Source organism: Xenopus laevis, chromosome 8S, assembly GCF_017654675.1.
Source record: "Xenopus laevis strain J_2021 chromosome 8S, Xenopus_laevis_v10.1, whole genome shotgun sequence".
Lineage (NCBI taxonomy): Eukaryota > Metazoa > Chordata > Amphibia > Anura > Pipidae > Xenopus > Xenopus laevis.
This window is the reverse complement of record NC_054386.1, coordinates 81,419,535-81,491,623: the sequence shown is the minus strand read 5'-3', so window position 1 is coordinate 81,491,623 and position 72,089 is coordinate 81,419,535. Positions and strand designations below refer to the sequence as shown.

The window sequence follows — 72,089 nt, the reverse complement described above, 5'->3', positions numbered from 1 at the left end:
TGCAGTTCCAGACAGGCAGAGTATGTTTCCAAAGGGCCTTTGTCTTCAGCTGCTCTTCCCTGGTCTGTGCCCTTCCACATGCCAGTCTCACAGAACCAACAATATCACCATCTTACTGATTGTTCCTCCACTTTCATTCATTCAGTCCTGTAAATGCCCCTTCCCCTCAGTCCCCTCCTGTCCGTTGTTCATCTCTCTTTGCAATTTCTCTACATGGAAAAAGTACTTTGGAGCAGCACTAGGTGTGGTCTGCCTGATTTTCTGATCTAGCCCTCCCTCCTCCTCCTCCTCCTCTTCCTGGGTCCTCTTGGCTTCATCCCCGGAATTCCAAAGGGTGCAGCTGCTACGGTAAGCCTTATGGGACAACTATGTTGTCAAAACACTGGTTATGTTTGTCCCCATCCCTCCTGGTTAATCAAGTTTTTCAAGCAGCCGGCAACTCATAATAATCTGGGGATGGGAAAACTGCTCTCAGATTCTTTTATGAGATCATGAAAGCATTACAGTGCCTGTAAATAGACTTTTTTATTTTTGTTGTTGTTTTATTCAGTCTTAGGAGCAGCTTTGCTAAAGGGCGAAATGACAAACGCTGGGACAATTCGCTAGCGTTACTGCCCGCAGAGAAAGAGGTGGAAGCTACCGGTCATTCGCACTCTATCGCCTGGCGACAATTCACTCTGTCTAATGGACGTTACTCCGCAAATTCACTAAAATGCGGATTTTTACTGAACGCTACCTCTTTGCTCAGACCAGACGAAGTACAATGGAGTACACAGATCTTCTTCAATCTTCTGTTACTTACATCATATTCTTTAGTGGAAAGCATCGAAGTTCAAAAAACACTGGCCAGCGTCGACAGCGTTCAGTGCCCACAGTGAAACCACGCACTTTTGGGAAATATCATTGTCCGAGTGAATTTACGCCTGGTGAAGTGTTGCGTTGGGTGCGAATTGGTCATTGGCGACTTTTCACAGGTTAGTGAATCTGCCCCTTAGAGTTGAATTTCTATCTTATTTATGTGCAAATCATATCAGAGAAAGGGACAAGAGAAAAGAAAAGAAAATAATGGAAATAATATATAGTGACATTTGTCCAGGGCCACTATTAGAAGTCACAGGGCCTCGTACAACAACATTTTCGGGGCCCCCTGTTTGAGTCTTAAGTCAAAATCTTAAAACTTAAAAACCTAATGCCATAGAAGTCAGAAGGAAGTTTATTACCAACATTCAAGTCCATTTTGTCAAGTTGAGATTAATGCATTGGAGATGTTTATAAATATGAAAGACACAATCTCAGCAAATGTTATTTTTATGGGTGTTTGCTATCTTTGCACAGTGAATAGGGAGGTGTGGTTAAAGGAACAGTAACGTCAAAAAATAAAAGTTATAAATGGGCTTTTTCTTTCTTTTATTACATGTGCATCCACTGGCTTAGTTAATTTTAGTTAGTTTTTGTTGTTTTTCATGGATGATATAGTTTTGATAATAGCATGCCATTGTCTCATATGCAACATATTTTCTTCATCTGCATAACATTTGCTGTCATTCTGATTTCATTTGTTTAATATGAAAATCAAATAAAATATTTTAAACATAAAAAAATAAAAGTGTTTTAAAGTAATGAAAATATAATGCAGTGTTGCCCTGCACTAGTTAAACTGTTGTGTTTGCTTCAGAAACACTACTATTGTTTATATAAATAAGCTGCTGTGTAGCCATGGGGGCAGCCATTCAAAGGAGAAAGGCTCATGTTACACAGCAGATAGCAAATAAGCTCTGTCTGTCTAATGGTGTTATCTGTTATCCATTAGTTAACCTGTGCCATATAGCTGTTTTTCAATTTCCGCCATTGCTCCACAGCAGCTTGTTTATATGAACTATAGTAGTGTTTCTGAAGCAAACACATCAGTTTTACCAGTGCAGGGCAACAGTACATGATATTTTCATTACTTTAAAATACTTAAATTTTTTGGTGTTACTGTTCCTTTAATGGCAGTCTTTTGTTACGGTTACTTTCTTATGTTATGGATCTTTTTTATCAAATACATTACAGGATAATACATATGCAACAACTTGTTAAAATTATTTAAAGGCATGCTGACTTTACCTATTCCCCAACTGTGTTATTTAAGAGGGAGAGGATTGTCTCCCTCTAAAGGAAGCACTTTGGCAGGGTTAGATTGGGGTGTCCAGTAGTGATGTGCGGGCCAGCCCAATACCCGCAGAAACCACGGGACGGTCGGGTTCGGGCCAACCCTGCACCCTTCTTTGCGGATGGTGGGCGGTCTGGGTTGAGTTCTTCCTCCTGCACTCCCTGCCTGCCACCTTCAACTGCCGGCTTCCGGCTTTATAGCTGCGCACCAGCTCGCCCTGCCCCTTTTGAGACATCATCGGCGGCGCTGGTCAATAAAGGGAAGCCGGAAGTTGGTCTTGGCCGGCCACGGGTGTAAGGAGATCTTACCCTGGTGGTATAGTGGGGGGATGGCAGGGACGCCTGCCGCCCCCTCGGCGGGGATGCCCGCCGCGTCCCTCAGTTCCATGTGGTTGCGCCGTCCGAGGGAGCGCGCGCTCCTCTTCCTGGAATTTGTGCGCATTCGCGCTGACATCAGCGCGCAGTGGCGCGAAATTCAAATACTATTTAAAGGGGCCTTGGTGTGTAATTCAGTGCCCGTGATAGGATTGTTATCCTGGTGCTTCGCAGCCTTGTGCTTTTTGTTCCTGAACCTTGATCTTGTTTGCTATTCCGTGTTTGACCCTGCCTGTATACTGACTACTCTGAATTCTGAATATTGACCCAGCCTGAACTTTGACCACTCTTTGCCTGATCCCTTCTGCCTGATTGATTCCCGTATTTGACCCTTGCCTGCCTGACGATTCTGTTATCTGCCTGCCTTGACCCAGCCTGTCTGACGATCCGCTTGCCTTGACCTTTGTACCGTGACCTTCGGCCTAAAGACTCTGCTAAACAGCCGTGCCCCTTCGCCAGCCAGAACATCTCACCTTGCACCCCTCGTTAAGTCCAGGTGGCACTCAAGTAAGCTGAGGGCCCCTCCCGAAGCCCAACGGTGGTCACACTACTGGTGAAGTCGAGCCGAGACCAGGGTGCTTGGCATTTGTTCTGGTATCGGGTGCCGGCCATGACAATGGTTGGATGGAGGGAAGAGGATTGCGGATAGGGTGCGGGACAGGAAAAACCTGACCCGCACATCACTAGTGTCCAGGGCACATCAGGGCATTTATTTTAAGGGTCCTCCTGGTGAAATCAATAGCCCTTGTCCCAGCACAAACACAATAGCATACAGATATAGTACAATACAATTTTCTTTCAGTAAGGAGAAAAAAAATTTAATTTATATTTTGATGGAGTTTTACCAGTGCTTTGTAAAAGGAAAACCTTGCTTTCTCTTCCAGTGACAGTTTGCAGAGTGCTAAACGTTATAGCATGTAATGAAACAAACAGGTGTACAGTATAGGCATTACTTTTGTCTCATAACATTATTTGGCTCAACTGCTATATAAACCCTCCCAAAAAGTATGCTTTTCAGGGTCACAGAGCCCCCATCTCCAATACGTCCAATGCAAATGACAGCTAGAATCTAATCCATAAAGTAGGACAGGACTGTAGCTAATAATGGTTATCAGACAGGTCTGTATAACTGTGACCAAATTCTCTGAATCGAATCCATTACACTAATGTCATCTAGGGTGTTGTCTCTACTGAATTAAGAAAATGCTAATACTGCCCTGAAACCCTCTGTCTGTTGCCCACCCCAACGTTATGCACACACAGGTTCGATTTATTACACACTAAAATCAGCCTGTAGCACGGTGACAGGTAGATTCCATTGAAGTCACTAACAACAGCATATTCCACTACCTGCCTCTAAGTGCCCAGGCACACGGCACATACTTGCTGCTGCTGCTGCAGGTGGGAAGGAAACTTTTAATGTTTTGCTACCCGTGCTAGAGTTTATAAAGTGTGGGGAAAAATACATCTTATGCAAAGGGCCCTAAAAGTTTTATTTTACCAGAGGGGACTGGGGTGGGCTCTTGACTAAAGTCCTTTAACAATTGGGGCAAATGTATATAAATGTGGGCCTGCAGGCTGAATATTTGCTCAGCCCACTCCTGGACAGACTTAATTTGGACTGGGAGCCAGAGATAAATGTGTGGTGTGTGCCCACCCTGCCCCTCCATCTGTACATCCCCAGTCATCTGGAAACCACATAATTTCTGGGACCCCTGCAGTCTCAGAGTCTACTTCTTCTGTTGTTACTCCCCTGCTTTCAGACACTGGCTGACCATAGTACCACATTGCATTTTAAAAGGATAACATGCACATTAAACAGAGCCAAGTAAAAATGATTTGCTCTAAAATATTTTAATTAACCCAATGGACTCTGTTTAAAAAACTGGTTGGACAGTGCTAGGTGCAACAGCTTTCAATGGGTGGGGATACTGAACAGAGTACTGCCTAAGGGTAGGACTACGCGGATGTTTTCGGCACACTCCGAAGCGATGCGGAAATAAGGTAAGAGATAGAAATGTCGTTTGATGTCTCATCGTTGACCCGACGCAACACCACTGTCATGTTGCATCGGATCAACGCTGCGACTTCATACGACAATGCATTCACTTACCTTATTTCCGTTGCATGTGATTTGCCTGTGTTTTGTCGCAGCGCGTCGTATCACGCCGAAAACGTCCGTGTAGTCCTACCCTTAACCGGAGAATCTGTTGCTATGACATATCCAGGCAATCACCTAATCTCTGTGTGCCACAACTACAGCAAATTTTGCTGGGATGGGGTTTTGCCTAATACCCTAGTAGCATGCAACACAATAGAGATTTTGCACCTGTGATTTTAAGTAGTTAAAGAGGCACCACCAAATCACGCTGCACTGCCTGCTACAGGAATAGCCAAAAACCATTTTGAGGAGATACATGGGGTTAACTTTCACTTCTAGTTCAGGTAGTCCTGGTTTGTTATCTAGAGCCTTTGGGCGGGAAGTACTTTCCATTGGCCCAATAATGTGATGACAAGTTCCTGTCCACAGCCATTAAATTAGAGGGAGCTAATGATGCTTTCTCTTTGCATTACTCATGTTACCATGGGTAGACACAGGCTGGGAACTGTAAATGAAACCAACCCTGGACTGCTAATAGGTATATTTTATTGTTGACCTTAAAAATTCTGCTTTATGTTACCACTACCAGTGCCACTGTATTTCTAAATCTATTACAAATGTAAGTTCCTCTTTGCTGCCAGCCCTGTCAAACTATGTCAGGCACTGTATGCTCACAGTACTTGGTGTAGGACTACCAGATCAATTAATTGAATTCTATTAAATTTCAACTAGAAGGGATGTCCGCAAACTGCCAGGGCAATAGCACATGAGGAAATAACAGTTGCCGCTGCTAAATCTCCCTACCGGGGTTAACAGAAATAGTCTGTTTGTTTTTCCGAAGTTTCCTGAAATCGCCTCAATTTCCCCAAAGGAAACTTTTGGAAAAATGGAGCGCTACATATGTTTTCCCACTGGCTATTTAGGTTATTGCCAGTTGGGAAGCTTTTGGAGGATATTGACCCATAGAAGAGATTTATTTGGGTGATTAATCTCATGTGCCATTGCCCTTAAAGTTTTACTGTGTCCCCATTATCCACAACTAGATCTCCTTTCCAGCACTTAATTTAGCACATCTTCTGCTGTGTATAACAGTCTATTACAGGGGTTGTTTACCTTTCAAACACTTCTCTAGTCAGTTGGTTTCAGAGTGTACCCAAGAGACTAATTTCATTGGATGATTGCTAAAATTGAAGATTGAACCTTAATGTTCCAGCTGTGATTAAATAATAACTTGGGTTGAAGGAAGTTGCAGTGGATAGTAAAAGGTTTAGCATTAGAGCTATTTCTTTAATGAAGGGAAGGCACGGTGGAAGATCACAATGGCTGCACAACATGTAATAGTCATATCCTGAGTTAGACCAAACCTTACCATGTACCCATATAATACCTCCCCTACCCAACATATTAAGGTTCCCTACATGCTTAAAGGAGAAACTATACACCCAAAATGAATACTTGAACAACATAGTTTAATTAAGTGGCATATTAAAGAATCTTACCAAACTGGTATATATATATATATATATATATAATTTAAGTAAATATTGCCCTTTTACATCTCTTGCCTTGAAACACCATTTCCTTATGGTTTGTGTGCTGCTTCAAATCATCTAACCAGAAATACTGCAGCTCTAACTGTAACAGGAAGACGTGTGGAAGCAATAGACAGAACTCTGTCTTTTAATTGGCTCATGTGACCTAACATGTAGGGTTTGTTTGTGTGCACTGTGAATCATACGATCCCAGGGAGCAGCCTGAAGGGTTACTTTTCTTGTCTCTTGTTCAATCCTGTGTTATGGCCTGCAACTGTTCTTAGCTTTTGCTGACCCAGACATCTTGTCTTTCTGTTACACTATATTCTTGCACAATATGAGTACGTGCAGTACTTGGCATAAACATGTTTTTCGCAGCTGCATATCCAAGGTTATATTACACGCATGTAACACATCAATATTTTGGAATATTCTTTGTCCTTGAGTTTCATATAAGTTGTTGTAATACTAACGATAAACTGAACTTGTTATGAGTCTCACTGCCTACTAGTGTCTCTCTGTACAAGCTCTCGGATCAGAGGACGTACGGATGCGATGTGAAGGTGACCCTGGGCATCAGTAGCTGGTTACCCCAACACACCCCTTGCCACACCGGCATGTGCACAGTGTCTGTGCGCATGCTAGCGGCGCGTGGTAATGCGTTTGCAAATTTTTTTTATGCTGCGATCTCCGACAAAGACGCTCGCAGCATTAAAAAGCAGATGTGGGTAAGGACCTGACCCAGTCTGACCCTGCAATGGCATATACTACTAAAAAACTATATTAATGGTTTATTTACATGAAGCAGGGTTTTACATATGAGCTGTTTTATGCATTATCTTTTTATTGAGACCTACATTGTTTGGGGGTATAGTTTTCCTTTAAGCAATGCTAAAATGTATTTGGTGCTGCCAATAAAGCTTGTTTAATTGACTGGAGGTGGAACTTGGGCTACTATGCATTGTTCTGCTTGTCAGTCAGTTATGACCACTTCCTGTGGTAAAGGACATGCCTAGTCCTCACTTCAGCCTGGGCATGAGGCAGAGACGATGGCCTCTCACTGTAGCTCTGATATGGATGACATTTTTAAAAGGTAAAACACAATTTAAATCTTTTTTTTTCCTGTGGCACTGTAAATTTAAAGGAAAGGGAGAGAATGTGAGGCTGACATGGTCTTTAAAGCCTATTTTGCTACTGATTTTAAAGTTGTTTTTTTTTTTAAACTTGCATTTCTATTCTTCTCTTTAGTTTGTGCATTCATTTCTTGTACTTTTACTGTTCGTTTGTGCTGGGAAAGGTGTAAAAGTAATTTGAAACAAACTAGTGGTAAAAATTACATTTTTTTAAATTTTTTTTTTACATGAATATAAAACGAGTACTGCATGAATACAGGGTTAAATATTCAGACAAAAGGGAGAGGGATCCCTGTAACCTGATCCTTTACTGAGATCCTGTTTCCAGACAGAGCAAAGAGCAGCAGCTTTTGTGTAATAGCTAGTTTTACTCCCACCTCTCATTCAGAGTTTTGTGCATGTCTTCATGCCTCCCAATATGCTGCTTAAAATTGTGCTCTACACAGATTTCCAGTAATTCCTTTCTCTTATAAATGTATTTAGCATGGCACCGCTGCTTTCAAACTTCCTACTCCATGTTCACTGCTCAGTCAGAAAAGCATGCTTTCACACCCCCTATGCTCCCACATAAGCTCCCTGCAGCAGCATTCCTACCCTAGTCTCTTCACCATACATTCTACCAACCAACTACTTTCTTCCATTCTCTGTTGCCCATCTGTACAATTCTCCCCAAGCCTTCTCCCTGTATGAGGAAGATATATAAATAATGGGGGGGAGGGCTCAGGGAGAATGGAAGAATGTGGTTCGGTGAAGAGTAGAAATGACATGGAAAGAGGTCTGACACTGGGGATGGAGTGCAAGAAAGATGGGGAACTTCACAGAGCTGGAGAGTTTTGCAGTGGGCAGGTGCATTAAGATTTGTGTGCAGTGTTGGTGTAGTACAGCCTTATCAGTTCATTACCTTAAGGTGGCCATAGATGCACAGATAATATTGTATGAAACGAATTTTCGTAAGATAGATATCCTGTGAGTGTATGGTGAGAAAAGAGCCGATATTGGTCGGCTCGTCGGGCTGGACGGAAAATTTTAATCGGGTGCCTTTAACATCATCCATTGTTAGTGCGGAATCGTCAGATACAGGTAGAATTCTATTGTTTCTACCTGTATATCGGACTATTCAGCTCTACATGTGTGTATTGAAACAAACAATCTTTCTTGAAAAGATCTTTTCCAAGAAAGTAATTGTTACGTCTATGGCCACCTCAAGGCTTTGCTATTGCCAATTGAAGCTACGGCTTCTGTCCCCCTTCAGTTTCTCAACATTCCCGCTCAAAGCTGTTCGGGGCTACCTTTTATTTCCCATGGAGCTTTGCACTCCAGATTTGCAAGTTGAGGCATGAGGTGGCTTGTGGAGAGACTGTTGTACCAGTTACCTGGTTATAAATAGGCATAAACCATTGTTTTTGTTTTAAAGGAATTGTTCAGTGTAAAAATAAAAACAAACTACTGTGCAAAATAAAAAATGTTTCTAATAGTTAGTTAGCCAAAAAAGTAATATATAAAGGCTGGAGTGACTGGATGTCTAACATAATAGTCAGAACACTACTTCCTGCTTTTCAGCTCTCTTGGTTTCCACTGATTGTTAACCAGACAGTAACCAATCAGACTTGAGGGTGGGGGCACATGAGTCATATCTGTTGCTTTTGAATCTGAGCTGAATGCTGAGGATCAATTGCAAACTCACTGATCAGATATGTACCATGTGGCCCCCCTTCAATTCACTGACTAACTCAGAGTTGTAAAGCTTTAAAGCAGGAAAGTAGTGTTCTGGCTATTATGTTAGACATCCAGTCACTCCAGCCTTTATACATTACATTTTGGCTAACTATATTACAAAAAATTATTTTGCACAGCCTATCTATTTACCCAGTTTTTATTTTCAAACTGAACTGTTCCTTTAAAAGTTTAAATATATTCCTAGTATTAGCGGAAATGCAACAGGTACACTTTAAGCATTCTGCGAATTCCCTTTTCTCTTTTAGGATCTACGCCAGGATGGAACATCAAAGCTGGGTAAGGGTCATTCTGTCATTTAAACCTATTATTTGGTGGCCTGGACATGATGAGAGAGACTTGCTGATACCTTGTGATTACAAATACCGCAGCGTTCTGACTGGCCCGACTCTCCCATGAGTCTTCTCTGGTGACTGTATTGAAGGCTAAACACTGCTTTTTTTTTTCTTCTCTTCCTGTCCTTAGACAGTCATGAGGGCGAGGCGCATACTCTGCTTAAAAAAGGTAAATAATGGAGCCCACGGTTGTCTTATATACATCAAATAAGATTGCTGTACTAAAATAGGCCTACTTCATTTTCTGCTTGATAATTTGCAATGACCCCTAAGCTCAGTTTTTCAACAGCTGCTCAGAGCCCACTGAGCATGTGAGTGTCACAGACACTTTCCAAGATGGTGACCCCCTGTGACAAGTTTCAAGTCCTGGATCATTGCTGCTATTGACAAGCTGAAACTTTAGGCTGATCACTATATAAAATATGGCATTTTTAGCTATTTTAGGGTTTTGTTCTCCTTTATACCTATTAATTGGTGGCCTAGACATGATGAGAAAGACTTGCTGATATCATGTGATTAAAAATACCGCAGTGTTCTGACTGGCCCAACTCTCCCATGAGTCTTCTCTGGTGACTGTACTGAAGGATAAACACTTTTTTTTTTTTCTCTCTTTTCCTGTCCTTAGTAGGGATGTCGCGGACTGTTCGCCGGCGAACTTGTTTGCGCGAACATAGACCGTTCGCGTCCGCCGAATGTTCGCGAACGTAACGCAACGTTCGCCAATTTGGGTTCGCCTTAGCTGGCGCTTTTTTGCCATTTCTCCCCCAGACCAGCAGATACATGGCAGCCAATCAGGAAGCTCTCCCTCCTGGACCACTCCCCTTCCATATATAAACTGAAGCCCTGCAGCGTTTTTTCATTCTGCCTGTGTGTGCTTGGAAGAGCTAGTGTAGGGAGAGAGCTGTTAGTGATTTGAGGGACAGTTGATAGTAACTTTGCTGGCTAGTAATCTACTTGATACTGCTCTGTATTGTAGGGACAGAACTCTGCAGGGATTTGAGGGACATTTTAGGTTAGGTAGCTTTGCTGGCTAGTAATCTACCTTCTACTGCAGTGCTCTGTATGTAGCTGCTGTGGGCAGCTGTCTGTCCTGCTGCTGATCTCTCATCTGCATCTGTTCTTCAAACCACTGCCACCTAGCTGTGTGAGCTTTTTCACATTCTGTCTAAATATCAATAATACCGTCTCCAGAAACACCACCTGAGTGACGTTTTCCAAGCAGCAATAATATATTCCGTATCCACTGCTGTAGTGTATACGTTGACCTTGCAGGCATTATTTGCCCAGTGTGTTCTTCAAACCACTGCCACCTAGCTGTGTGAGCTTTTTCACATTCTGTCTAAATATCAATAATAATACCGTCTCCAGAAACACCACCTGAGTGACGTAGTGTGATTTCTGCCCTTTACAGCACAAAACGCAGCGCTGTGTCAACAATGGATTTTTTAGAAACATATTTGCCCTTGATCCCCCTCTGGCATGCCACTGTCCAGGTCGTTGCACCCTTTAAACAACTTTAAAATCATTTTTCTGGCCAGAAATGTCTTTTCTAGCTTTTAAAATTCGCCTTCCCATTGAAGTCTATGGGGTTCGCAACGTTCGCGAACCGTTCGCATTTTTGTCCGGACGTTCGCGAACATTTTTTCCGACGTTCGCTACATCCCTAGTCCTTAATCATGAGGCGCATACTCTGCATAAAAAAGGTATATGTATATATCTTGTATATGTCAAATAAGATTGCTATATTAAAATAGTGATCAGAAGTACCAATGGTTCTTTGGTGCAGCAGAAACTTTTTTCCATTCATGTAGGATAAGTCTCATTACCATTATGTAAGAACTTGTTTGATCTTACCCACCATGCAACCGGAAGGTAATATACAGGATTTAGTTTCTTAGGATAGAGCAACAAGCAACACTGCCTGGGGTAGGCTGTAGGTGCAGACAAGTCTGAGGAAAAGCCAAAAGAGAACAAAACCTTCCACTATATGACTGACTTTTAGCACTGCAACGCAGGTCTTCAATATGCAAGGACACTCCATACTTGTCTTTCTATGCAGACATAAACAGTGGAAGTTGGCAGCTGCCATATTAGAATTCCTTGCAAATTCTGACCAGGATCATGGTCACTGGAATCCAAGTACAAATCATCTTCCAGTGGCCAGAAATCACCAGGGAACAAAAAATGTCAAGGGTGGCAGCTACCAAACCACCTGTGTAAAGTAACATGCTTGGGGGATTTTAATAGGCATCTATTGCATCATGGCAGTGCTGGGTTTTATGGATGTGAGACACAGCATGAATTTGAAGGCTGCCACCCCTGTGATGTCTAGCTCTGCACAGGCATCATTTTTGAATGACCCTTGAGTAGACAATACTCCCCAGCTTAAACTGGAAGATGTGTCAATGTAAAACAAATTTTATTATCTACATCCCCACTCTGATGCACCAATATGTTCTATAGTAAACCCTCTTCTGCCTATTTCACTTTACCAAATAACTGTACTGTGTTGGAGGAGTTGGTGCAAGCAGTAACTAAAGATGGATAAACTTTTTTTTTTTTGCTGTTGTACAGGCTTCTTGGAGAAAAGCGAACAATGACCACTGCTGTTGGGTAGCGTAAAATATGGCAGCTGTGCAACTCTGCATATAGAGACGGTACAGGAGAGCCCTGTTTTTTTGTTTTGTTTTGGTTTTTAAAGTGCCACCAGTGTGATTTGAGAGGGAGCTGGGGTCCTATTCAGCTGTCCTGTTTCTCTTACACCAACCAACCCTATGGTAATGCCCAACACACTGCAGCTTTGGGAAGAGGAAAGGACTTGTTTGCAAAAAAAAATGTAGTTACTCATGTGGCTTGCCAAAAAACACTTGTTTAGGACTACTTTTTAAAAAAAAAAAAAATACTTAATTTGACAATGTAGACCTGTCTTTCCTGTGTGAATGATGACATCTTGACTAGTCTCTGAAATATTATGAAGCCTAAAGTAAACGCTCTGACACACTTCAGCCATTAATACTGTATGGAATTACTGATGTGCCAAAAGAATGTAACAAATATATCTTTGTCTGCAGGTAGTAACGCTGGGAGCCTCAAACTATCACCTCTGGTATATGGTAAGCTTAATTATTAAACCTCTGCAGATGCAGCATGAGTGATGAAAGTGTTGGACTAGAGTCTCTGACATAATGTTGATGCTTTAGTAAACGCTCTGACCTGCTGCAAATATCTAGTTGGAATTAAATAACATTCGTTACCAGGTTAATGTAGCGTTACTAATGTAACATAATCATGTTTGTACATCATAAAAAAATATATATAATTTAAGGATATGGTCAAAGTCTAAATTATTGGTGGGGTGTGGAATTTTAGGCAACCCCCAGTGATTGCAATTGCTTACGGATACCTTGGTCTGGTGTACCTTCCAGAAAGCGCCACAGAGCAATCCTCTTAAAAAGTTGTATTTGTACCTTAAGGTAGCAGGAGGAAGAATTTACTTAAACTATATAAATCATAAGTCCATTAGCTATCCTTCTGGGTAATCCTATAAACAGATTTGGGTCAGATCGTTGAGCACATTTTAACCGCAACAGTTAAGGCTGTGCTCAACATCTGGAATAACCCATCTTGTTAAAATTTATGGTGTTAAAAGGAACTACAAATGGCTGCACACTTTATTTTATACAGGCTTTTACAAGGCCCTTACTTTTTTGAGGATAGAGGACCTTTACCGTGGTTGTCTCTGCCAGAGATCCAAAGATGGCTGCTGACAGTACTGTGCAACCATGCAAGTAGAGGCAAGGTATGGAGGAGCCCTGGGTATTTTTTTTTTTTTTTTTTTATGGAGTTGGAGATGGGGCCCTATGTGGATTGTGACACATGCTCATTTAGGTATACTTATATTAAGTGTCTAAGGGCTATTCCACACGGGGAGATAGCGACGCGTTTGCGGTCGCGGCGACAAAGCGCCGCGACAGTCGCCGCGACCGGCGCAGGCGACAGTTTTGTATGGGCGCCTATGTAAAAACGCCTGTGCTAACCACACGAGGCGATGCGCTTTTCAACAGTCGCCTGAAAATGCCTCGCCAGGCTTTTTCAGGCGACTGTTGAAAAGCGCATCGCCTCGTGTGGTTAGCACAGGCGTTTTTACATAGGCGCCCATACAAAACTGTCGCCTGCGCCGGTCGCGGCGACTGTCGCGGCGCTTTGTCGCCGCGACCGCAAACGCGTCGCTATCTCCCCGTGTGGACTAGCCCTAAATGTTATGACTTGCCATAATTTATATACACATTTGGCTGTACTTTGGGACATAGGGAACTTTCAGGTTAAGCCTCCTCTCTTCAGGAGGCTGGACACTGACAGAAACCATATAAATCCTGCACCTCCTCTATATCCCTCCTGATTTATCTCCCACAAGGCAGGTTTTTTCAGTGTTCTCCAGAGCCTTGTACTCTTGAAGCTGTAGACAAGAATTTAATGTCGGCACTGAAACATGAGTAAGACTGGAGCCAAGTCCATTCCAGGATTTGTCTGTGTGGGGGTTCACTTGCTTAGTAGGGAGAGCCTAAAATATGTTCTGATTAATAGAGAACTGAGGAGCTTTCTCCTTTGGTGTCACTTCTGCTGGCAAGCACGGTCTCCTCTGCACCAGAATAAATGCTAAACAGTTGCACACCCAACTAAACTGCCATAGCTGTATGCCAATCCCTTCAGATGTTTTACTTGACTTCTTAACATAAAACTCAGTTGTCCAAGCTTTGCTTAATTAAGTTTGAAATAAAAACAAAACCTTAATTAAGTTTGAAATAAAAACAGAAGCCCATTATATATGCTCAAATATATATTTTTTTCACGTCTAGTTTTATGGACTGTGCTGACTAAAGAGTTTTCTGATTTGAACCCGTTTCTGGCCTGTTAATAACTTTATCTTACAAGTGTGAATGATGACATCTTGACTAGAGTCTCTGAAATATTATGAAGCCTAAAGTAAACGCTCTGACACACTTCAGCCATTAATACTGTATGGAATTACTGATGTGCCAAAAGAATGTAACAAATATATCTTTGTCTGCAGGTAGTAACGCTGGGAGCCTCAAACTATCACCTCTGGTATATGGTAAGCTTAATTCCACATCTGCAGCATGAGTGATGAAAGTGTTGACTAGAGTCTCTGACATAATGTTGATGCTTTAGTAAACGCTCTGATCTGCTGCAAATATCTAGTTGGAATTAAATAATGTAACATTATCAGGTTGCCAAAATAATGTGACAAATCTATCTTTGTCTGCAGGTAGTAAGTAACACCGGAATCCTCAAACCTATCACCTCTGGCATCTGGTAAGCTTACTTCATATAAGGAGCTGCAGCATGGGTGATGAAAGTGTTGGACTAGAGTCTCTGACATAATTTTGATGCTTTAGTAAACGCTCTGACATGCTGCAAAAATCTCTTCAGGCTAAAACTACAAATGTATGTATAATACTACAAATGTATTATGTATTTTTAGACCAAAAGGTAACGGCACACAGGCAGATTCCCCTACCTTCCCTCCAGCTATAATGAAAAATCGCCAGCGAGATGGCACTTGCGTCTTAGTTTTTTGAAGTCACCTGAAGTTTCCTGGTGATGCGACTTTAGAAAACGAAGCGATGTGAGCCAACCTGCTGGCGATTTTTCATTATAGCTGGCGGGAAGGCCGTTCTGTGAGACTGTCACCCTGAAGAAGAGGTGATTTGTCACCGGGGCAACTAATCTCCCTGAATCTGCCCATGTGCCCTTACCCTAAATAACTGAGAAACCACAAAAAAGGCAAACTATCTTGGCATATCAATGTCTATCATACTGTTATTTTTTAGGTGAACAACCCCTTTTAACAGATTTGTCAGATAAACAGATTGCGTTGAGGTGGATTACATGGTAAAATGTGTTTTATTTTGCTTTACAGGCCTTCACAAAATCAACATTGTTTGGAGGGAAGATGCTTCAAGAGGAACAGTGTTTGTTAAACAAAATATTCCATTATGCAACGCTTGTCTTAATAAACCCTTTGTGTTTGTAGTCTGTTTTGGTACGTGTGATATGTCACATGGTAACATTTTAAATGCAACACTAAAAATTCAGTTATAATTTTGTAGTCTTCACCATTCCCAAACCCCATTGTTCCAATTGTCACATAATGATGTTGGGCACTTTGCGAGTTTAAAGGGGTATTAAACTCCTAAACTATTAATTAATAAAAGGAGTGCAGAGAATGTAGACCAGATACTGCTTTCTGTCTCCTGAAACAATGTTGCCAGCAGATAGGTTTATTAAGACATAGTGAAGACCTGATTACCCACTCAGTTTTTTTGGTTTGACTTAAAACAATGCAACAGTAAACACTTTTTGGACTGTAAGTAGCAATTACATTACAAATAACTTTAAAGGGATGCTGTCATGGGAAAACATTGTGCGGTTAGTGGGATTCGAACGATCGTACATCTTACAATTTTTCAGCCGACATCTGTCAGGAAATTGATCGGCCAGGTTAAAAAATCTTTATCGGTCCCAGTGCAATCTATCTATGTTTGCAGGGCCAAGCAGGCAGCTCCCCTTTGTTTTCCTGGCAAATTGGTCTTTTTTTTTGATGGTCAATTCGTACGATCATTCCGAGAAAATCGTGGTCTCACGATGAGGATCGGATCTTTTAAAAAATCTCAACATCTATGGCCAGCTTTAGGGTAAGGCCACACGCTAAAGTTTGAGGAGATTTAGTTGCCTGATGACAATGTGCCAGGATCAGGCAACTAATCCTCATGAAGCAACTTCGGGTGAACTTCACAAAGAAACTTCAGCTGTAATCGGCTTTGTAGCATCAGCTTATATTACATACAAACCTCATTTTCTGCTTGATACTTTGTGACGAGCCCTATGTTTAGCTTCTCAACAGCTGCTCAGAGCCCAGTGAGCATGTGAGTGTTGCCGACACTTTCCAAGATGGTGACCCCCTGTGACAAGATTGAAGTCCTGGATCATTGCTGCTATTGAGAAGCTGAAACTTTAGGCTGGTGAATAAGTTCAGTATATAAAATATGGCATTTTTAGGGGTTATTTCTCCTTTAAAGAGGGGGTAAAGAGCAAGAGTTGATGGACTATGTAAAGGTGGCATTGCAAATGGTGCCCTCTCATAAGTGAATTGTACTGCACAGCCTCTCCTCTTATTTGGCTCTTAGCAAGAATTTACCAGGGGGCTGCAGGAAGGGTTCAAATAATAAACATGTACTGCTATGGTAAAATTGGCCTTATCAGCTGAATATTAAGGTGGGCCTCCAGCCTGACTCAGACTGGCAATCTGTGGCTCCTGGAAAAGAGGGGCTGCTGTAACGTGTCATAGAAAAGTCACTATTTAATGGGCTGGTGGGGGTAGTTTGGACTTCTTTGTATTTGGAATGCCAGGGCCTATTCTGACCCCCAGTCCAGACCTGCCCCCCCGCTCCACTGTAAATTGCCCCCTAATTGTAGGACTGTTGTACTTTTGTCAGATGCATTTGTGTTTTGCCACACTTCCCAGTATAGATTTTGTCCAGCTAGCAGTGTTATTTGATAAAATGCCATTAACTTCAAATCAAATGCAATTTCTATTCAAATCCTGCTAATCTGAGTGAAAATGCAGGTTTACTATTGCTTGTATTGTTACAAAAATAATTAGAATAAATACCTTTTTTAAAAAAAGAGAATGCAGGTTTACATGATTTTACTTGCAGCAGTTCATATCAAAAGTAGCTTCTATATGATAAAACTCTTTATGTAAAAGCATTCACAAAGAGAGAGAGTGCTCTGAAGTAAAGTATACATTAGGTGCTGGTAATATAAGGAGAATGGAGGAGAGGCTGGAAAGTGGTACTGATGCTGGTATAACACTGGGAGGAGGGAAGGGGCTGGTACCTGGAGATGATGCTGAAATGGAAAATGATGGGGGTGGTAGCAATGAGGCTGACGATGAAGACAGATGAGATATTTGGGGGATGGGTCATTGCAAAGAGAACAGAGGAGACGGAGGAAGCTGAAAGGATACAGGACAAATAAAGGACTTTATAGTAGCAGCACTAGCACATAACTGCTACATTCTATAGCACTGGGATTTGATTCAAAAAGAAAATCATGACAAGTCAGTCACAAGGAATCCAGCAGCTGCTGCAGGCAGAGAAGAGAGCGGCTGAGAGAGTGTCTGAGGCCAGAAAACGTAAGATGTGAATGTAAATGCATAAATGTTATACATACAAAGGACACCACCATTTATACTGCATGGCTGTATATATATATATATATATATATATATATATATATATATATATATATATATATATATATATATAAATTCCAAAAGTACCTGCACTAGTGATGGGCGAATTTATTCGCCAGGCGCGAATTCGCGACGAATTTGTGCGTTTGGCTGCCAGCGAATAAATTCGCGAAACGCCCGCGAAAATTCGCCGGCGTAAAAAAAAAAAAATTCCGAAAAAATGGACGCCGGCGTCAAAAACGGGGCAGTTTCGCGAATTTTGCGGCGAAGCGAAACGGCACAAATTCGCCCATCACTAACCTGCACTCATACACTGGTCAATGGTGGGTGCACGGTCAAAGTATAATATCCACAGTTCAAAATGGACCAGCACTCCAGCAGTTTAGTCAAACAGATTTATTGACACATCACTCGTGTATTCCAACGTTTTGGCCCTCGTTGGGGCCTTTATCAACCATATATATATATACACACACACGTATGGGATCTGTTATCCATAAACCTGTTATCCGAATCACAGAAAGACCATCTCTCATAGACTGTAATAATAAAACAGTAACTTGTGCGTGATCCCAACTATGATATAGTGAATCCTTATTGGAAGGAGCACCAGCCTATTGGGTTTAATTATTATTATTTTTAACATGTATTTATATAGCGCCAACATAATGGCTACATGATTTTCTACTAGACCTAAAGTATGAAGATCAAAATTACAGAAGGTATGCCAGTTGTACATGAACACAACATGATCGTGAATACTTGGCCCCTCTCCCTTGCAGGAAAAGCTCGCAGACTGAAGCAAGCCAAGGAAGAAGCACAAGGGGAGATTGAGCAATATCGCCTGGAGAGAGAGAGGGAGTTTCAGATCCAGCAGCGCACTGTATGTTGCCTAATTTTAATATTTGGGTACATTAGCTACTGTATTTTTGAGCCGATACTTATATGAACAGTAGGAGCACTGTTAGCAATGGAAAAACACCAGAAGGCAAAAAAAAAATGTTTAACCCTCCACTTCTAAGCTAGTTGCTCCCCATTCCCCCCCCTTGCCTTGCAGCTTCCATGTGAAACCCATAACTCCATCTTCCAGTTGCCACTGGTAAAGGTTTGCTTCATCCTTTGATTAACGGACACCTCTAGGAAGGATCTTTGCATTTACAATAGGATTTCATGTTCTTAAGGTTTGCCAGTTAATTTGTGGATTGCTGCTAGCTCTGCTGATGTTGGTCATGCTGTCATTGGTGCAACTAGTTAGTACTGGGCCCCACAGCAAATTATTTTTCAGGCCCGCAAAAGGTTTAGAATTGACTTGTTTTACCAATACCAATTGAAACTGTATATAAATTAGGGCCTTATGGGGCCCCTATAGCTCCTGGGTCCTACTGCAGCCGCAGGGTCTGCTTCCTCTATAGTTACACCCCTATGTGCTGTTATCATTCTGAAAATGTATCTCTCAGCATTTATTTTTTCTCTCAAGTACATAGGCAGGGTCTTATAAAAACCGTACACATTTTTAAATTAAAGTATATTGGAGATAGATTTATTTTTCATTAAAGAAAATAAAAATGGGATTCTATTTTTTTGCCTTTACTTGCTCTTTAAAGACACAAAAGTGTCTGTAGACTGTTCTTACTTTCACCAGAATATGAAAAGTGACGGTTGAGTCAGTATTTTGTCAGATTTCTGTTTGTGAATATGGAGATTGTTTTTACACCAGTCACTTTTGGATGTCAGATGAATGATCCAATATATCTTATAGGGGGGCTCCGATTGCCTAGAAGATGTATTAGAGCTCACTCTATTAATATCAGAAATTCTGTCTCTCTACATGCAGAATTTGTGCAAAGGGCAGTTATTTTGTTAGATTTTCTTTGTACTGAAATCATTTATTTAGAGTGATCTCTAATACATCTGATAGGAAAGGAAGCCCCCTATAAGATAGATTGGATCATTGATCTGACACCCAACTGCTGCATGAAGACAGAATTAAGAGAAATCGATGCTGAGAGAGAGGAATAGTGAAGATAAATTTGATTATTTCAGAAGCAATGCAGAATTTTTAATTGACTGTATTAAGAAGGTTTCTTACTTCAGTATAAGGAAGCTAATTTTAAATTTCGCAATTTTCAAGATAGTTCCCCTTTAACAATGGGAAAGCTTTAGTTTGTTATTAGGGGATTGTTAATGAATGATTAAACAATTTTGTTTCTGTTTATCAACAAAGTGTACCTTTGTACCCTGTCTGCACAGGCCCTGGGAACACAAGGAGATCTTTCTTCTGAGGTGGAAGCTCGGACTCGACAAACACTGCAAATGGTCCAAAGCAGCCATGGAAAGAACAAAGAAGCAGTCCTGCGACGGTTATTGGGCCTGGTGTGCAACGTAAAGGCGGAGCTTCATCCCAACTACCGTTTCGCTGGCAACTGAGCTTCAATTTTTACCTGCTTTTATCTCCCTCATTTGTTAATTTGAAGCATCAGTGTCTGTATTGTATATTATCTATGGAATGGACCCTCATTTGGTGGAATTGTACTGTGATTCATGGGAAGCAACAGAGTGATCATTATTGCTCAAATTGCACCCGCAATCCCTTGTGCTGCTATAAATGTCTCTATAAATGCAAATAAAAGGAGACATATAGGGGCAGATTCACTAAGGGTCGAATTTTGAAGTTAAAAATACTTCGAAATTCGACCCTCGAATTGAAATCCTTCGACTTCGAATATCGAAGTCGAAGGATTTAGCGATAATCCTGCGATCGAACGATTCGAACGATTTTAATCCAACGATCGAAGGAAAATCCTTCGATCAAAAAAAGGTTAGCAAACCTATGGGGACCTTCCCCATAGGCTAACATTGACTTCGGTAGGTTTTATCTGCCGAAGTAGGGGGTCGAAGTTTTTTTTAAAGGGAAAGTACTTCGACTATCGAATGGTCGAATAGTCGAACGATTTTTACTTTGATTCGTTCGATTTAGTTCGAATTCGAACGAATTTAACCAATTCGATGGTCGAAGTACCCAAAAAATACTTCGAAATTCAAATTTTTTCATTTGAATCCTTCACTCGAAGTTAGTGAATCTGCCCCATAGTGTACAAATAAGCATGTACCAGTGCATTATACTCATTTAGATGTAGAAGAATTGTGCTTTGAAAAGAAGTGTTTCAGGTTGATTTATTAAATATTTCTGCAAAAACCCTAATAATCCTTCCCTTCCTTTCCACTTCCTGCTCCCTGAATTCCCAGGCTGTGCAGTGGAGCTGGCGGCTCTCACCTCATTTTACTGTAGGACAGGAACCAATCAGCAGCTAGCAGGACCAGGAACTGAAACCTGTCTGTGTTTATGTGACTGTAGGGCTGTGATTGGCTGTCCCCTATCCTACTGTGCTTCTGGCAGGGACTGTTAGGACACACCTACCCCTCATTTCAAACACAGACAGGGACCAGTAAAAAAGCAAATTTTTAGCACAATGTAAAAGCAACACCATATATTAAATATATATACACCTTATAATTGTCTACAAAATTAGTTTTTTTTTTTCATGTCTCCTTTAATAAGGAACAAAGATAGGCTAACTAATAATTGAAAAAAAACATAATAAATAGTGCAGACCAATTCATATATATATATATATATATATATATATATATATATATATATATATATATATTTATAAATGTTCATTCATATATATTTATCTAAATGAAAATGTAAAATGAACTTGGTTGTTTAGCTTGCAGCAGAGGAATGTTTGCAGAGAGGTAGGAGGGACTGTATTTCACCTACCTGCAGTGGAATTTTGAAGTTTGGAGGAAAACATAAGTAGAGACCGACCTTGCAAAACTCTAGGGGGGTTATTTATCAAGGTCCGATTTTATCTCAATATTTTCTGCTACAAACTCCGATCAAATCCTCTTTGGTTTTTTACGTTTTTTTATAGTGATGGGCGAATGTCTCCTGTTTCGCTTCGCACTCAAAAATCGCCGAATTTATTCGCCCTTCACTACTTATTTATTATTACATTTTCCTGAAATTTGCTTTGCGGGATAAATTCAGATTTTATTGTTCTTTTGGATTTTTCATTCGAAAACTCAGATTTCTTATGCTTTTTGCCCCGAAAACTTTGGGGTATTGCACGAAACCCAGCATAAATCAAAAAATCATTGCGACTTCTCCCATTGACTTATATGCAACTCGACAGGCCATCCTCGGCGTTTAATAAATTCGTGAAAATTCGTGAAAGTCTGATTTTTTTTAAAAAAAAAAAATCACAAATTTTTCAGGTTTTTTGCATTTGGAGTTTAGTAAATATCCCCCTAGGGCCTCATTTAAAACCATGGTCTAGCGCAGTGATCTCCAACCAGTAGCTCATGAGCAACATGTTGCTTTCCAAACCCTTGGAATGCTGCTCTCAGTGGCCTCAAAGCAGGAGCTTATTTTTGAATTCCAGGCTTGGAGGCCAGTTTTGATTTTATAAAAACCAGATGTACAGCCAAAGAGAGTCTCAATGTAGGTTGATAATTCACATAGGGGCTACCAAATAGCCAATCACAGCACGTATTTGGCACCTATTTGGCATGCTAGTGTTACTCCCCAACTCCTTTTCTTCTGAATGTTGCTCACAGCTCCAAAAGGTTGGGGATCCCTGGTCTAGCGGCTACAGAAGGTGTAGCAACCATTGAAACTTGCAAGGTTTTGTATATTTACCAAAGTAAAATGACTGTGTAGTCAACATTGTGCTCAATAAACTGTTAAAATCATTTGCAATAGCCTATACTTCTGCTAGGACAGCATTGGGACAGACATGACATGGGGTGCTTCGCCAATGAGGCGAGTTGAGGCTGTCGCCTCAGGCGGCAGTGCCCCACTAGGTACCAGGGGCAGCAAAAATGCTGCTCCTGGTACTTTAAGAGCGAATTTCCGGGGGAGGGGTGGCAGCAGCAACTGCTGATGCCTCAGGCGGGGGAGGGAACAGGATCGCCCCTGGACATGACATGCATGCAAATAATACTAGGCTGAAATAAAACCGTTTATTTTCAAAGGATAGTTTCTGAATTATGTGGAGGATACATCAGAGAGCATGATGGGTACAAGCACTGCTATTCAGAGCAGCATGAAAAGCTGGGCACAGTGGAGAAACATTGAGTATACAGTATCTGTAAAATGGGATATTGACATTAAACCCGCCCACCATAAAATAAACACTCATTTTGCCCAAGTGCAGTAACCCATAGCAACCAATAACAGGAGACAAGTAAACGCTATCTGCTGATGGGATGCTATAGGTGAGTAGACCTGTATCAAACTTTACACCTTTTATTATGTGCGGCTGAAGGCCTTTGTGTGGATCATTTCATTTACCTATCGGTTTACTTTGGACACTGGTTTTCTGGTTGCTGGTAACTGCTGAAATTATCAATCATTTTACAAACAGAATATAAATGCATATAATGAAATTGCGTGCATGTGAATCGCTGCTGTATTAGTAATTGTATTCTCTTGTGCTGTCTGTCTACAATCTTTCCTATCACCTATCTTTGCCCTCTGACTTCAGCCTTGGAATTAAGGGGGAACTAAAGTCTAAAATAGAATAAGGCTAGAAATGCTGTATTTTGTATACTAAAAATAAACATGAGCTTACTGTACCAGAAGCCTTATTAAACAAATGATTTTGTAACTTTGTTAAAGACCAAGACCATGCACATGCTCAGTGTGGTCTGGGCTGCTTAGGGATCGTAATAAATTATGAAAACAGCACAAGTCCAATAATATCTGCCAGAAACCAATACAGCAAGACTGATTTAGAATTAGAATATACAGACTGCACTGGGTCTACGGTTACAAATCTCTACACGGTCATTGGCTGCTTTACAGGGAAACAAACAAAGCTGTTCCGGGTCAGGGAAGTCAGGGCTCCCCCCTGCCGTTTGAACGTATGATCAGTTTCCCTGCAGAGCAGTTAGGGACCATCTGAAGTTTTTAATTTTTTAATTAAAGTATATTGGAGACAGATTTCTTTTTCATTAAAGAAAGTAAAAATTAAATTTTAATTGTTAGCCTTTACATCCCCTTTAACAGTAACAACACAACTTAAGTTTTCCCATAGTCTATATAGAGACCATAAACTGACAGTGTACACATTTCTCTGAAAACCAAATAACAAGGAATGGAAGTGATTCACATTTATTGTTTGTCTGACAGTGCTGCCTACTGTACCCAAAAGGCTGCCATTTGTTTCATTTAGTTGGGAAGGAAAGTGAGAGATTCATTGCTGTCCTCCAATGTTTTCTTTATCCAAGGCATGACTTTGAAAATGTCCTGGTAAAAGTCCCGGGCGTTGCTTTTAGTTTGTTTTACTCTTTTACCTTTTTCACAGTGATCCACAGTTCCCCAGCTTATAATGCCAACCTTGGGAAAGAGAAAGGATAGTGAGCTTTGTGTACATTTGCAAAGTGCTTCAACCTATATCAGGTCCAGGAGTTTAGCTACTACAAATTTTTGGCAAATAATCTACTTGATCAGCAGTAACCAACCTAGATCTTATCTATTCTCTTTGGCCATATGAACACCACTAAAACACTGATTCAGCAACAGCATTTCCCCTTGCCCAAACTACTCCTGCGTCTGACTAACCTGAATTCCTGCATTAGCATCCACCAGTATTAGCTCCTCAGTGCCCCAAGTACTCTCTAGCATTATTAACCTTGCCATGCAATACCATCTGCAGTCAGCTTGTATAGTGCCATTAGCATGCCCCTTTTAAAACTCATTCCTTAAACATATCTTCCAAAAACAGACACTGCTTTCAGAAGCAGGCTTGTGACTAATATGGCACACAGCTTACTGGGTCCCTTTATTATTTTTTCCTGAGTTCATCTAAATATATTAATTCTGCTTCTCCAAAAACTGTCTGCCTAAACAATTTGCTGATATATTTATGGGCAAGTATATATATATATATATATATATATATATATATATATATATATATATATATATATATATATATATATATATATATATATATATATATATATATATATATAAACAAGAACTTTGGGAGAGCTGGCACTCTCGTCACTAGGTTCAACTTGCCTGGGTGCAGTGTCCAAAATTCTGAAATAATAATAATATAATAATTTTGTCGCCTGGCTACTAATCGCCTCGTCTTTTGAGCAACTATCTCCCTGAACTGCCTCAGCGTTTTTCCCCATAGGCTACAATGAAAAGTCGCCTGCGCTAATGCACACACGGTGATGCGTTTTCGATAGTTGCCTGAATTTGCCTCACTGAGGCAACTTTGGGCAACTATTGAAAACGCATCGCTGCGTGTGCATTAGCGCAGGCGACTTTTCATTGTAGCCTATGGGGAAAAACGCTGAGGCAGTTCAGGGAGATAGTTGCTCAAACGACGAGGCGATTAGTAGCCAGGCGACAAAATCTCCCCGAATCTCCTTGTGTGGACTAGCCCTTAGAGTGCGGACCTTCTTTACTGAACATATATATACTTATACTTTTTTTGCACTGGCTATAACACATACAGTAATATATATATATATATATATATATATATATATATATATATATATATATATATATATATATATATATATATATATATATATATATATATATACACATTCCAAGGCCACTGCACACGCTTGCCAACAAGTTATATACCTGCTCCCAGAATTTCAAATATATAGGTATGTAGATGCCGGTGCACACAGGGAATTTTTTTCAAATCAATAATCCTTTATTGTAACGACGTTTCGGTCCTCTATCGGGAGAAAGGTCCCGATAGAGGACCGAAACGTTGATACAATAAAGGATTATTGATTTGAAAAAATTCCCTGTGTGCACCGGCATCTACTTACCTATATATATATATATATATATATATATATATATATATATATATTACTGTATGTGCTATAGCCAGTGCAAAAAAAGTTGTGGATACCAAGGGGCAGATTTACTTATGGTCGAATATCGAGGGTTAATTAACCCTCGATATTTGACTCCCGAATTGAAATCCTTCAACTTCGAATATCGAAGTCGAATGACTTACCGCAATTCGTTTGATCGAAGGATTTTAATCCATCGATCGAACGATTTTTCTTCGACCTAAAAAAGATAGCAAAGCCTATGGGGACCTTCCCCATAGGCTAACATTGACTTCGGTAGGTTTTAGTTGGCGAACTAGGGGGTCATAGTTTTTTTTTAAAGAGACAGTACTTAGACTATCGAATGGTCGAATAGTCAAACGATTTTTAGTTCGAATCATTCGATTCGAAGTTGAAGGTCGAAGTAGCCCATTCGATGGTTGAATTCGAAATTCAAAGTTTTTTTTCCTCTATTCCTTCACTCGAGCTAAGTAAATGGGCCCCAAGTCTCTAACATTAACAGGGTTATTTACTAAAATCTGTAAATGTCTCACTATTTTCTTAAAACTACTTTGACCAAACTCAAACTGCACATTTTTACCGTATCTATCAATAAATTTACTCAAAAAAATCCAAATTGTATGTTTTTTTCAGATTTGACACCTGAAAACCTTGACTGAATCGGATTATTGGACAAACCCAGAGCAGATCAGGATATCTTCCAATTGTAAATGGGACCTCTGCCATTGACTTCTACATGAACTCAGCAGGTTTCAGATGGAGTATTTTTTTATTTGGACTTCTAAGATCATTGTGCTTTAATAAATCACAAAAATTCTATTTTTTTCCCTTTAAAACTCTGATCAGAAAAAAAATTGGAGTTTAGTAAATAACCCCCTATGTGTATGCATTAATTATTGTCTATATATACAGTTATTGCAATAATGTGTATGTAACTTCTACATGTATTTGCAAGAGACCACTATAATTTCTGAAAAAGTTTCAGGATATCCATTGTCCTTTTAAGTGAAAAGCATGCCAGTGCCTGCACTTACCTGAACATATCTCCTTTTAACTTGAACGAGTAGTGGACCTCCTGAATCCCCTGTAGGTTATAGAAACAAAGCCAAATGTTACAGAAATCCCGCATTTGGTCCTCATTAAAACCTTTTTCAAGGATACTTTATAAGTGTGCAAACAAGCTTTAAATATTTAAGTGTACAAAAAGGCGCCAAAAAGACATCAAAGTGCTAGTGCATTTCATCCAGTAAAATCACATCTCATTAGAATAGAATACATTTCAATTTGAATAGTGCACGCTGTTTAAAAAATCTGTATAAAAAGCATATAAAGTGCAATACATTGTGTCACCTGTGTCTCCATTGTGCTAAATTATTATTATATATGGACTAGTGGCTAGTTTTTCTGGACAGCAATTTTCGTGGTTCTTGCACATCAAATTACAAAAATTTGGGTACTTTGCACGACAATTTGAAAAATTCACGTTTTTCCCGTTCTTTTGTTTTCGTGGATTCTAGTTTGGTCAGACATTTTTTTTAAAAAATCAGAAAAATTTGGATTTTGATAAATAACCCCCTTAGAGACCCCAAAATGAAGTTAGCACATACAACTTGTCACAGAAGTCACGTCAGCTACTAAATAATCATTATTATAATTAACATGTACTTATATAGCGACAACATATTTTGCAGCGCTGATATATAACATTTACTACTTTTTTGCAGGGTAAAAACACAAAAAATACGTTGACCCCCCCAAAATTTTTGAATGTACAAATTCAAACAAATCCAAAATGGGCAACCACGTCTTTCTACTCCAAACTACTGTGTCGCAATGCATTCCCAAAATTGTTTGGATGAAATAGCTGAAAATCACCTCAAAACTTACATTTTCTAGCATCTTATCTCTCACATAAAATTAGGTACCAAGAGAAAACATCCTAAATATGAAAGCCAGGGGTCCAATGAACAGTTAGATGCCCATTGTGCATAGGATTACCAAAGAATCTGGCATTTAGAGACCCCAAAATGAAGTTAGAGCATACAACTTGTCACTTCAGCTACTGAATGATAATCACATTTACTGCATTTTTTGCCGGGTAAAAACACAAAAAAATATGTTGACCCCCCAAAACCTTATATTTTTGGAAAGTACGGATCCATGTTATTCTACCCCAAACTACGTCGTAATGATATACTAAAATTGTTGGTTTTGATGAAATAGCTGAAAATCGCCTCAAAGCTTCCACTTTCTAGCATCTTATCTCCCACATAGCCATAGGTACCAAGAGAAAACATCCTAAATATGAATGCCAAAGGTTTACTGAACAGTTTGATGCCAAATATGCATAGAATTACGAAATTTTGTGGCATACAGAGACCCCCTAATGCAAGCAGTACATATAAATTTTCACGGTGACACTCTGGCTGCTGCAATATAAGCACCCAGTGTGTGTATTATGTGCCATAGGACCTCCTAAAAGGACGGAGACCCTCGAAAACCATATATTTTCCAAAAGTACATGCACCTGTTACATTCCACAATTTTTCTGCATTTCTTGTTTTTGCCTCAGAAACAGCATTTTTGATGTCATCCCACAAGTATTTTTCTATTGGATTAAGGCATACCTCCCAACATTTGAGAATAAGATAGAGGGACAAAAAGTTGTGCTGCGCTCAGTGCGGTGAAAATTTTGGTCATGCCCACTTGGTAGCCACACCCCCAGACGCCACGCCCATTTAGCAAAAATATACCCCTTTTCCTTGGAATCATAGCATCAGACATCAGAGTTACACCTCTACTACATGAGAAATGTATTAAAATAATATATATATGTTAAAAAAATATATATAAAAAAAATATATATATATATAATCTCTTGTTGTAATTGCTCTTCCCACCCACCCCCACTCCAACCCCAACCCCATAACTTTTAGTAAAAACATAAGATATGCAAAGTCAGCTTGCCCCTATTACAGCAAAAAGCATTCATATTATATGTGTGTGAGAATTATTGCCTTGTGTAAATTATTATTAATGTTTGAAGGAGGGAGGCAGAACTGTTGCTGCTGCTGAGATAAGATATGAGATTTCCCCAGCAGTGCACTGATTCATATACTGGACATTCACCCAGTCGCAGGGTTAGCAGAACTGCAGACTAGCTATAGCAGCAGATGAGATCCAGCTGAGCAGCAGAACCCTGAAGCAGCACTGCTCACACCGTGCGGCAAGTTAGGAGAGAACTGATTCTCAGCAGCAAGGGTGCTTCGCCAATGAGGCTAGTTGAGGCTGTCGCCTCAGGCGGCAGCACCCCACTAGGTACTAGGGGCAGCAAAAATGCTGCTCCTGGTACTTTAAGAGCGAATTTCCGGGGGAGGGGGGGCAGCAGCAACTGCTGCTGCCTCAGGCGGCGGCGGGGCCAGGATCGCCCCTGCTCAGCAGAACCACAGAAGGCAAACTTGTGATTATGACATCATAGTGTCATCTCGCGAGACTATGCAAACTTTCGTAAAGCGCATCTGAAAAAAACTGGAAGAGCCGAACATGCAATTGCGCTCTCTGCACCTCTGCACTAGAAGAGCTGAATTTCCGGGTTGAAAACCGGAAATTCGTCTCTTAGTTACCAGGAGCGGCATTTTTGCCGCCCTTGGCAACCATGGGGTGCTGCCGTCTGTGGCGAGTAGCTCAACTCGCCTCATTGGTGGAGCGCCCTTGAATAGGCCCAACACCATAGTATCATGATGCTTGTGCCACCATGTTTCAATGTCTTCATACTGTACTGTGGCTTGAATTCAGTGTTTGGGGGTCATCTGACAAACTGTCTGTGGCCCCTAGACCCAAAAAGAACAATCTTGCTTTCATCAGTCCACAAAATGTAGACCAGTCAATGAGTTCTTTGGCAAATTGTAACCTCTTCTGCGTGTCTTTTTTCAACAATCAAATTTTTTTGGGGGGCTTTTTGCCAATAGCTTGACTTCGCGTAGTCGTCTTCTAATTGTAACAGTATCACAGGTAACTTTACACCTTCTTTGATCTTCCTGGAGCTGATCATTGACGGAGTCTTTGCCATTTTGGTTATTCTTCTCTCCATTTGAATGGTAGTTTTCTGTTTTCTTCCATGTCTTTCAGGTTTTGGTTGCCATTTTAATGAGATCATTTTATCATTTTCTGCACTTCTTTATATGTTTTCCCCTCTTTAAATAACTTTTTAATCAAAACATACTGTTCTTCTGAACAATGTTTGAAACAAACCATTTTACTCCAATTTTCAGAGAGAAATGCATTTTCCTTAAATAAGGGCCATAATTGACACCTGTTTTTAAACAGAATGAATTACCTCACTGGTTCAACGTCACACTGCTTTTATTTGGAACAAGCTATTGCCGTATTATTCTGAACACTATTATGCTATTATTTGGCACAAGTCTTAATTAAGGATTCAATGACACAGAATCTGCAGCATGCATGTCATGAGTGTTTGGTCTGTTGGTTTTCTATTACTCTGCTACACCTACTACTAAATTTGCCATGTAGAAATATAATTTTGACCAAAAACAGTGATTATCAGGTTAGTGATGTCGGACTGCTATTATTCTGAACACAACTGTATATACAAGACTGATAGGGTTTGTTGGGTAACTTCTAATTGGACGGACAAGTTAGAAGTGGCTGATTTGGAAGAAATGCTGGCAGAGATGGCTGAATGTGATTTGAACATAGTTAAACTATGGGAATAGGGACAGATTTCTAAACTGAGAGAAATGACTTAACTAAGGGGCAGATTCACTAAGGGTCGAATTTCGAAGTTAAAAATACTTCGAAATTCGACCCTCGAATTGAAATCCTTTGACTTCGAATATCGAAGTCGAAGGATTTAGCGCTAAACGTTCGTTCGTTCGATCGAAGGATTTTTCGTTCGATCGAACGATTAAATCCTTCGAATCGAACGATTCGAAGGATTTTAATCCAACGATCGAAGGAAAATCCTTCGATCAAAAAAAGTTTAGCAAGCCTATGGGGACCTTCCCCATAGGCTAACATTGACTTCGGTAGGTTTTATCTGCCGAAGTAGGGGGTCGAAGTTTTTTTTAAAGGGAAAGTACTTCGACTATCGAATGGTCGAATAGTCGAACGATTTTTCGTTCGATTCGTTCGATTTCGTTCGAATTCGAACGAATTTAACCAATTCGATGGTCGAAGTACCCAAAAAATACTTCGAATTTTTTTCATTCGAATTCTTCACTCGAGCTTAGTGAATCGGCCCCTAAGTGTTGGAGATGGTATGGGAGAGATACCTGGATCAGGGTCATGGAGGCAGAGATGGCAATTGGGCAACTGTTTTTTTAAGGCTTTAGCTCTTTAAATCATTTGGTGGTTGGACACTTATATGATTTGGAAAATTATTGTAAACGTGGTTCAGTTGCTTTGCCACAGAATTGTTCAAGATTTGACTGCCAATGGAGTTCCTGCAAGGGCTTCAAAAATTGGAACAATCAACAAGTCAGTGTTTCTTACACTCGCTCCACTTCTTCCTTTATATCACCAATTCCACAGAAAGATGTGGCTGAAGGAACTAAGGCTAAGTTACCTTTACACACTGGTGGGTCCACCACTGGTATCAATCCCCCAGTACAGAGAAACTGGTCTGAAACCGCATCCTCAATATTTGTCACATCCTTCAGTTCTGGTGTCTTTTTAGCAGCGTCTAGGCAAGCATGTCTCTATAAAATCACAGGATATGGAAGGGTTAAACAAGGTCAGACTAATTGTTTAGCAGCAAAAGAAATGGTCATTCGCTGTCATATGTGGAACTTGCCAATACACAAGGATCTGTGAAACTTAAAGGGATACTGTCATGGGAAAAAAAAAAATTTTCAAAATGAATCAGTTGATAGTGCTGCTCCAGCAGAATTTTGCACTGAAATCCATTTCTCAAAAGAGCAAACAGATTTTTTTATATTCAATTTTGAAATCTGACATGGGGCTAGACATTTTGTCAATTTCCCAGCTGCCCCTGGTCATGTGACTTGTGCCTGCACTTTAGGAGAGAAATGCTTTTTGGCAGGCTGCTGTTTTTCCTTCTCAATGTTACTGAATGTGTCTCAGTGAGACATGGGTTTTTAATATTGAGTGCTGTTCTTAGATCTACCAGGCAGCTGTTATCTTGTGTTAGGGAGCTGTTATCTGGTTACCTTCCCATTGTTCTTTTGTTTGGCTGCTGGGGGGGAAAAGGGAGGGGGTGATATCACTCCAACTTGCAGTACAGCAGTAAAGAGTGATTGTTGTGTGATTGTTGAGTGATTGAAGTTTATCAGAGCACAAGTCACATGACTTGGGGCAGCTGGGAAATTGACAATATGTCTAGCCCCATGTCAGATTTCAAAACTGAATATAAAAAAATCTGTTTGCTCTTTTGAGAAATGGATTTCAGTGCAGAATTATGCTGGAGCAGCACTATTAACTGATTCATTTTGAAAAAATTTTTTTTTTCCCATGACAGTATCCCTTTAAAGATCTGCCAAGTTCTGCCTTTTGAGTACAGATGAGAAGAGAGAGAGAAACAATATCAATGTCAATATCAGTTAGGAGGAAAGCAGCTGGTGTGGTGTGGGGAGAACTTGGTTGGAAATTTTGCATCTCGGGGGTTTCACAACATGAAAAATAAACACTTGTCTTAATGAGATGCATGGTATCATTGTGACTGGATCATCAGTTAACATCTACCTCAATAAATACAATGGTTGTGATTGAATTTAATTACTGTATTGCCTGTGAATTTTGAAATGCTGGTGTATTCCCTACCATTCAGATGAGTGGTGATAGGTAGTGATGGGCGAATAAATTTGGCAGACACGAATTTGCGGCGAATTTCCGTATTTCGGCGCAAAAGAATACATTTGTGAAACTGCAGCGACAATTTGCAGGTGGAAAATCAGGCGCATCAAAAAAATTGCAGTGCGTCAAAATTGTCACGAGCATAAAAATTGTCGTGTATTAAATTTATTCAGACGCCCAGTGACTTTAATGCATTTGGACCAAATATCTGCGCATATAAAAATTGACGCTTGCGTCAAAATTTACGTGCATCGAAAATATTTTGACACCCACTGACATCAATGCATTTCGCAAATTTTCCACCGTTTCGTGAATTTCGCACATTTTTCTGCACAGATTCACTCATTACTAGGTTTTTATTATGTTAGCCTCTGATAACACAGGTATGGGACCTGTTATCCAGAATGCTCGGGACCTGGGGTTTTCCTGATAATGGATCTTTGTGTAAATTGGATCTTCATACCTTAAATCTACTAGAAAATCATGTAAACATTAAATAAACCCAATAAGCTGGTATTGCTTCCAATACGGATACAGTTTTATTATTACAGAGAAAAAGGAAATGATCATTATAATGGAGTCTATGGGAGATAGCCTTTCCGTAATTTGGAACTTTCTGGATAACAGGTGATCCAATACCTGTAGCTCACTGAATATAATATGGCAAAACAGAAAACCCTCAAAACATCAACAAAGCAAACCCTGGAATGACTGACACAATAAAAATAATGCACACACCTTACTTCCTCTCTTTATTAGCACATTCATCTCTTCCATTAGATCACTTTTTTCCTCTGCTATGAAGACAGCTTTGACCTCCTCTTCAGACAATAAAGCTTTCTCTACGAGTGAAACATATTGACAATAGTAGTTTGCTGTGGTTCAAGCCTATCTAATGGTTCTCTGACTTTCCTTTAATTATTTGTGGTGCAACTAAATAAAATGTAAAATTGTTAAATACACCATATTGAACACTTGCACAGACATCTCAACGGGTACTATGAAAAAACATGGCATACGATGGCAATTAGAGGATTTTAATCATTTTCCTAATTATTAAAAAGTCCCATTTTTTAAATATAGAAAAGGGTTTAGTCATATCACAACACCTTAACTAAAATTCATGCTACCCCCTTGCTCATCCTTGCTGCTGGGGCTGTGTTGAGTTTTGTTTCTAAGCCTAAAGTACTGCCATTTGTTGTGCGTTTTGGAGACTAGTGTACTGGCATGTCCGACTACAGCTCAGTGCTCCAGCTAAAAGCAGATTTTGGCCATCATATTACAATGGCTAGAGCCTTTGTCTCCCAAAGCCCCTGCACAGGGTTAAAAGAAGAATTAGAAGAAGAGAATTAGTGTACAAGATGAACAAGTATATTAATTTACCAAGTGTTTTTATTTGTAACTTATATTGGTCGGGTCGGGTTCGGGACATCACTATTACTCACCATGACTACTGCAGGGTGCCCCTGGTTGCTTCAATACCTGAGCTGTGCCCATGGTACATGGAAGACAGATAGGTCTAAGGGAAGAAAGGAACATGTAAAGCCATTCATGTTTTCCTCACATGCTCTTCTCTCATTTATCCCAGTTGCACTTATATTTGAACCCAACTCATCTTCACTAATTTGTGCACTTTGCCACAATACGAATCAATGAATAAACCATTGCCTGCCCTGTAAACATCGAATAAAAACAACAGTATTTTCCCTGTCCCATAACCCTTTTCTTTGAATTGTCAATCATACTTTAGAAATCTATCTTTTAGGCTAGTAATGCTACACCTTACACTTTGGGGCAGGTTTATCAAGGTTCAAAGGGAAATTTTGAATTCAAATTTCGAATTTAGTTTGTCTCCAATGTTAATAAATACACCGCAAAGTGTAAGTTCCATTAAAGGAAAACTAAACCCCCCATTGTCCCCCCTCCACTGGTACCCCCTCCCTGCCTCCCCCCCATACCCCTGAATTCTTTCCCCTATAGAAATAGCGACCACACATGCAGAGTGAGCGCAGCGGAGCTCACAGATGCCATCCTCATCTCTCTGTGAAGTGAGCAGCATAATGGCCCATGCGCAGTTGGAGCAATCTTGTGGTTTGCGACAACTGCACATGCGCCGAAAGAGATGGAAATTGCTGAAGGGAAGAAGACACAAGATTACTGAAGAAAAGAAGATGGCGTCTGTGAGCTCTGCTGCGCTCACTCTGTATGTGCGGTCACTATTTCTAGAGGGGAAACAATTAAGGGGTAAGACTGTGCAGGGGGAGGCAAGGAGGGGGCCAGTGGGTTTAGTTCTCCTTTAAGGCCACTTTCTATTTTACTATGGGGTTACCATGACTTTCTTTCTACTTTTCATATTATCATATCTGCTCTACTGTTAGCCTGTCCTTTTATTTCCTATCATATTTAGCAATGTGCTACTGTCACCTGGCAGTGGCGGAGAATTCAATCTTCTTAGTCAGTTCAAGCAGGGCGATATCATAATCAAACGCTCTTTTGATGCCTTTGTCTACCTTGGATATTGGGTCATATTTAGGGTGTCTGTAGAAATTTTTTACAGGGTAATCCTTTCCATCTGTATTAAAGGGCAGAGAGGTTTGAGAAAAATGAGAACATTAGCAACAGAGTATTTTAAAAGAGGCAAACAACTATTTTTAACACGAGTCTGGTTGAAAGGGATTGTGTTTTACTTACTTTTTAAGAACAGATGTTACCATATTTTACATTGTATTAAATGGTTTAGATAAAGAATCTACAGTAACTGTGGGATGAGAAGAAGCTGCTACTTCCTTTCCAGTTATCCCCCGCCCAAAATGAAATTAGGGGCCTATTTATCATAAAAAAACAGTGCAAAAAGTTGTGAAAAATGAACATGGGCATGTAAAGGCAAAAAAATAAAATCCCATTTTTACTTTCTTTAATGAAAAAGAAATCTATCTCCAATTTACTTCAATTAAAAAATGTGTACCGTTTTTATAAGAAACCTGACTGTATGTAGTGAAATTCTCCCTTAATTTACTGCTGTGGATAGGAATTGTCAGACAGTCCCTAACTGCTCTGCAGGGAAACAATCATACTTATGAACAGCAGGGGGAGCCCCCGCCTTCCTTCCCAGCCATGCAGCACTCAAGCAGCTTTGTTTGCTTCTCTGGTATGACAATCCCTAAGCAGCCCAGACCACACTGAGCATTTGCGTAGTCTTGCAAAGATGTTTAACAAAGTTACAAGATGGTGACCCCCTGTGGCCAACTTTGAAAGCATAAATCATTTGTTTGATTAGGCTTGTGGTGCAGTAAGTTCATGTTTATGTTTTGTATACAAAATACAACATTTCTAGCCTTATTCTATTTTAGACTTTACTTTCCCTTTAAGAACTTGTGTAATCTTTTAAAGTTAATGGGGAAAAATAAAGTGCCAAGTAAGTTACTGGTGGAAGTCACGATGAAAAAAGCGTTAAAAAAATAAAGATGGATGGACACCATATTTCCCCATAGAATTTTCACGTGGCTGGTTACTTTAATGGTACATTTATACACAGAGGTCCCTTAAGTCAGTACACATCTTGATGAATAGTTTTTATGCAGAGATGCCTGGTGACATGTGCTGTATATGGTCGCATTGTGATAAATAGGCCCCCAATTTTTACAAAGAAAAGAAGAGCTCTTTAACTGTTTAAGTGGGAAACTGTTTAGTTTAAACACTATTGCTGAATTTGTGATGGCTGTTATCAGCTGTCCTTGCCATATGCATTAAAAATATATAAAAAAAAAAATTAAAATGCATTTTTTACCCTCAGATGTATAGCCATTGACTATGTACCACCATATAAAGATGGGGTGACGCCATTATTATAAAAGGAATCACACCGATTTTTAACACAACATTATGCCTTTCTTGTTTCCGTTTACAGTTTTAAGACTGAAATGTTAAAACAGTGGACTGGCAGTCAGTGATTTGATGGTTTTCAAATAGGATTCGGAAACAGGATTCGTTTCGGGATTTGGCCAGGATTCGGACTTTTTCAGCAGGATTCAGATTCAGCGAATCCTTCTGCCCGGCCGAACCGGATTCGAATCCTAATTTGCATATGCAAATTAGGGGCGGGTGGGAAATCGCGTGACTTTTTGTCACAAAACCGGGAAGTAAAAAGTGTTTTCTACTTCCCAGCCCTAATTTGCATATGCAAATTAGGATTCGGATTCGGTTCGGTATTCAGCCGAATCTTTCGCAAAGGATTCGGCCGAATCCAAAATAGTGGATTTAGTGCATCCCTATTAGTAACATTTTTATATTTTGCACGGGCTATCTATTTATCCAGTTTTTATTTTTACACTGATCTGTTCCTTTAATCGAACCATTCCTGCTTTAACAAATCTATTAGAAATAAAGGCTTCCGTTATCCCTTTATTGGTTCAGGGGAAACCCTAATAACATGACTCAAATGGCAAGGACCAAACTCAATTACCGGCCATCAGCTGTGAAAAAAACACCCCAAATTGTGGTAGAGATAACACAATTTGAAATATGCAAACAAGTTCCTTGAAACTAGGGTTGCTACCTGTCTGGATTTCACCCGTACAGCCCAGTTTTTGGACAGGCTGCCCAGGTGAAAAGTCCCTGTCCGGATTTCAAAATTAGGAAATCTGGACAGGACATTGAAGTGAATGACATGGATATCAGCCATTCGCTGGTCGCCATGTCATCAGTCCTGCCCCTGACGTCACCCGCTCCTCTTCCCCCTTACAGACCAACCTCATTTTCTGCTTGATAATCTGCAACAACCCCTAAGTTTAGCTTCTCAACAGCTGCTCAGAGCCCACTGAGCATGTGAGTGTCACAGACACTTTCCAAGATGGTGACCCCCTGTGACAAGTTTGAAGTCCTGGATCATTGCTGCTATTGACAAGCTGAAACTTTAGGCTGGTGCAATAAGGTCATTATATAAAATATGGCATTTTAAGCCATATTCACTTTTTAGGGTTTAGTAAACCTTAAAAATAAATGAATGTAAAATTAATGAGGGTGCTATTCTAAGCACTTTTGCAATGTACATTCATATTTGTTTTTGTTTAATTCCAATATGAATGAATTTTGTTACAACAGTGCCACCTGCTGGTAAGTTTCTGACCAGTCTGACCACCAAGTAGTCAAGGAAGTAGAGAGTAGAAAGAGGCCTGGTCTGATGTTCTTCTGCATAGGAACAATTTGAGAAAGGTTTCTAGTTTTTAAATAAAGCAGCCTTCTTTCTTTCTCCTGACAAATTCCTTGACTACTTGGTGGTCAGAATGGTTGGAAACTGACCAGCAGGTGGAGCTGTTGTTACAAATTTCATTCATGTTAACAATATATTAGTCTTAATTTTTCTAATTATTTCAATTATTTGCATTTTTCTTCTGACTCTTTCCAGATTTCAAATGGGGATCATTGACTGTAAGGCTACAAATGTATTGTATTGTTATTTCTACTTTTTATTACTCATCTTTCTATTTATTTCCTGTCCTATTCATATTCCAGGCATTTATTCAAAACAGTGCATGACTGCTGGTGAATTTAGACCATAGCAACCCGACTGATAAAATTGCTGAAGAAAAAGCTAAATAACTCCAAAACCATAGGTAATATAAAATGAAATGAAAATCTATTGAAGTCTAGCTCAGAATATCAATCTCTACGTCATACTAAAAGATATTTTAAAGGTGAACAACCCCTTTAAAGGGGAAGGAAACCTAGTCGGCGCAAACCCCCCACCCCCCCTACCGTGTGTTGCCCACCCTCCCTCCTCCCCCCTGGCCTACCCGTCCTGCTGGGCAAATGCCCCTAACTTGTTACTTACCCTTCTGCGCAGGTCCAGTCCAGGGAGTTCACAGACGACATCTTCTTCCTGCTTTGAACGGCGCATGTGTAGTAGGATCATTTCGCCGGTACGATCTACTGCGCATGCGCGTGACTTTTGGCGCCAAAACGCCGTTCACAGCAGGAAGAAGATCGCGTGGAAGAAGATGTCGTCTGTGAACTCCCTGGACTGGACCTGCACAGAAGGGTAAGTAACAAGTTAGGGGCATTTGCCCAGCGGGACTGGTAGGCCAGGGGGGAGGAGGGAGGGTGGGCAACAAACGGGAGGGGGGTGGGGGGTTTGCGCCGACTAGGTTTCCTTCCCCTTTAAGGAAGCTTAATCAGTGGTATGGGAGGGTTAAATGTTTAATGATTTATGTTTATGATCTCCTTATCTTTCTGCTCTGCTTCAGAGGCTCAAGCAGGCAAGACCTGTATGGTAGCCTATAACAAATGGCATCTTGACACAATCAATGTTGTGTACAAGTAATAAATATTTCTGATGGGGTAGTTGTACATTTCAGAGCTCTTGTATCCTACAATAAAGAGCAGACTCAATTTTCTCTGAAAGGTTCATCTACTACATACACATACTCTTTCCTAGGGCAGCTCTCCATGACATCAAGGAACCTCTCCCTTTTCTTTGAAAACACTCACCAACTATAACTTGTATTTTTTGATTTTTATCATCCAGGTGGAAGCAGTGAGCAGCTGTCAAGATGAAATATGGAGACAGGATCGTTCCTTTACAGTATTGTACGCCGCTGGACTGAAAAAAACAACAGATAGTGGAAAAACGCATACTTATAGCTACCTGCTAAATATCGAGTTGGTACATGGTAATAGTCATCCAATGCTTTTTAAATTAAAGTGTTACATATATAACAACATGACTAATTGCAAGTCTTCATACATAACTTTTATTATGTTACTGAAAATAAACTTTTCATTTGATCTTGTTTATTTATTCTGTATGTTTTATTGAATGAATAACCTTTCTATTCTGGCTCTCTCAAGTCTATAGTTAAAAATACATTTCAGGTTGATCATTTTTATTTATTAATCTTGTAACTGATCTTGTTTATTTATTCTGTATTTTTTTTGAATGAATAAAATTTCTATTCTGGCTCTACAGCTAAAAAAAAATACATTTCAGGTTGTCAGGGTCACTGAACTTTGCAACCAAAAATGTAGTTTATTATTGTTATTCTAATTTTTGTACAGGTTTATTTTTTCTTGTTTTTTCTTCCTCATTTCATCTTTCATTATGATTTCAAAACTGCTCCCTGGTTGCCAGGGTAAATACCTACAGTTATAGGAATCCTTATCTGGAAATCAAGAAAGCGCAGAATTCTGGAAAGGCCATCTCCCATTTTAAGCAAATTATTCACATTTTACAAAACCCAACACTATTAGGTTTATTCATATTTTAAATGTTTTTTAGTAACTGGAAAATCTCATGTCCCAAGCATTGTAGAAAATCAGTTAATCAGTGAACTAGCTTCAGGTCCGGATTTGTGCAGCTCCCCACAATAATATTTAAATATTTAAATATATATATTTAAATATTCTTAGGCTGAAACTGCAAATATGTTAAATATATTAATTTAAAAAATCAAATAAAAAAATCATTTTTTACCATGTAACTATGGGTTTGGACTAACCAGTTAATTATTGCTTAATTATGCTCATTATCCTCTATCCCCTGTCATTTTTCTTTGAAATGTCCAGCAGGCAGCATGGCGTCAACACTTTCAGAATAGGGAGACTTGAGTCATTATAACACAGGTCTAAGTGGATAAGGGTCATGGATGTAATATTTGTAATACTTTCTCACTATTTAAAAGGAGAAAAAAAGACTGCTTTTATAGAAGCCTTGCTTCAGCCATTTCTGTTTTTCCTAAGGAGAATTTTTAGACTGTGACTAAAGCTGATGCTCATGTGTGACGCTGGAAGTTATATAAGAAAACGGATAACTTCTAGAACATTGGTCCCCAACTTTTATTACCCATGAGCAAGATTCTGATGTAAAAAGAGTTGGGTAGCAACACAAGCATGAAACACATTCCTGGGGGTGCCAAAATAAGGGCTGTGATTGACTATTTGGTAGACCCTACATGGACTGGCAGCCTACAGGAGTATCTGTTTTTTATGCAACCAAAACTTGCCTTGCAAATTCAAAAATAAGCACCTGCTTTTGGGCCACTGGGAGCAACATCCAAGGAATTGTGGAGCAACATGTTGCATGTGAGTCACTGGTTGAGGATCAATGTTCTAGAATATAGAAATTAGACTATCCCAGTTTCAGTGAAGCTGTGTGATTGTGGCACAAGCACAACTTATCTTGAAAGTGCAGTTCGATACACAATTAGTGCCAATTATCACCATTAATATGGTCCGTAACATTGCCCTTCACTGCTATTGCATTTACCCAGCATTCACCCAGTTGTATTCCAGCTTTTTTGCCTAGCTCCACAGAACCAGAAAAGTTCAGTTACAGGTTCTATCATTCTCAGCCAATGATTCAACATATTTTTGCAATTACTTACAGTAATAGTTATTTTAGCAATCCAGGGAAACATCACCAATGACCTTAGCTTCTCATCTACCTCCACTGAATGATATTTTGACAGACCACAGGTATCCAGGACATCTGATTCATCTGAGGACAGGCATAGGAATCAGGTAGAAACAATGTAAAAGAAGATTTACTTGGTAATGTCCATGTACAATATCACTGTTCATTGTGCTTTGTCAGCTCCAGACTTAAACCACCTTAGCAATGGCCATCTGGGACATATAAGTTGCATAGCAATGTCCCATTTCTTGTTTAACTATAGAAATGCAGGCCATAAATGGTTCTTGCGTGTTTCAAACTTCAGCACTAAGAATGCAGCAATGGAATCTGCAGATACTCCAATATATTCTTTGCCTTCATTACCCAAGAAGTAAAGAGAATAATTCAGATGCAGTGTTTTATACCGAGAAAGCATCTCTTGTCTTTCCAAAAAATTATACTCTGTATAAAACCATACCTGATATATTAGAGTAAAGTGATGGTGTGGTACTGTTCTTTTAAAAACCTGGCTGGTGCATTTTTTTCCTAAAAATAGTAGCAGCCTAGAGAAAAATAAACTTACTGAGCTCAATTGGTGGAACCCAACATTTTTGTATCAGTGGATTCACCTTTCCTTTTCCTTTAAAAAGGAAGCCTTTATAAATGATTACTCAAGAAAAAAAGTGGATAAACCCCTCTGCCTTACTCTATATCTACAAACCAATATACCTTTCTCAGCAATGCCCTATTTATTTTCAGTTTTTGCTTTCTTTTTTTGCCTTCTCATAGACAATAAAAGGTTCAGCTAACTTGAATGCTTTAAATGCAATTTTTGTTTTAGCAATCTCAATGCTAACTTTATTATTGAACCATACCGTTTTGTTTGCTTCAGCTGTCTCTGTTACTGAGGGGAACTTATAGAGATGTATATTTGTTAAGTAGCATATTGTGGGCCCCATACACAAGCCAATAAAAGTTGCCAACTCAGTCTTCCAGACGGAATCATCAGCTTATTGGCCAGTACATAAGAGCCCATCTTCGGGACTGCCTGACCAGTATTTGGCCAAAAATTAATGTAATGTCTTTCCTACCCAACATCAGTTCGAAGAATTCCTTCATTTTATTTACGTTCTCCAGGTGGAAGGTGTGAACTTCTTTGTCTTTCTTGGATGCAAGTTCATTGATCTCAGGTTGATCAATGTCTGAACCCAGGCCAAAGACATAAACATCTAAACAGGAGGAAGAAAGTGTGTATTATTTAATTTTCTTATACTCAAATCTAACAGGGAAAAATAAATGGCAATATGAGTTTCATATGGAAATAAGATCCTTTCTAAATATAATCAGTTAAACATTCTGTACCAGTTCTGGAAAAATCAAGTTACTCTTCATCTGTTACCTTTGAGCAACATTCAGATGTAAGAAGAGTTGGGGATAAATACTAATGCATGAAAATATTCCTAGGTATTGCAAAATAAGGGTTGTGATTGATCAATTGGTAGCCCCTATGTGGACTGGCAGCCTACAGGAGGCTCAGTTTGGCAGTAGACCTGTTTTTTTATGCAACCGAAACTTTCCTTCAAGCCTGGAATTCAAAATGAAGCACCCGTCTTGAGGCTACTGTCAGCAACATCCAAGGGGTTGGTGAGCAACATGATCACTGCTCTACACTATCCCTCTCTCAGCATTCACATTAAACAGATTGCAGTAAAACCCCAATTTTATCTTTTTCAGGGGACCAGGAAAAAATTATGAAAAATCCAGGAAAATGTAAAATGAGGGAAAATTGTTAAAGCAACTTTTTCAAGTACTGAAAGGATATAAACACACGATTCAGTTTTACTGTGAGATAAAATATTTACTGTGTTAAAGAGATACTGACACCAGGAATTAATATTATTATTAATATTAATACATAATATTGTCTTCGCATACGATTTATAATTTTGCCAAGTATTTATAATTTTGTAAAAAGTATTTACAGATGCTTTTACATTACCCATCTGATCCCCCATGTTCCTCTCTGAGGGGGCTGCCATATTTGAGCTTCAGTAGTCCGTTAGCATTAGAAACTTTGACTGACATGTTGAGATGGGACAGTCAGGTTGGCAAAACAATCAGATTTAGGAACTTCAAGTGAAAATTACTTACAACAGCAGAACTATCAGTGAAAAACATGATCAACATGAGCCATAGGTAACTTTTGATGTACATTAATATTTTGAATACTCAATTTTGTTGTCAGCATCACTTTAATAACAAGGTTAAAGCATTGCAGAGTTAAATAATATTTTCAGAAAACAAAGAAATATTTGGGTACATCAGGACAAAATATTTATATAAAATATGGGAAACCAAACTTAAAATCAGGGAACTTAAAAGCAATGTTTTACTGTATATTTAAATTAACATTTCATATAAGTAAAATATTTTCACAATAAATAAATTATTTCTAACAGTATGTGCCTCTGGATAATCCCTTATATAAATACTGCCATTCGACAAAGCAAAATATTCTATTATTAGACCTGATTTTGGCCAATACTGAAATCTTAATGTGCTGACATGTTTTTTTAATGGAAATCCTTTTTACACATGTTGCAGATCCCTTGGTTAATAAAATGTGCTGCTCTAATCTCCGTGATGTGGATTTTAAAGCTCTTATGATGAGGAAAAAAGTCATATATGGCTCAAGGACACACATAATTCAGGCAGAAAAACACTTCTGTGGATATTGGAAAGACAGAATAAATAGAATGATTTACATACCCAAATATTCTAATCGTGGGTTTTCCGTCCTTATTCCAATGTCTAAGAACCGAATGATCAATTTCATTTCTTCTCGAGGGTCACCTCCCATATTAAACTTTCCTAGAGGCACAAATAATTAACTATGTAAATAAGTGTGTATGTTTATCTGATGCTGAAATTTAAACCATTAGTTTCATTTTGTATTGCTGGCATGCATATATTGGACAAATATGATAAGTACTTGTCTCAGGCTGACATTAAGACTTTGGCACTAGATGCCTATACTGGGAGAGTGGCACATGCATGTTTAAATAATGACTCTTATTATGAAGATGAACGTGACTTGTAGGCCTTGGCTGTTAAAGATGTAGGTCCTGCTTTACATAATTTAGTTAGTAATGACTAGTGCTGGCTCTAGGAAAGAACAGGGACATAGCCTAGGGGCCCAGTATGATCAGGGGGCCATCTTGCTTTTTTCAATTATTATTTATATTTTATTTACACTGTTGGGTCCGATCAGGCACAGCTGCAGGGAGAATACCAGGAACGGTGCCAAGCTTGACCCGAATTAGAGAGCTTGGGGGCACGTGTGGCTGGTTCTGTTTGTTTGCAAACTATACCCCCAAACAATGTAGGTCTCTATTAAAAGATACTGAGTAAAACAGCTCATGTGTAAAACCCGGCTTCATGTAAATGAACCATTATCATAATAATATACTTTTTTAGTAGTATGTGCCATTGGGTAATCATAAATAGAAAATTGCCATTTTAAAAAATAAGGGCCGCCCCCTGAGATCGTACGATTCACTGTGCACACATACAAACCACATGTAAGGTCACATGAGCCAATTAACAGACAGAGTTCTGCCTTTTGCTTCAACACTTCTTCCTGTTACAGTTAGTGTTGTAGTATTTCTGGTCAGGTGATCTCTGAGGCAGCACAGAGGCAAGAGATGTAAAAGGGCAATATTTATGTAAATATATATTCCAGTTTGGTAAGATTCTTAAATATGTCATTCAATTTGATATAAAATCAGTTGCTTAAGTATTCATTTTGGGGGTATAGTTTTCCTTTAATTACCCAATTTGCTGTTTGTTCACAGGCCAAATATTATTAACGTAACATCCTGCCTGGGATTGAAGCAGTGATTTGGTGTTGTTAGTGCTGTCCACATTGCCTCTATGCAATATGAGCAGACAGCTAAGGTCCTGGTTCACCGCTTTTGCTATTCCTGTATATTCAAATAGGCATGGCTCGTTTCCCTTGTTGTTAATCTACTCACAGGTGTTCTGAGTTAGTCATTATTCTGGCTATATAACCCTCTGCTCTGCACTGACTCACTGCCCATTACAGGATCAGCGTGTTTGGTCCTAGGTGCTCTGTTCCCTGTGATTTCTGTTCCTTTGGTTCCTGCTCCTGTTCCCTGGTTATGACCCTGACTTGTTCCTGACCACCTCAAGTTTGCCTCATGATTCTGCTCCTGTTCTCTGGTTCTGACCTGGCCTGTCTGACTACATCCATCTTCTTCCCTAGACTAGACTAGACAGACATTGGGCGCCCTTGTCTGCCCTTGTGGGAGTACTGGATTCTTGTGCGCTAAGTCCTAGTGAGCAGGGACCTCGAATCAGTGGATGTGATTTACTTAGACTTTGCTAAAGCATTTGATACAGTGCCACACAGAAGGTTACTGGTTAAATTAAGGAATGTTGGCCTGGAACATAGTATTTGCACCTGGATAGAGAACTGGCTAAAATAGAATTATAAAAAGTGGTGGTAAATGGAACATTTTCTAATTGGACCAGTCTTGTTAGTGGAGTAATGCAGGGCTCTGTACTTAGTCCTTTGCTTTTCAACTTGTTTATTAATGACCTGGAGGTGGGCATTGAAAGTACTGTTTCTATTTTTGCTGATGATACAAAATTGTGCAGAACTATAGGTTCCATGCAGGATGCTGCCACTTTGCAGAGTGATTTCACTAAGCTGGAAAACTGGGCAGCAAACTGGAAAATGACGTTTCCTTAACTGAGAAGAAACTGTTTTTTTTTTGTAAATAACAAGTTGTCTAATTCTGGGCAGTGTCATTCTGTGGCTACTAAAGCAAATAAAGTTCTGTCTTGCATAAAAAATGGCATAAACTCAAGGGATGAAAACATAATTTTGCCTTTTTATAGGTCCCTGATAAGGCCTCATCTGGAGTAAGCAGTGCAGTTTTGGATATAAATGAGCTGGAGAGAGTGCAGAGACTAAGTGCAACTAAACTGGTTAGAGAGATGGAAGACTTAAATTATGAGGGTAGATTGTCAAGGTTGGGGTTGTTTTCTCAGGAAAAAGGTGCTTTTGAGGGGACATGATTAGACTTTACAAGTACATTAGAGGACATTATAGACAAATAGCAGGGGACCTTTTTACCCATAAAGAAGATCACCGCACCAGGGGCCACCCCTTCAGACTAGAGGAATATAACTTTAATTTGAAGCTACGTAGGGGGTTCTTCACAGTCAGGACAGTGAGGTTGTGGAATGCACTGCCGGGTGATGTTGTGATGGCTGATTCAGTTAATGCATTTAAGAATGGCTTGGATGATTTCTTGGACAGACATAATATCAAAGGCTATTGTGATACTAAACTCTATAGTTAGTTTAGATATGGGCATATATATAATTTATGTGAGGGTATGGAGGTGAGTGTATGGATGCTGGATTTTATTTGGAGGGGTTGAACTTTATGGACTTTATCTTTTTTCAACCTGATTTAACTATGTAATTATGTAAGCCGAGTAGCTGAGGGCCAGGCCCAAAGCCAAAGGTGGCTGTTATAGAATGAAGATCACACCTAGACAGGAATCCAAGCACTCCCCAGGGTTTGTGTTTGCCATTCATGCCAATTAGAATGCTGATATCAAACTATGAAATACAGCAGCCTTTTGAGTGGCTACATGCCATAGTAGAGCATTCTGACCCCAATCCTCAAGCTGTCCTTAGTTGTATGAGAAAGCTGCTTTATGTAAGAAGTGTATTGGTCTGGTTCTGTATAAGAAAATACATACGGACATCGTAGGATATTGAATAGTGTAGGATAATATTAATTACCATCTGTCATGAGTAGAATAACATTGTGGATCTTCATAAAATCTGCTTTTTTGCCTTCTTTCTCGTATGCCAGCTCCTGCTCAATTAGATGCTCATAAATGGAGTGTAGAGCAGCACGTGTGTTGGTTCCTTGCTTATCTGCATGATCTGCAGTGAAAAAAAGAAAAGGAAAGTGGTGGTCTGTTATTTGAAGTGAGGGACATTGGAAATAAAACTTAAGCAAGAAGAAGTAGTATTATGGAAATAAAGATGGGGCAGCATGGAAAGTACGGCATGAGATTTACAAAATTAAGATTTACCATAAAGAGCAATGGTCGACAAATGAAACGAAAGAATCAAATTTTATGGTTTCATCTTTGTTACCAGTGAAGTTTACCTCTGTTGTTTTCTGTATATTCATCTTAAAAACATCAACCAAAATCAAAGGCTCAGCAACATATAAGGGCAGCGTCACATGGGGCCAATTCAAGTGCTTTGTCCAGCATTTTTCATCGTGGGCAAATGCATGCATTACATTTTGAATATTATGCTCTGTTCTTAAATGAGCCAAAGTGCATATTCCAAATATTCTGCACTCTTCGTCAGCCTGACTTGATCGAAGGGAGCTCACAGTGTGAGAGCGAAGCAATGTTGTGTAACGCACATGCGTACAATTAAGCATCTGATGTCACTCACATAATGAGCATGTTGCTGCACTCACTCATTATGTTCATGGTAGGGGGGAGACTATTTTAGGGTGAAAGGTGCAAGGTTAAAGGAAAACTATACCCCCCAAAAAATGAATACTTAAGCAACAGAGGGTTTATATCATATTAAGTGACATATTAAAGAATCTTACCAAACTGGTATATATATATATATTTAAGTAAATATTGCCCTTTTACATCTCTTGCCTCGAACCACCATTTTGTGATGGTTTCTGTGTTGCCCCGGAGATCATCAGACCAGAAATACTACAACTCTAAGGGGCAGATTTTTCAAGGGTCTAAGTGAAAATTCGAATGTTCGGATTAAAATTTTGAATTTAAAAATTCAAAATTTTGAGTTTATTTTAGAGTAATTTGACTTGGGAATAGTTAGAGTTTTTAAAAAAAATTAAAATTCGAATTTTGAAATTTATCATATCCTGGCCCATTTAGAATTCCACTATTCGCCACCTTAAACCTGCCGAATTGCTGTTTTATCTTATCGGGGACGCCCAAGAATCAATTTGGAGTTGTTTGGAGACATCCTGAAAATCGAGATTTTTTTTGGTGAAAAAACTCAAATCTAATTTGTTTCGAATTTGCGGGTCTATCCCATTCACCCGTAATTTGAAAAATTAATTTTATTTTTTTTAAAAAAAAATTCCAGCGGAGGCCGGGGCCGGTATTACAAATTTACCCGCAATGTAGCTGTTGGTAAATTTGTGATGACCAGTCAAATTGCTCCCAGCCTGCCTCTGATTCACCCCAGCCCGGCCCTTTCTAGCTAAAATACTTTCAGATTCCACGCCCCTCGGTTTGGCCCTGTGACATCACTGTTCCACCCATTTCTGTCACGTCCCTCCATCTCGTGGACCCGCCCCCACCTTAGCCGGTAAAGTTTTTCCGGCAACCCTATTATTGCCTGATACATATAAGCATGGAACATGTACATAAAGTAAGTGATAAAATGCTTTAGTCATGCTGTGCACCAACTTACTATTATACTGAAAATCTTCCAGATGTTTTGTCACAGCTTCAGCGTCATTACTATCTGGATCTCTGAGAGAAACCACTGCGATTGCTACAGAAGCATATGAGATAATGCAATACCGAGGCTTTATATCATAATCAGCCATCTGCAGAGTAAAAAGAAGTCAAATTAAAGGGGCTGTGGGAATATTAGCAACTATTGTATCAATTCTAACAACTCTCTTTAATGAAACTCAGGGATTCTGCTCAGCAGGGACAAAGAGAACAAATGTATCAACTAAATGTATCAATTTAGAACATTTACAGAGCGGCGACCCCCTCCCAGAGATAGGTGAAGATTTATGTATAATTGTATTTATTTAATTCTAAGTGAGGCACAATCATCAGGTGGCAAACCTAATGGCTGGGGAGTGGGCTAGTGTTGCTCCCTCAGCACTCAAAACATGTGCAATATATGGCATACCTTTTCAATGAATAGTTTACTGGCTTCTTTGGCCTCTTCAAATTTCTCTTCCCCAACACTTTTGGAAGTATCCAGGACAATGAAGATGTTCATTAAACCATCCTTTAATATCTGCACACTTCGATCACTTCTGTCTATGGGAGAAAAAGAAAGAAAATCAAAGGATTGGCAGTGGAAGAAAGAAGGAAAACCAACATAAATATTAAATGTACACGTGTAAAATCTTATAGAAGCACAAAGGGGTTTTGAGGGCAGCACTGGACAAATTGGGAATAATGAGAAAACAGGGTGATATAATTTCAGATGTATTTATGTAGTTGAAAAGCTTTTTCTGATATTACCAGTTCAAGGTAATTGTATTTTCCCTAGTGTCTTGTTGGGTATCTGTATGTAATTCATTCCAGCACTGTGCACTTGCTCTTGTGTTTGTAATGTAAATAAACCCTTTGGACCTCAATGCTAATATTTTGTATACTTGCCAACTGGAAACTAGATCATCATTAGCTTGTCTGACAATTACAGATGAAAGGCAGCCACGTAATCCTCATTGTTCCAGAGGGTTTCTGCAGGTAGTGTTTGGAATTCAATGGCATACTGGATAGCACTAGGGATGGGCGAATTTGACCCGTTTCGCCCATTAAAATCTATGGGCATCAAAAAAATACACAATGTCATACAAGTCTTTGGGCATCATCAATTTTTCAGTGAAACAAGGCGAAAAATTTTGCCCATCCCTAGATAGCACTTCAATTCCCTTGAGATGAGAAGATGCTGCATCTACACATACTGTAGCATATAAAATGGTCTGAAGGAAGACTTTGGCATAGTTGATAAGGGGAGAATTCTTTTCCCAGAAAGGAGACGCCCATTCCAGCTCTCCAAGACAGAGATGACATATTCGGAAGTATAGAGAGTAGGTTGCATTTCAAATTGTAAAAGGCTTCACAAAGTCTCTTCAGGCCTGAGGATCTCCTTTGTAGCACAGGGGTGGTGGACTGCATTATTGCTATGGAAGATGGAGAGGCAGCTGCAGCATGGAGAACTTCAGACACCAAAGGAGTAGTATGCATCAGAGAGAGTAGGGCTTCTAGGACTTGCCATGTGCAAGACTGCTGAGCTTCATAGGTTTTCATACAAGTTGCCATGTTGTGTAAAGTTTACAATCAGAGAGGTGCTTCATCAGTATGGTCCATGGCCTGAATATACTGTTAAGGCCCAATGGCCCTTTATAGGTGGAAGTCTGGACCAAATAGGAAGCAGAATTCAGAAAGTTCAATTCACGGTATCCAAGAGGTTGAGAGAGTTCAAAGTCGGATTCATGCAAAAGGCGGAGGCAGGCAACAAGGAACAAAGTCAGAATCCAAGCAAAAAGTCGGGACCCAAGTCAAAAAAGTAATTTAGACACAACCAGGAACTTTACAGAAAAATACCTATAGTTGGGTGTATGTATGTCTTTGGTGTCTATTTATATTGAATTTGCACACCAAGTGTGGAGTGATGACATCACGAGCTTACACAATGATGTCATCATCTCACTACACCCATGTGATGGCTATGGGTGCTGCCATTTTAGATGTGGCATGGAAGAGGAGAGGACTGCAACTGAGCTCTCCTTACATCTTACATATTTTGCTGATTCAGTACATGTTTTGCACAGAGCAGCTAAAGGCATATAGGGGGCATATAGGTTGATCTAGAAAACATTTCAGGTTGCATTTGGATACATGAAGGAATGTTAAAGGGATTCTGTCATGATTTCTATTTCTAAATTACATGTTTATGATACAAATAATTTACAATATAAAATGTTATTCTTGAACCAATGTTATAAACTCTTTTAAAAGTCTCAGTTGTCAATCGTATATTGCCTGCCCCTCCTCTAGGCATAGGGGCAGGGCAGGAAATCACTTTCCATTCTGCTCTTCCTAGATGTCACTGCACTCCCAACATTCCCCCTCCGTTCTCATCATCTAATTGTTTAGCCAGAGCATGGGCTAGGCAGGTATCAGACCCCACATTCTGGTGCACAAACAAGATTTTAGCATGATGCAAAGCTTGTTCAAAAAAATGGCTGCTGCCTACTCGCTGTGATTATGAATTCCAAGACAAAAAAAAATGAAATAATTTTTATAGTGTAAGTTAAGTTTATTTTGCTTGACCAACATCATAAAATAGGATTTGGCATTATTTCTTAAGGTGAAAAGTCCCCTTTAAGTGGTGTGTTTCGACAGAATTCAGAATTTTTCAAGATGCAAAACTGGGAATGGGTTTGACATGATGTACATAAATATAGCATTATGAGGCAGATTTATCAACGGTTGAGGTGAATTTTCAAATGAAAAAAATTCCAATTCCGAGCTATTTTTTGTGTACTTTGACTCGGAAATAGTCCAAATTCAATTCGAATTTGAAAAAAATGAGAATATCGAAATTTATCCTGTACTGTCTCTTTAAAAATTCGACTTCCACCATTCGCCATCTTAAACCTGCCGAATTGCTGTTTTAGCCTATGGGGGACCTCCTAGAACCTATATGGAGTCAATTGGTGGACTTTGAAAAATCAAAGTTTTTTTTGGGAAAAACTTTGAATCGTATTCGATCGTATTAAATTCGAACGATTCGAATTCGGCCGAATACGGACGTATTCGATCGAAAATGGACCTATTTGACAACAAAAAAACCTTTGCCTTAATTTCGGTTGGTATTTTTGAATTCAAATTTCAAAGTTTTTTCAGTTTGAAATTTGCCCCTTAGTACTATGTAAATATAAAACCATTCTACTACAGGAAAGTAACTACAGGGGGCTATACCATGATAAACAACATCAGGGGGACTTGTGTCAGAATTAATTTATACATCCTATTCATACATTTTATTCTTACTCTTTACTTTACTAGCAGTTTAATAAAACTGCAAAATAAAGCAGCCAACCCACAGTTCCAAATACAGGTTAAGGGCTATAAGTGGATTAAGTATCTGGTTAAAATATGAGAATGGATGTTAGTGGCAGCAGTGTGGTAGAAAGCTTCCCACCCTAACAAATCATCATCAAGTTATGGGGTTATAACGATCAGCTGCAAAATCTGCAGTGTACTCCGTAGTTCCCAGGATACACCTTAGTTACGCCACTACCCCTCCAATACATTGAATTATTATGGCGTTTACGTCCATTCAATAGCAACTTACCTTCCAGATTTGTGGTGTCCACATTTTCTAACATGGAGGAAGAAAAACTTTTGGCCACCTCCTTTGGATTGTCATATGTATACCACTCTGCAGATTAGAAATGCTTCAGTGAGATGAAGTTCGGTTCAATGGACTCACATGGCAAAGTAATGATCGCAAACACTACATACGAAGATTCAGTTGTTTTACTTTGATGTACAAAACATAAATTATATGAACACAGACTTTAAAAGTCAGGGATATTGATTTTATTGATCATTTCATTGCCCTCGGTAATCCAACTGACACCTTAAAATTGAATGCGCGAAATTTTGTGTGCATCCCTGTTCAGTTGCTTTTAGTTGGTTGCCTGCTCTGTTCCTGACTGGCTTTAGTAATCTAAATGTGCAGTTATAGGGGTGTAATTTATGCTTTTGGTAAACTCAAAATCTATGCAATATAGTTTTGTTAGCAATGTTACTTTTCACTTTTGTCACAAGATAAATTATTTTATGAACAAAATCAGTGTAGTCACAAAATAAAATTTGTCCACACAAAATTAATTGTTCACAACAGCAGGGTACAGACTCACCCAAACTCCTCTCCCTAGGTGCTCTGGAGGCACTGACGAGGACCATGGGGCAAATTTACTTCGATTCGAGGGATTTAATTGTTCGATCAAACCATTTTTCGTTCTATCGTTCGATCTAACTAATTGCGGTAAATCCTTTGACTTCGATATTCGAAGTTGAAGGATTTACATTCGGCAGTCGAATATCGAGGGTTATATTCGACCCTATGTAAATCTGCCCCCAAGTGTGCTCAAAATCATTCAGGGCTCCTCAATTGCAGCAATTCAGAATTTGAAAAAAAGGTGGCACACCGACCTCTTGAAGTAAAAAATACTATTTATTGAAACATCTAAAAGGCTAGATAGCTGGAGTGCATAGGACGCCTAATGCGTTTCGGGAACACCCCTTAATCAAAGGGTCACAAAATAAATTATTTGAAGGCAAATGGTTAGTACAAAAAAAAAGGGTTTTGTACAAAAGCATTTTTGTGTGGCAAAATAATCTTTTGTTACTACAGAATCACTTTGTGCTGACAAAACCATTTTGTGGTCAGAAATATTTTGTATTCAGATAATTAATTTTCAGATCACTATATTTTTTGGCTCGTTCAGTATAATTGCGCTATGTGCAAAGTATTGGAACAATGTGCCATTACCATCATGCTCCCTGCAATAAGTGTGCAAAACGCCCCTTGTACTTGTATTGTAAATAGAGAAATTGGATAATCTAGGTGTGAGTGTGTCAGGGTCAATAAAAGTAGGGATGCACCGAATCCAGGATTCGGTTCGGGATTCGGCCAGGATTCGGCCTTTTTCAGCAGGATTCGGATTTGGCCGAATCCTTCTACCCGGCCGAACCGAATCCGAACCCTAATTTGCATATGCAAATTAGGGGCGGAGAGGGAAATCGCGTGACTTTTTGTCACAAAACAAGAAAGTAAAAAATGTTTTTCCCTTCCCGCCCCTAATTTGCATAAGCAAATTAGGATTCGGTTCGGTATTCGGCGGAATCCTTCGCAAAGGATTCGGGGGTTCGGCCGAATCCAAAATAGTGGATTCGGTGCATCCCTAAATAAAAGCATATAAAAGTGCACAACATCAATTCATATTGAGCCAATGGGAGCACCCTACAGGGACAACATACAAAAGGAGCCTGGGAAATACAACTTACACAAGGCAGAACTTAATTTGAAGTCTGGAATACATCTGTACTAACTGTAATTTTCATAGAGAACAATATGGTTCAAAGCAGGTGGCACTGGTAGATGGGCACTCCAACACATGTAGACAAAAGCATGCTTGTAAATGGAATTGTTGCACCCAGTACTGAGCCTAGTGTGTGAATATGAAATATATGTGTACATAATACAGGGAGTCCTCGAGTTCCATACACCTGACTTACATACAACTCACACTTACAGACAGAGCTATTGCAGTAATGTACTGTGGTTTGCTTGGCTTTTATTAGCATTTAGCTTTAATACACCACCTGCTCCAATCCCCTCTGGTGTGTGTTGTCTACTGCAGAGCACAGAAAGGTAAAAATAAATACTATATTAAGACAGACATCTGTCTTGTTGCATTTAAGACAGACATCTGTCTTGTTGCAAATCTTTAAATATAAGTACAAGTACCATCACTGGTCCATCCTCCACCCGAATCAGTTAAAGGAGAATTCAACCCCATAGGCGCAAAAATCCCTGCCCCCTCCCCTGCGTAGGCCCCTCCCTCCTCCCCCCAGGCCTACCTCCCCCCCTCGGGCAAATGCCCCTAACTTATTACTTACCCCTCCTTCTAGGTCCTCTCCAGTGGAGTTCACATCAGCCATCTTCTCCCGTGCGCTCTTCTTCCTGTAGTCATCGGCATTTGTTGCCGCATGCGCAGTAGGAGGCATTTGCCGGTCCGGATCTACTGCGCATGCGCCAAAAGTCACAAAGTTTCCGAAAAAAGAAATCGGAAATGTCGTGACTTTCAGTTGCATGCGCAGTAGATCCGGACCGGCAAATGCCTCCTACTGCGCATGCGGCAACAAATGCCGATGACTACAGGAAGAAGAGCGCACGGGAGAAGATGGCTGATGTGAACTCCACTGGAGAGGACCTAGAAGGAGGGGTAAGTAATAAGTTAGGGGCATTTGCCCGGGGGGGGGAGGAGGGGGGCCTACGTAGGAGAGGGATTTTTGCGCCTAGGGGGTTGAATTCTCTTTTAAGGGAAAAATCCCATTAATTCTCTATGGCAGAAACCAGTCAACAATGTTTCCGGCTAGTGTTCGGCCTTTTATCAAGCTTAAGTTGCATTTAATAAATGTATATGTTTTATCTTACATAAAATTCAACTTAAGAACAAACCAAGAGACCCTATCCCGTACGTAATCCGGGGACTGCCTGTACTACTTTTTGCCATTGTGGAAGGTGACACCTTTTTTTTAAGTGGCACTTTACCAGAAAGATTCCCAGCAGTTTGACCTTTTTATCAACTTTTTCCTAAAAATCACAAAAGTTTTAAAAAAAGCTTGTCAACTAATCAGAATGTTTTAACATCCTTTAGCAGCCAAACTTATGCAACATAAAGGGATTCATGATTTGAACTATTGGGATACATCAATACTACCCATAATATACATAGGTCTGATAATAAATTGGCGTCTAAGTGCAGTTATTACTTTTGCTTTGGGAAGCTGTAAGGGGTCATTTAACTAAATGTCGGATGGAAGCACAAACAAATTATTCAAAGAACATTTCCTTCCAGAGTCTGACATGCCAGATGAAAAATCAAGTGCCCGGAGCAGAATGCAGTTGGTGGGTAAAAAGCAGCCCAGTCCTTACTGCCTGTCATAGAGAAGGTGATAAGTGCAGAGATCTGTACAAACATTATTTTGCACTTTGTACCCTGCTCTGCACATAATAAATGATCCTGTATAGTGTCTGTTTTAGCTGGATAGAAATTGTGATATAATAGGATATCATGACCTTTTTTGCATGTTTGCAGGAGATATTGTTTATTTGTTCTGTCCTGTGATGTGATTAAATTACCTCTCCCAGCATCTAAAGGACATTGATATGCAGGATGCAAAGGATATTGGTATTTAGCATGAAAGCATAGAAAGAAATGGTGCATACATAAGATATACAATATTATGCATATGTTTTCATATACGTGAGGTTTCTGGTAGTCATGTTATACTTAATAAACTCATTTTTAAAAGAACAATTAACTAGAACTTAAAGGGGACCTGTCACCCAGACATAAAAGCTGTGTAATCAAAGTCCCTTTCAAATTAAACATGAAACCCAAATTCTCTATTGGGTTAAAACATTTTACATGTATTCTACAGACATAATCTGTTATCTGCTGTACAATCTGTGATATTTAGCCTTATTTCAACTTGAATGGCTGCCCCGTGGCTACACAGCAGCTTGTTTATATAAACTATAGTAGTACTTATCTGTTATCTACTGTGTATCCTGTGCTTGAATGGCTGCCCCCATGGCTACATAGCAGCTTGTTTATATAAACTATAGTAGTACTTATCTGTTATCTACTGTGTATCCTGTGCTTGAATGGCTGCCCCCATGGCTACGAAGCAGCTTATTTATAAAAAATATAGCAGCATTTCTAAAGCAAACAGACCATTTTACAGGGAATATTGTATTATAATTACGTACATTTCACACAATATAATTTTTTAGTGTTACTGTTCTATTAGCTACAGATAAAGTAGGCAAAACCATAAAGTAGTGTATGTAATATAAACAGTAGGAGCTAATACTTTTTATGTGTCATTTGTTCACAGGACAGTATCTGGACTTGACTTACGCCTGCATGAAGGTTCAGTTCCTGACCAAGTCTTGTCCTCTAAACACTTTCTTTCATTGGATCCAAACATAATCAGACCTTGCTGGCAGGTGTAAGACACTTTGCCCTCCATCTTGTAAGAAGTTCCTGATTTGCTGGCCCCAATAGGTGTCCCTGGGTTAGGACAATAGCTATCTGGGTGGAAACAAACAAAAATGTTAGTGACTGTAGTGCAAAATAAGGAAATGTAGAGAAATAGAATCAGGCAGTAGGGGATTTGCCTTTTTCTGTAACAGGCTTTAGGAACGCACAGAGAACATAGTCAGAAAGGCTGATAAGGCTTGCGAACATGTCTCAGTTACAACTTGTAGTATTATTCCATCGGTAAGCTGGGAATTGTCTCACTATAACCAGCTTATTTGGGGAAATTGTGTTTTTCCCCTCCTGTGATGTTTCCTGCAAGACATCAGTCTCCCTTTTTCTGTCATCTGAAATTATGTTATAAACAGGACTGGAAAATTTATTTCAACTTTAACTCCCCGTCAAACCTGGAGAAGACCAACCACAGAAAATAATAGATACATATTTGCAAGATAAAGTTTATGACAACGTAGTTGTACCCATGGGCTTTTCATGTATTTTAAACTGATTATTAATATACTATAAACAGCAAAGGCATTTTTATTCATTGATGGTAAGACTTCTCTTATTGCTTTTAAGCACTAAAGCAATGTTCACTTGGGCCTCTATTTTTTTTTCCTTGGGGTGGTCATGTGGGTTCTGAACTAAGGGGCTAAATTGCACCATTGCATTTACCCATTTATTGCATTTACTAATATACTTACTGGCTATCCACACCAGTATTATGTCCTCAGAACTGTACTATAGGTATATGCTGAGAATGATTTACCCTATTCTTTAGGTTTAATGCTAATGCATTACCTTATGCCTAGCCATATGGCTTACCCACTTTCAAGTCTTCTACAATATTCACCATTCTTTAATTATACGATTCCATCATTTCTACCTTTAATCTCTCTCTCTAACCCATATATGTGTTTTTGCTTTCTTACTGTAATCTTCACAAATAGTCGTCTCTCCACTCCATTTCGCATTTTCCTGGCAAGTGCGGTTTTGTGATCCCTTCGTTTCAAAGCCTGTATAACATTCAAAGTTCAACGTATCTCCCACGGTGTAAAAATTTTGCCATGGTTCGTAATCTCCACCTTCGAATTCAACTGGCTTGGGACAGCGAACATCTATGGGGACAGATAAGAGGTGTAAAGCTCACCATAGACGTTAACATTTTTCGTTCATTAACTAGCGATTTTAGTGCGATCAGATAAATTTGTCAAATTATTGTGAGGTTAGTGGGCAATGAATGATCTTGCAACCAATGATTTTCCACCCAAAAATCGATCGGTCAGGTTAGAAGATTTTTATTATTCTGATCTGAAATCTATCTATTGTCCAATTGTTTGCAGGGCCAAGAAGACAGCTACCCGCAGTTTCCCTGACTTTAACTAGACTGTATCGCTTGAAATTGTCTTTTTAGTTGATGGACAAATCGTTTCAAGATAAGCTTGGTCTTGCGATAACGAAAACATCTTTTAAAAATCTTAACATCTATATTATCAACCTTTAAAGTTCACCAAAATTCAAAGTCAAGTACAGGTCTGCGAGGACCCCTCCACCGCATAAAGTTTAGTGCATGGGGGAGGGGGCAGCAGCAGCATCATCAAGCTGCCTCAGGCGGTGTTAGGGCCAGGATCACCCCCTGATATCAAACTTATATATTAAAAATAGATACACGTAAAAGTACAAGAATAGCACTATGTAAGTAAGAAATCTCAAAACATGGCACAAAGGGCTAGATTTACATAGTGGGCACCACTAGGTTGTTCATTGTGCCCGTCCCCTCCCTTTTATTTGCTCATATTTTCATCATCAGGACTGGAGCAATAGGGATTGGTGAACTGGAGATTTAAAAAACTATTTTATCTCCTGTGATTCCCCAGTTTCTCTGAACCAATGTGGGTATGGTTGGGCAGCATGCCACCCCCTAAAATCCTGCCGCCCTAGGACCGAGCCCTGGTGGCCTCTCCACAAATCCAGGCTTGAGGTCACATGCATGTTTTATCCAACAAATCACGGAGCAAACAAAGGGAGCAAAATAGTAGTTAAAATGTCACCTTTCCATCTTTAAAAATCTGTCTTTATACGAATCCAAAATATCCCAAAATAGTGGGTCATACGCTCAACGCGTTTCTTGGCTTCTCGCCACTTCCCCATGAACTAACTATAACCAAAAGAGTTAAATACCCTATAGTCCCATCCCTAAAAACATTAACCCTTTAATAAATCACAATGAAATAGATAAAGCGAAACAGCGAGAATATCTTTATTTCATAAGTACAAAAATGAAGAGAATACTAAAAGTAGCAGATTCATATGTCATCCCTTTCAATATACATATCAATAAAGAGAATATTGCTTATGGACATATTTGTCAATAACTTAATATTTATATATATATAATACACATCTTAATTAGTAGCAAGAAATAATTAATAATAACGTCAGTTCCCACTCTCTATTGATACCTCCAAATGAATCCATAGTTTTTAATCGATAGATCCAAAACGCCTCCTTCCTTAGCAAACTTTTATCAAAATGTACCCTCCTAACCTGGAACGTAGGTTTATCTATAACCTGAAAAGTGAAACATTGTCTCCCATTATGTTTCTCAATCGAGTGCTTTGCTATTGCTGATTTTACATCTTTTCTATCTATTGCAGCTCTATGTTCCAGAATTTGTGTTCCTGCGCTATAAGTCTTGCCTATATATTGGCATCCATAACCACAAGTTGCAAGATATATAATTCCTTTGGTTGGGGTAGTTGCTCCCTTGATCACATTGGACTGTTTCGGATGGCACATACGTAAGTACTCCAACTAGTTAAGGGACGAATCTGTGCCGAAAAATAACAAAAAATATGCACAACGCATTGAAGTCAATGCACGTCAAAATAATTTTGACGTGAGCGACAATTTTATCCGCATGACTATTTGGTCCAAATGCATTAAAGTCAATGGGCGTCTGAATCATTTTGACGCACGACAATTTTGGCGTGACGGATTTTTCGCCAGTGAATTGACGCAGTTTCACAAACTATTTAGCTTGCAGCGAAATTCGGAAGCTCATCGCGAATTAGTGTCTGCAGAATTTATTCGCCCATCACTACTCCAAACCACTCCTGCCCACTCCCTTTCACTTGAATGTAAAATGCTCGAAGGCACCATTACTCATGCTTTTTAGCCCAAAGAAGTTGTGATGATCTGACAAAGATGCTTTAGTGAGTGTTTTCAGGGAAAAAAAAGTTCCAGAAAGTTTAAAGAAGGATAGTGCACATTTTTATCAACATAAACACACAGTAACCCAAATAAGTTGGTCAGTTTTAGAACAGGTTATTTTATCAAGAAGTGGAAATCTGCAGAAATAAATGCTGCATGGATAAAGAAAATAGACTCGTAGAGGAATAAATTAACACTGTAGTCTCACATTTTTATTATTAATTGCAACAGTTGGGGGCCGATTCACTAAGCTCAAGTGAAGGATTCGAATGAAAAATACTTCGAATTTCGAAGTATTTTTTGGGTACTTCGACCATCGAATGGGCTACTTCGACCTTCGACTACGACCTTCGACTTCGATTCGAACGATTCGAACGAAAAATCGTTCGACTATTCGACCATTCGATAGTCGAAGTACTTGCCCTTTAAAAAAAACTTCGACCCCCTACTTCGGCAGCTAAAAGCTACCGAAGTCAATGTTAGCCTATGGGGAAGGTCCCCATAGGCTTGCTAACCTTTTTTTGATCGAAGGATTTTCGTTCGATCGTTGGATTAAAATCCTTCGATCGTTCGATCGCAGGATTAGCGCTAAATCCTTCGACTTCGATATTCGAAGTCGAAGGATTTCAATTCGAGGGTCGAATTTCAAAGTATTTTTTACTTCGAAATTCGACCCTTAGTGAATCTGCCCCTTGATGTTTATAAATTCTTTATGGTTTTAAACTTAACATTATGCTTTTTTAAGTTGTTCTTGTGTATTTTTAACAGGTAATGAACTGCTACATGAACTTGAACTGCATCCGTCGTACTTAGGACTGGCATAGAGTCACAAAACACAATGGGGTATATTTATCAAAGAGCAAAGTTAGAGATCGCCACAGTCCTCTAGAGTGAAATTCCGCCACTCTCCATTCATTTCTATGGGATTTTAAAAAGAGTATTTATCAAAGGATGAACTTTCACTTTGACCCATTGATAAATACTCTTTTAAAAATCCCATAGAAATGAATGGAGAGTGGCGGAATTTCACTCTAGAGGATTGTGGCAATCTCTAAATTCGCTCTTTGATAAATATGCCCCTAAGCCTTATCTTAATAGGAATGGTCAAAACATTAGGCTAATGTGGGGTAGCTGATGTACTTTACAGCAGTTAGTGTTAAGAATATATTAAAAAGTTGCTCCGGGTTTAATAACCCACAAATGGTGACTAATAATTGAATGTTCAACTGAACTTTGAATATATTAAATATCTAATTAAAAGACCTGGAGCAAACTTTGCTTCTTCTAAAATATTTTCCCTCACCTTGTGACCACACACAAGGTGGGGTTTAAACGGTGAGTTTTGTAAAAGAAGGTATGACATATTTGATGTAGGCATGGCCTGTTTTACAGCATGACTCCCATCCCCACCCCTTGCTCCGCTGTCCCAAGTGAAATAGCTTGTACTACCAACAAGAACAAGGGTAATGATCTCTAAAAAAACAAAGTGGTACAAGACAGATCAGCAGCACAACAAAGATGAATGTGAAATTAGTACAGTTCAACAGTTAAAGAAGAACTAACCCCTAAAAATGCCATGTTTTACTACTTATTGCACCAGCCTAAAGTGTCAGCTTGTCAGCAGCAGAAATGATCCAGGACTTCAAACTTGTCACCAGGGGGTCACCATCTTGTCTGGACACTCACATGCTCACACAGGTCCGGACTGAGAATTGAAATAAGCCCTGGCATTTCAGGTACACAGAGGCCCAATCAGCCCACATAGAGGCCCAAACAGCCCCCACCAGCCCACTAAATACTGACTTTCTATGGCACCTTATAGCAGCCCTCTGGCATTTGCCAGAACCCACAGATTGCCAGTCCGGGCCTGTGCTCACATGTTGAGAAGCTAAGCTTAGGGGTCGTCACAAATTATCAAACAGAAAATGAAGTTGGTTTGTAATATAAGCTGATGCTAGAGGGCTGATTATTAAATTAACTGTATTAATTACTAATCAGCCTTATATTGTCATATTTCTATTCTAAGTGTACTGTATATTGTGAGTGGGTCCGTAAGCTCAGTAAGTGACAGCAGCATAGAGCATGTGCAGTGAAAACCCATACAAGAAAAATATTACCTTTACAGACAGCCTTTATCTTCTGATCCGTCCAGAGCCCATTGTACAGACACTCACGGGTGTATTTTGGGTGTGGGTATTTCCATTTTGGACACTGGTAGTCTACTTTACTGCCGACATTTCCTCCATTGCTCACAGTGTAGTTGCCTCCAATAATGGGCACTTTGGTGAGGTCACACTCTACAGCAAGTGACACTGGCACAAAAGTATTTCATGGTTAAGAGCAGAAATGAAACGTTATTGGTTGATGAAGGGTAAGAGCAATGAAAAATGTTGTGAAGGAAGACAAAAAAAGGTGTACTGCATACAGAACAAAATACTGATACAGATAAAAATGAAAGAAAATTTGCTTTAGTGGGTAATTTAACAAGGAAATGATTATGTTAGGTAGCCTACTGAGGAGAATTAATAAAAGAGTTAACATTGGAATCAGCAGAAGAAGGGCACTTACCTGAAACATGGGTTATAAGGAGCAAAAGCATCATCCTGAAGTTCATCTCTCAAACCCTCCTTCTTCTCTTTTCTCCCCACTCTTTTAATCTAATTGTTGCTGTCTTAACGTTTAACCCACCTTACTGACTCTATAAAGAGCAGGTAAGGATGATAACGATAGATGCTTTGTTCCTCTCTCATGCACACACACACATACTGGTTAGATTGATTCTGATTTAGAGAGTGATACACTTTAATTTAGGGAGGGGGCGATGGAGGGATGAACTCTGGGAGGGGAAGATAAGGTGAATTCCCGTTAAAGCTAAAATAAACACTCCGATTTCACAATGGGTATTGGGGTAATTAAACAATATCTCAGACAAATACACAACAGGGTGAAATTCCAGAAAAACAAGCAGGGCAGTGCTGGGGGAGGACATACACAAGACGGGTAGCAGTACAAACCTCACTTGTATTATTCTTTAATTATATTGCCCGGAAATATTTACAGAGATTATTCATCATTTACTGCCTCAGTGAAGCTTGCATCTAGGGTACCTATGACATTCACAATGACTATGGTCAATGCTATCAGGGACCGTTTAGTCTACATATATGTATATGTTCATGGTGTGAAACCCATACAAGCACAGGGAGACCATACATACACCTTACATGTAATGCCCTTGTTAGAAGCCAGTCCTGTAAGCCACCATGCTGGAAATATGTAATAAAATGCATTTACTGTATATTTGTGAATCTTACAGCAAGGTCACTGAATGGCAAATATCCTGTGAGCAATGTGTGTAGTCACACACAGGCTGAGGTTAGTCCAAATACAGGTATGGGATCTGTTATGCTGAAACCCGTTATCCAGAAAGCTATGAAATATAAAATATATAACCAAACAGTGCCATGTACTTGATTCAAACTAAGATATAATTGATCCTTATTGGAAGCAGAACAAGTCTGTTGGGTTTATTTAATGTTTGCATGATTTTCTAGTAGTCTTAAGGTATGAAGATCCAAATTACAGAAAGATCAGTTATCCGGAAAGCCCCAGGTCCCCAGCATTCTGGATAACATGTCCCATACCTGTACTGACCTCAGCTTCAGCTCCGCTGTGTGTGATTGCCCACAGATTCAAATTAGTAAAGCAAGGGCACTAAGCAAATCTGCTTCTCTCTGACGACAGCCAGAACCTACAGCTTGTGTGTCCATAGTCTAAGCAATTTAGGAATGCCTCTGACTACTCTGGGCAGAATTCCCTTCACTATAACCATCAGAAGCAAGCAACACTAGTGGATCTCACCATGCAAAACCAAGAATATCTCTGCATATACCCTTGATGTTCTGCTTCCAGAGCTAGGTGCAGCAGCTTGACTAAGGGCTTTTACACAGACGCATTTTTTCCTGCGTTTTTCAAACACACACTGAATAACAAAAAGCATATATTGCGTCTATTCCAAACACAGACCTCTATTCTATTGATTGCTGAATGCATGTCAAGCACAAGAAAATGCAACGTGCTGCTTCTAAACAAATGCACTGAAAAGCAAATGGAGTAAAATGCAATCAGAATACTCATGAGTACAACATGCAGAACCTAAGAGCATAATGGAATCAGTTAGTGAATGTGTTTAGGTGAGCTCAAACGCATGTTAAACCCAGAAAAATACAGAAAAAAGCATCCTAATTGTTATGGTGCTCCTCTTACAGGACACAATATTTAACAGATGCCCAGTGGTGGGAATAGCTACAGGCTTCTTTATCTGTATTAAAACGACAGAAATGGCCATACTTCTTTTGATTAGTTCATATTAGCTTCTTTGGCTAGTTATTCCCGAGGAGGAGCATGACAGTGTGCCACTAACAAATGCGGCCAAATGCGGCCGTACAGAGGGGGGCGGGGCCCTGCGGCGCGTCAGGCACCAGGGCCTGTCCCCCTCTAGGATCGCTACTGGGCAAAAGGAGCTGCCACATGTATCAAATAGGGTATGCTGCATGTGACATATTCAGAAGAGCCACAAACCAGCTCTGCCCCAGCTCATTCACTTCCGAGCCAGGCCGAGTAGCAATGGTGCACAAGGCCAAGAATGGATCAAGGATATGGGCTATGGATATGGGCTTCAGCATACTCTTTCATATTTGTGATTTCATAAGTGATGGATTTTGGGACTTGAAGGACCTTTGCCTTCCATATTAGGTGGGGCATGGGTTGCCTAAAAATCAGAAGGACTTCAAGTCCCAAAATTCATCCATCAACCAAGACGAGCCATGAGCGCTGTGAGCCTACAATATCACTCTCTACATACTAAAAGATCTCAAAGGTGAACAACCTCTTGTTTGGTATAAGTTAGTTTGTTGTTAACAGACTGAAGTAGGGGAATACCTCTTGTTTTCAGAAGGCTTTCACCACTTTTTATTGCAATTTCCTTTGAATATATATATATATATATATATATATAAATATATATATATATATATATATATATATATATATATATATATATATATATATATATAGTGTATCTATGGGCATTTTGTAACTGTGGTTTTTCCAAGAAACCATGATTCCCTGTAAATAGTTTCAAACTTGTATTGTATCTGCAATTGGCAATGTTGCACAGACTTCTAGTTTTATCATATCCTTTACAGAGAACAAGTGTGCGGAACTAATTTATGCTGATGACTTAGCCTTTAAAGGGGTTGTTAACCTTTGAGATAACTTTTAGTATGTTGTAGCGAGTGATATTCTGAGACAATTTGCAATTTGTTTTCATTTTTTATTATTGAAGGTTGAATACAAGGATCACCCATTTGAAAGCTGCAAAGAGTCAGAAGAAAAAGGCAAATAACTATAAAAAATAATGAAAACCAATTGAAAAGTTGCCGTGCCATAACATAATAAAAGTTACCTTAAAGGTGAACCACCCCTTTAACTGGAACTAAAAGCAAGTAACACACTACTCAGCCCTGTAAACAAACACTTTGTCAGGAATGTGAAGTTGCTTTCTTAATCCCCTGCCCATAATGTAAGGTGCACATAAAACTGAAAAGATTTAGTTCCAGATTTTCTCTTAAACAAAACCAGGGTTTTAGGTGACAATTAAGTATGTTTGTATGTTGTCCTAATTTCTTGCTGGTGCTCCAGACAAGTGAAATAGATATTTTTGTTAGTATATAGTTCTGGGTTGTACTGATTTTTCTGTGATTAGTCATGGGCGAATTTGCTTCGCCGAAAAATTTGTGGATTTCCAGCAAAATTTGCGGAACGGCGAAAAATTCATATATAGTGAATAAATTACCCCCTTTTGTAAAATATAAGGATAATATAAATTATTGAGGAGTTTCATGACCATATATAAACACGAGGCCAAAGGCCGAGTGTTTTTATACAGGTCATGGAACTCCGAGGTAACTTCTAATATCCTCATATTTTGCAACTGGGGGTACTTTATTTACTATAATACACACGTTTCAGTGAGTCATGTGCCAGAAATGACATCAGAACTCACTGTTTATAAGGATATAATTTACAAGATATTCATGGCTTTTGTGTGTATATATATATATATATATATATATATATATATATATATATATATATATATATATATACATATACAATATCAAAACAGGGGGGTTGTGGGAGCACTCTAAAGGCTTTAAAGTATATTTATAAGTATAATAAATGCTATTGCATATGTACCCAAAACAGGGGTTATTTTGTTACAAAGTTATGATCATAAAATTGATAAGCCACCATACCACGTCAAGGTAAACCCCGAATGGCGGTTATGATCATAACTCTGTAACATAATAACCCCTATTTGGGTACATATGCAATAGCATTTATTATACTTATATATATATACTTTAAAGCCTTTAGAGTGCTCCCACAACCCCCCTGTTTTGATATTATATATATATATCTATATATATATATATCTATCTATATATATATATATATATATGTATGTGTACACATCAAAAGTTGCCAACGAAATTGGCCTTACTACTTCTGGGCATGTCCAGCTCTAGGGGAAACAGACATTTACACTATATGGCCATGAGTGTCTGGAAACCATACTGTCCAACTTCTCCTTTCCAAACCAGTGGTATCCATATGAACCCGGTTCTCTGTTTGCTGCTGTAGAAGCCTTTACTGCCCAGGGAAGGTTTTCTATTCGATTTTAGAACATTCACTTGTAGGGCATTTATTCTTGATGGTTGGAAGGTGCTGTTAGAGGGAAGCTGGAGTGCACATGTGCATTCCAGAAAACTTGCAGAGAGGAGAATTTAAATTTGGCCCCGGGTTGGTGTGCATTGCCGATAACATTTGTATCTGGATGCCAGTCTGCAGCCCAAGCCGAAGGCTGTTTTGACATCGTCTTATGGATCTACTGTATATATATTATATATTATGGGCTACTTATGTTCTTTTGTTTAATACATGATGAGTTCCTCTAGTCTAGTGGGTAAGAGGAGAGAGGGTGCAGAGAGAGAGCGGATAAATAAAAATCTATGGAAAATTTGCTGGGAGCAGTCAATGGAAAGTTTGCTGGAATGGTGTTAGCGGATTTTGTAAGTTGGGAGAATCTGATACCAAGGGAGTGGGAACTGGATCAGAGAGCATTCCGATGTCTTGTGAGGGCACCCACTTCCTGTAAAGTGACAGGTGCCTGCCCCTTTTCTGGTTTAAGCCACACCCAACCTTCTGTAACTGGCCCCTCCCAGTATACCCGGCTAAGGCTGACACTACGTGACAATGATCAGCCAATGGCGTTGCTTATTCAGCCGTGCTATTGCCTGGTCTTGAACAACCATTGGGATTGGTTAATGGAAATTGAGAGCGTGTCTACAGTGTGCATGTTGGGGCATATATAGCAATACGTCGAACATGCCCATGCATGTCTGGACTACAAGGGAGTGACCTAGTCATGTCTGGACTAGAATAAACATGGGTCTTTGTGGTGTGAAGTAATAGTTGTATAAGGGATTTGCAAACAGGGCTCATAGTGGTTGCATTGAAGAGAGAATAAAAAACAAATACTACAAATGTGATATTTTAATTTCAGAGCCCCAGGATCTTACGGTGGTGTTGAAAATCTGTACAGAGAAGTTGAAAAACACAGATTATAAAGAAAAGATGTGAAAGCATCAGCAAGATGTTTATAGATTGCATAAACCAGCTATAAAGAACTTTAAAAGAAACAAAGTAATTGCTTTGACACACAGTGGCAAGCAGATCTGGTATCCATGATAGATATGTCTAAAGAAAATGACGGTATAAAATATATTTTGACAGTATATAGATCGAAATATGCATGGTGTTATGGGATACATAATATGACAGGTGCATCTGTGGCCACGGCCTTTGAAGAGGAACACAGAATACCTCATAAAATACAAACAGACCGTGGTAAAGAATTCATGAATAAAGAAATTAAGCAGCTTTTTAATAGATATGAAATAAGTAATTTTGTTTCAACAGTGTGAAATGTGCTGTAGTAGAGCATTTTAAAGACTTAAATGTGGCAATTTTACAAAACGTAACACTTTTAGATATATTGATATTTTACCTAACTTAGTATATAGTTACAACCACACATATCATTCAACAATACAGTGTAGACCTGCTGATGTTATATAACTAGTTAAAAATGTAAAAAAATATTTACTATGCATATACGTCTTCTAAAAAGATTATACCCGCATTAAAAATCAATGACCAAGTCAGAATCTCTAAATATAAAGGTACTTTTACTAAAGGATATGAGCAGAGCCACACAGATTAAATTTTTGTCATTTATGATATAAACACAAAAGGCCTCAAACCCCTTTATAAACTGAAGGATCTGATTGAGGAGCCCATAGATGGTTCTTTCTACACGGAAGAAATACAAAAAGTGCCTCTAGAACAGCAGCGTATATACAAAATAGAGAAAATAATCAAACGGAAGAAAATTAAAAGAATTACCGGTACACGATACTTTGTAAAGTGTCTGGGCTACCCACAAAAATTTAACAGTTGGATTGAGGAGATGCAATTGACTCATTTATAGACCATGGATAATGGGTCATTCTATATGACTCTGGCCAGCAATGCATCTACTGACAACACCATAGCTAATTATACTACTAAATTATCAAAAGCTATCGATCTTTGAGGTCTATGGGAGGTCGCTATTACAGAGGTCAGCTTTCCTGTAAGCTGGAATAGCTTTGAAAGAGAAGAGGGTACATTCTTTGTAGGGAAGTGTAATTTTTTGTAAAACCAGGCTTTTATTCTAGTAGAATTGGTAAATGTCATAAATGTAAAACTTCAATGCTTGAAGATTCCAAATGAACATCTTAAACTACAATATGATGAGTTGGCAAGGCTTGTTTCTGTTACTGAATCTCAGACACACACATTTATACCAGGAGAAAAACTAGCGTGTATTTTAGGCACGACTCTCCATTTACCAAATAACATATTTGTTGTACCAGGTAAAATGTTAACAGTTCAAGAGCATGAAATACAAACACATGATGTAATTGCAGCGCAGAATTGAACCACTAAGCAGATAGACGCTGCGGAAAATGTTTTAGCCATTCATACAAAAATTGGTAATATGCAACAGGGCAGCAAAAGATTTTACCCTGATATAAAAGCTGGCTTTTACACATTGTTTGTGTACACGGACATAATACAACATTAATTAGTTGGAGATATTTTTGTACAGCTTCTCTGAATCGTAGAAATCACTGGTAAAAACAATGAAATAATCACACAATGATTTATACGACCAGATTACATACCTGTCTGTAAACAGCACTTTGATTCAGTGACTGTTTCAATTTATTCAGACCAGTCTAAACCTGTTAAATCCAAGTACGGTAAATGCATTGTGAGATTACAATTTAGATCCCACAAGTTGCTGTCATACTTAAAAAATGCTGTCCAAAAGAGAGTATGGGGACCCAATTGTGTACATCCCTTATTACCTTGCACAAGCGGGTCATGGGCTAGACAGGTTCCGTAGTGCTGAATATATGCATGGGGCAGGAATTTGGGGGTATATTCAGTGGATTTATTATTTATTATCTATTTCCCCGATTTTTAGGAGAGGCCCAGAAATTATAAAACCACAAATAAAGAATGCTGCAAAAAACATAGTCAAATGGAAAAAATCCAGTAGCACACCGGTAAAGTTGTAAAAATCTTCAGTGATTTATTAGCCCATATACAAACACACAGAGGGGCAACGTTTCCGGCCCAACTGGACCCTTTATCAAGCCTTGATAAAGGGTCCAGTTGGGCCCAAAACGTTGCCCCTCTGTGTGTTTGTAGTTGGGCTAATAAATCACTGAAGATTTTTACAACTTTACCGGTGTGCTACTGGATTTTTTCCATTGGATGTAGAAGTTGACCCAGCTTGCAGGCAAAGGTCTTCCAGTTTAGCGCCTGGACCTACAAAGGTGAATATAAGAGGGTAGAGCACTCCTAAATACTTGCTAAAAACATAGTCAAAGACACCATGGCTAATGTTTCAACTGCCGTTATGGATAGATTAAACAGCACAGCCCATAAACAAGAAGTATCAGGAATTGTATACAGAAGTAAAAAGTCTCGGAAATACAAGTTGCGTTATAATGCTGCCTTCTTATCAACAACCGGCAATAAAAGAGCACCGCATAAAAGACGTCGGGTGAAGAAAACTTCTAGACGTTCACCCGTTGAAATCTTTTAACAGAGCAACATATTTTGTGCACAGCAGTTCTGTTGAGTGTGTTAAATCTGATGTTATAAAATTCCACCTACACAGACAAGTATAGAAAAATCCATCTATGTAGAGGTACACCCCATCAGTGGTTTAGTCAGCACACTCCAGGAATTGGCTTTAATCTGGTGCAAGTCATCCAATGTCCACTTCAAAATTACTTGTGCGGCGGGGTCGCCCGCTGCGCCATCGGCGGGGACGCCCACTGCGTGGTTCTTAGGCCAGAGCCGGCGCCATCTTGGATTCTTAGGGCGCACGCGGTGCGCCTGCGCGCCTCTTAAAGGTACAGGCGTTTTTTTATTGGCGCACGTTTTGGCGCGAACTTTGTCTGTATTTAAGGCCCATTCTGACTCCCAGCCAGTGCCCGTGATAGAACTTGTTCTAGTGGTTTTCCTGAGCCTTGTGTGTCTGTCTTTGAAATTCTGATCTGATTATCCGTGTTTGACCTTGCCTGTTCCTGACTATTCTGCATTCTGTATCCTGACCCTTGCCTGCCTACGACAACTCTCCTGCTTAACCCCTTGATTGACTACCCGGTTTTGACCCTTGCCTGCCTGACGATTCTGATATCCGCCTGCCTCGACCCAGCCTGTCTGACCATCCTTCTGTCTAATCCTCTTGTACTGTGACCTTCGGCCCAAAAGATTTTGCTACCAGCCGTGCCCCTTCGCCAGCCAGAACATCTCGCCTTGTACCCCTCGTTAAGTCCACGTGGCACCCAATTAAGCTGAGGGCTCCTCCCGAAGCCCAACGGTGGTCACACTACTGGTGAAGCCGAGCCGAGACCTGGGTACTTGGCACTTGTTCTGGTATTGGGTGCCGGCCGTGACAACACTGTTCCCTCAGATCAGCATACTCACAGACAGCACCAGCCATCAAAATTCTTTGATTAAAACGCCTTTATTAGGACATGGGCTCTGACCAGAAAATTCAGCAACGTTTCAGACTGTCATGAGTCTTTTATCAAGTCCAAAACATTGCTGAATTTATGGTGCTGTCTGTGAGTATGCTGATCTGAGGTACACCCCATAGCAGCACTTGCAGACAACACACCTCTGGAATTCTTTGTCTCAGGGAGTAGGGAATATTATTATGACCTAAATAACACACTTTTGTACATACTTTGCAAAATTGCTTTATTAATTATCCTATAGGCAGTCTCTTTATTCAAGTGGATAAAACTTTGGGTGACAGGTTAATTTCATAATCTGACAATCTATATATACAGAGCGTACATTGAGACCCTCCTGAACTATCAGGCCCAGATTTGTGGAAAGGCCACCAAGGCCAGGGCGGATTTTCGGGGGGCGGTATGCTGCCCAAACACACCCATATTGGTTCAGAAAATACTGGGGATTTGCTGGAGATACAATCATTTTTAAAATTTCCTGTGTGCCAATCTCTATTGCTCCAGTCACGATGATGAAAATTTGCACAAATAAAGGGAAGGGGCGATGAACAGCCGTGGGCTGTTAATTCACAGCTGGTTTATTTTATAAAGACACAGCTGGTCATCATCATGTTCGCACAACTGATGGTGAAAATAAAGGTTTTAATAAAAGGGCACAGTTAACTGCCCACTCAAAATCTGTAGAAATTGTTGGACCTATCTTTGGGGTCATTTTCAATTCATCCCGCTTGATATTGAATGGACTTGATCTCAAAATGAAACTGTCTAGAAATAAAGACTCTTTATGCTTAATGTCTGTTGATGCTGAACAGTATAAAGTGCAAATCTTACAAGCAGCCCTCTATGTTATAAGAGTGCAAGTCTCTTCAGCACTCAGAATTGGTCACAGCCAAGCACTGCCATTAATCGAGTGTCTCTGAAAGTGTACAGTAAACCTGCGGGTACAAGAATCACTAATTATGAAAATCTCTTTCTGGGACAAAATACTAAAACTGTAATATTAGGATTAACTGACAATGATTCTTTTAGCAGCAATTTTAAAAAGAATCCCCTATGTTTTCATCATTATAATATAAATTCCGTGACTTTATATGTCGACGGGCAGCCGCTGAGTGGAAATGCTTGATTTTGGAAATGATTCTGCAATTCGCGAATACATGGCCCTAGTACACAAAAAGTACAAAAGTCGGATAACGTTCTTTCAGTGGATCGTGAAGAGTTTATGAAAG

At 39.5% G+C, this 72,089-nt stretch overlaps 3 protein-coding genes and 1 non-coding gene across 5 annotated transcripts in view; 2 read left to right on the top strand and 2 right to left on the bottom strand.

Moving 5' to 3' along the window:
• The window catches only part of LOC108700231 (uncharacterized protein C6orf47 homolog), a 10,904-nt gene extending 6,130 nt beyond the window's left edge, over nucleotides 1-4,774 (bottom strand). The window contains exon 1 of one of the 2 annotated variants that reach the window (XM_018233251.2): nucleotides 4,640-4,774. The gene's annotated coding sequence lies outside the window, so the exon portion shown is untranslated. Of the gene's footprint in view, nucleotides 250-4,639 lie in introns of those variants that run through there. The other variant, XM_041575253.1, reaches the window with a different exon arrangement.
• A 9,520-nt stretch (nucleotides 4,775-14,294) lies between these two features.
• LOC121397862 lies at nucleotides 14,295-14,360 on the top strand. Its single transcript, XR_005963978.1, has one exon. It is a non-coding gene; the product is annotated as a small nucleolar RNA SNORD52 (small nucleolar RNA).
• A 2,969-nt stretch (nucleotides 14,361-17,329) lies between these two features.
• atp6v1g2.S (ATPase H+ transporting V1 subunit G2 S homeolog) lies at nucleotides 17,330-20,326 on the top strand. The gene is made up of 3 exons (XM_018233250.2): nucleotides 17,330-17,579; nucleotides 18,422-18,522; nucleotides 19,890-20,326. The coding sequence occupies exons 1-3, from the start codon at nucleotides 17,498-17,500 to the stop codon at nucleotides 20,064-20,066; spliced, it is 360 nt and encodes a 119-aa protein (XP_018088739.1). The 5' UTR covers nucleotides 17,330-17,497; the 3' UTR covers nucleotides 20,067-20,326.
• Nucleotides 20,327-23,811: 3,485 nt separating this feature from the next.
• Nucleotides 23,812-62,378, bottom strand: cfb.S (complement factor B S homeolog). The gene is given in 18 exon segments (NM_001085578.1): nucleotides 23,812-24,048; nucleotides 26,582-26,631; nucleotides 31,135-31,267; nucleotides 33,120-33,223; nucleotides 33,827-33,900; nucleotides 34,806-34,953; nucleotides 38,868-38,979; nucleotides 40,760-40,872; nucleotides 41,859-41,996; nucleotides 43,537-43,638; nucleotides 46,609-46,755; nucleotides 48,292-48,430; nucleotides 48,748-48,881; nucleotides 51,934-52,020; nucleotides 56,300-56,473; nucleotides 57,352-57,537; nucleotides 61,750-61,944; nucleotides 62,201-62,378. Coding segments are annotated over 18 exon segments (2,238 nt in total). The 5' UTR covers nucleotides 62,235-62,378; the 3' UTR covers nucleotides 23,812-23,880.
• Nucleotides 62,379-72,089: the final 9,711 nt, after the last annotated feature.

Bases quoted from the DNA above. Each gene is read 5' to 3' on its own strand.
- atp6v1g2.S (XM_018233250.2), top strand. From the start codon at position 17,498: ATGACAAGTCAGTCACAAGGAATCCAGCAGCTGCTGCAGGCAGAGAAG. The intron at 17,580-18,421 runs GTAAGATGTGAA...TCTCCCTTGCAG, and splicing joins AGTGTCTGAGGCCAGAAAAC to GAAAAGCTCGCAGACTGAAG. The intron at 18,523-19,889 runs GTATGTTGCCTA...CTGTCTGCACAG, and splicing joins TTCAGATCCAGCAGCGCACT to GCCCTGGGAACACAAGGAGA.